Below are 72,089 nucleotides of genomic sequence, written 5' to 3' on the forward strand. Positions count from 1 at the left end.
TCTTTTGGGGGGGGGGGAATAAATATATAAATTATATACCTGCATGATGCAAAATACCTGAATAAAAATGTAAAAGTTCAAATATTATACTTTGTAAATACATCAAAACTTAGATTATTATTTCTAAATTTTTCTTCCATATATTCTGAGTCCTATCTGTATAATCAAAACCAACTAACTATAATAAGCATGACCTAATGATTTTGAACCTATTTTTAAAGAAAAATTATTCTGATTTTGTTGTTGTTTGGTTGTTTCATTTGTTTTTAAATTTTTGTGATCCCATTTGGAGTTTTCTTAGCAAAGATGCTGTCATTTCTTTCTCAAGATTTTATAGCTGAGGAAACTGAGGCAAACTGGGTTAAATGACTTGCCTAGGGTCATACAGCTAGTCAGTGTCTGATAACAAATTGGATCTCACAAAAATAAGTTTTCTTGACTCCTGGCTCACTATTCTATCTACTGAACTTCCTAGATGACCATAAATGGTCAAAATGCCAATCCTGGATTATAAGGACATTGTATTATCCAGTCCATTGAAAACATCAGTATTTAACCTTGAATCTCTGAAGTCCCAAGTTTCTGAATTTTGGGAAAATTCAACAAGAACTTTCTCAGATTGCAAGTTTGATTTGAAACATCCAAACACACATTTTAGAGGCAAGTGAGAAAGTGCTCAATAAAAGAGAATTGTAAGAAGATTGAAAAGATGTGATAACTTTATCTTCAACTTTAAACTTCAACTTTATGTTGTGATAACAAAGTGATAACAAACTTCAACTTTAAAAAATAGCCTGAAGTTTTAAAAAACCCTTTACAGAGAATAAAATAATGCAATGCATTTGAAAGTATTTGGGGGAAGGAAAAATATCATAAAAAAAGAAAGAAAAAAAAAGCAAAGCATTAAAATGTTATTGCTTATACCAGTCCTTGAAGTGACTCAAAAACACATACAAAAAGTATATTTATGAACCTAAAATATAATGGATACCTTTAAGAACAAAATTCACCAGAAATTCTCTTTTCCCACAATCTTTAGAAATGCTATTATGCAGGGTGGAGGGCATATGGTTTCTGCCATTGTTTAATACTTCTCTTTCTCTCTGTCTCTCTGACTCTGTATGTGTGTCTATGTCTGTATATGTGTATGTATTTCTCTGCCCCTGTGTGTGTATATATGTCTCTGTCTCCCTTTCTCTCTGTCTCTGCTTCTGTCTCTCAGTCTGTCTTCTTCTTCCCTCCTCCCTCTTTCCCTCCCTCCTTTTTTTCCATCCTTCTCCCTCTCCCAATCCCTCTCCTCCTCTCTGTCCCTCTCCCTCTGTTCCTCTGCCATTTGATCTGAAGAGGACATAGCCTAAGCAGTCTCCTACAGGTAGAGTATATGTACTAGGTTGGAAAAGTACTATAGGAGCAAAGAAAAAGTAGTCATCCAAATGCATTTTATATACTCTTGTTTTATAATTTTTCCTCCAAAAGGGAAAAGTGATAAAATATTAAGACCTGAACATAATCACAGTGACTAAGCTTAACTCTGGACATTTGAGAAAATGCATTTCCCATCTTTCCTTGATCAGATTGAGTATCTATGAGTGTGGATAACATATTGACTGGTTCTATTCTATGGGAAATTGTATTTCCCCCTTTTTCATTTTTTAATCTGTCATAAAGAATGGGTTTGCGAAGGATGGGAGAAGGAAGAGACATATTCAGACATGAGTTCAGAAAAAAAATTCCATTAGATTATAATGGACAGGAGATGTCTTTATTTTAATTAGTTGTAACTCTGATGCTGAGCACAATGTCTGATACATAATAAGTGTTTAATAAATGTTTATTGGATTGAATTAGAAAGGAAATGGAGGTGATATATAAAGAAAGATGCCAACAAAACGGGTAAGACATAAGATGCATGAAATGAGCACTCCTAGTTGCCACTGTGAAGGTGTGATGGATGGCACCATCTCCCAGACAAGCTGGAGGCACGTCCATGCAAATCACCAGCCCACCACCCTGGGGCTACTTGAACTCCAGACACTGGTGCTCTGGGAATCTGTGGAGACCCTGCCACGCTTCTCAACTGGTTGAGACCAGGACAAATTCTGTGGCTGTTTTTTCTTCTCATTCACATCTAACTCCTGAAGAATCTCTTCGAGTGAGGAGATATCTAAGTCACTGTCATCTTCAGAAAACTGTAGTAATGAAAGAAAAGAACAATTTTACAAATGAGAAAATAAATAGTCAGATGCATCTGGATTAAAATGAAATCAAAGTACTTATTTAGGTAGAAAATGGTAAGAAGGAAGGAACATTTCTTCCTTTTCTTCAGATGCCATTCAGTTTAAAAACTACTTCTGAAATCTTGTTTTATACTTTTAATCTAATAAATGTCCTGCTAATAATAGTAACAGCTAGCATTTATATTGAATTTTAAGGTTTGTAAAGAAACTTAACATGCTATCATTTCCTTTGATACACATAAGAAGTAGGTGTTATGATTACCCCCATTTTACAGATGAAGAAAATGATGTCAAAATAAGCTAAGTCACTTGTCCAGGGTTACACAACTAATTGCAAGCCTTAAAACTCAATATAAATAGATGACACAATGGAAGCATGACCGGACCTAAGTTTCTTAAATCTGGAACATATAAAAACCCAACCTACATCTAAAGGTTTCAATGCTACATGCTCTAAGGTGTAATAAATCATGCAAATGAACCAATTGCTAGTAATAATAATTCATATTTTTATGATATTATACAGTCAACAGCATACTTTTTTTTACAATAACCTGTGAAATTGATAGGATAGGTGCTATTACCTATATTTTATATATAAGGAAATTGAGAAAGAGGTTAAAAAAAAAACCCTATTCATAACAAAAGGAAAAAAAATCCTTACAACATAAGTACTTCTATTACATCTTTGATTCCTTATTTGATAAAACAGTCTTAAGATCATTTGTTCTGACATTTGTCAGATAATTTGAATGAATATCTTAAGTATTCATTTGCTTTTATCTTTAAAAGTAGCTACTCTTTTACTCTTCCCCCACACACACACAATATAACCTAAATAATGAATATCCATTTGGACCTAAATGGCTTTATAGTATCTGGCACATTGTAAAGACCATTTATTGGGTTTTCTAATCATTTTGGTTGGATCTTACCCCTCATTATTCCATTTGGGGTTTTCTTGGCAAAAAATACTAGGGTGGTTTGCCATTTCCTTCTCCAGCTCATTTTCCAAAGGGGAAATTGAAGCAAACAGGGTTAAGTGACTTGCTTAGGGACACAAGCTAATGTCTGAGGCCAGATTTGAACTCAAGTCTTCCTGACTCCAGGCCTGACATTCTATGTGCTGTGTCTAAGACCATCTCCTAGGTGTTTAATAAATATTGATTAACTGAATGATCTACATCCCCCTTGTTAGTTAACTTTAAATAAATCACTCCTATATTCTTATTCTATCTACCAACCAAAGAGTAGATTAGGAAATCTCTGAAATATTCATTTGCTTTTATTCCTAAAACTAGATAGTCTTCCATTCTTTTTTTTCCTCCAATAATAACCTTACTGATGAGTAACCACTTGGGCCCAAATGACATCTTGTTCTGCAATAGTCCTGACCCTTAAGTTTTTATTTTAACGAGCAACTTTTTTTTCCTTTTTCACCTCCTTCAAAATGAAGGGAGGGAAAAGAAAAATTCCACATGCAAATAAATATAACCTAGCAAAACAAATTTCCCTCATTGTCAAGCTAAGACTGTTCCTGTGCAAAAAGTGAAAGCCTGAGAAGCCATCTTTGCCAAGGGTCTTCATATCTCACTCCTATTTCTAGACAGATGTAAAGAATATCCTTTCACTTGGCTCTTTTCAGCACTGAGGTGATTCAAGGCAATTTCAAAAGATTTATGATAGAAAGAACCACCCACAATCAGAGAGCTCAAAAGCATATGGCTCAAAGCATAGGATTATCTTTTTTTCTTATTTGCTTATTTTTTTTCTTTCTTGTGTTTTTTCCCCTTTGATCTGATTTTTCTTGTGCACTATAACAAATATGGAAATATGTTTAGAAGAATTGCACATATTTAACCTATATATTGGATTGCTTGCTGTCTTAGGGAGGGAGAAGGGAAGGAGAGAGAAACAAAAATTTGGAAAACAAATCTTTGCAAAAGTAAATGTTGAAAATTATCTTTGCATATATTTGAAAAACTAAAATACAATTAAAATAAAAAAGAATATCTTTTCATAAGTCTCCTTTGGACTCATGAGTTTTATGTCTGGGTTTCATTTTCTCTTTCCTGGTTTGTGTACTTTAGTTGCTACATAAATCATTCATTTGAAGAGGCATTTGCCACCAAAGTAGGGTTTGAAATAGGTAGGAAAACCTAATCGAGTTCCCTTTTCATTTTTGATTTCCTCAAACTCAAGGAGTCCTCATTCCAGTTCCTTCTGTGAGTTACCATAACGTAAAAGTAAATGACTAACTTAGAAAAGAATGTGTGTGTGACTTACACTAAACTTTATATGTTACCTGGGCCTTCTTTGCTGAGATGATTGTTTTAGATGGTCCAGTATCTGAAGCTGAGAAAAGGTTCACTCCTCCAGTAGGCTTCTTCCCAGGAGCAATTAACTGTTTTTCTAGAGTTTTGGCCATTGACTGAACTCGAGTTCCTACAAAAAAGTCAGAGGGCTTAGATCAGCACTAAAAATGTTCTACTGTTTGTGCCACCTAATCCAACTTTTATAAACCTGAAGTAGATGAAGAAAGATCAGAAGAAAGAAGAGTAAAGAGAAAGACGAAAGAATTAGGAAGAGAATGTAAAGCTTGTTTTTGCTGAAAAACCAATCAGCAAGTATTTATTGTATTACACTGGTGTGGAAATTCCCTCTACTGCTACAGAACAGCAACTTCTCTTCAATTTAGTCTTCATTAGTTGCCTGGGGCATGGAGAAGTGATTTATTAATGATCATATAACTGGTCTATATCTGAGACAGAACTTAAAACTAGATTTTCCTTACTCCAAATTTCTATTCCTACTTTACTACCTCTCATTCTGCACAGAAGACAAACTTCATAAATATTTGTTAATATAGATAATGATTATGATAACTCACTATTGCTGTTGAATCATCTTTCAGTCATGTTCGACGCTTTGTGACCCTATTTGGGATTTTCTTGCAAAGATACTGAAGTAATTCGTCATTTCCTTCTCCATTTTACAGATGACAAAACTGAGGCAAATAAGGTTAAGTAACTTGTCCAGGGTCACATAGCTAGTGAGTGTCTGAGCTGGATTTGAACTCAGGGAGAAGTGTCTTCTAGATTCCAGGCCTGGCTCTGTCCACTGCACATCTAGTTGCCCTCATGATTCACTGACTGCAATTGTTATAATATATAACCAGTCACTCTTCTAGGTTTCCTCTTATTTCCAACAACAGAAATTATAAGTAAGGAAAGGAAAAATTCTTCCTCTATGGGAAAGGGATAAAAAGCAGAGACAAAATTACTTCAGGGAGTTTTAAATATTTCTTCTCTAGATATTTTAAGACTAGACTATATATCCTTTTTCTTTTCAGAAGTGCCTTAGATAAATGTGGACAGTGATAACCTTTCAAGATCCTGTTATTCTGGGATCTAACAGGTGAAAAGTCTAAAGCTACGCATGGCTAATCAATTTAAAATAAAATTCTGAAGGCTAAGTAAGCAATTGAACTGCATCATATAAATGGGTAAAATATTAATTAATATATATGTGATCTCACTGATAACATAGGGAATTATCAGAAAATAACATTAGTTTCTATCTCTGTATCATATATAAAAAAGGATGCCAACAGAGACAGGTAGACAGACAGACAGACAGACAGACACACACACACACACACACACACACACACACACACACATATATATACGGAAAAAAAAAGATGACTAAAGGATAATTAAATTAACCAGATAAATCGACTCTTGCTTACTTCATCAACCAAATAGAAAGTGTTCATTTACCTGTGGAAGTTAGTCCACCAGAACTTGCCAAAATAGGTTCAGGGACTTTCTCATCAGAGGTTTCAGTATCAGACCAATCCCAATCATTGTCATCTTTAACAGCCATCTTAGAAGGAGCTTGAAGATTTGAATAGGAAATACGGTCTCTTTCTGAATCATCTTCAGAGGTGAAAGGTGGGGTGCTAAAATATACAAATATAGAGGAAAGGTAAAGTCATTCTTGTAGGAACTTGAGTAACATTTTCAAATATAAGTAAAATAAAATAATGGGTATGAAAGTATCCAGAAGGTTAAATGTGCTAGAAAGTATAAAAGATTCAAAGTTATGAAAAGGAATGTTAAATTCTTTAAAAGAAGGAATTTGTTTAATTTTATTTTTCTATTCTTCAGCATCTAATATGGTAGAGAAGGAACTTAAGTTTTTATTGGATTGGGTCAAAGTAGATCCCAGTGGCCTTCTAATATAACTCATGCCCACAAAAAAAAATTCCCATTTCCCAACTATAACATAACTAAGTGGGCATCCACCTTCTATCTAAAGACTTCCAATAAGAAAAATTTACTTGCTGAGGCGCATTATTCCTCTAGATAGCTCTATGCAATGGAAAATATTTCCTTCTGTTATGACTGAGTGCTTGACTTTACAAAACATAGATTAAGAGTAAGTTCTTAATGCTAAGAAGCAAAACAAGTCTAAAATTTCTTTTGAATAGCTAATTTTCAAATATTTGACAAAAACTATTATCCCCCCCTAAATCTTCTCTTTTCTTAGCTAATTATCCCTAATACCTTCATATAATCCTCAAGTGGGATGGTCTAGAGTTTCTTCAAACTTACCCTATGGATAAATTCCAAATTGCCAAAATCTTTCTTTAAAGATATTACTGAGAATTAAGAACAATGCTTCATATGTGAAGTATTTGAATTATAATAGCTAAAGAATTATAATAAAGATCTTCCATCTTCTGTATATTCTGCTTCTCTCAAACTAGTCTATGAGTATACCAGCTCTGTTTTGACTAATAGTCCAGGGAAAATAAAATGAGATAATAATTGTAAAGCATGTACTAATCACTATATTAATGTTACAGTAGTAGTTGTAGTATTAGCAGTAGGAGTAGTAATAGTAGCAGGAGTAATAATATTAGTTGCAGTAGTAGTAGGCATAGTAGTAACAGTAGTAATAGTAGCAGTAGTAGTAGTAGGTATAGTAGCAATAGTAGAGTAGTAGTAATACTTTTTACTTTTTAATAGAATTTAATTTGATAGAATAATTCAAACTAATTCTTTATTGGCTTGTCCATAGTTCTCTAACCAGCAGGCTCAACTAGTAATTTCTCCCTAAAACTTTTCTTCTGCTACACGTTTTTCATTCTAATCTAACAAGCATTTATTAAGAACCTACAAAATGCTAGGCACTATTTTGAACATAAGGATGACCAAGCAAAACAAAAGTTCTGTTTGTTTTCAAGTATTTTATTTTCTAATTTTTTTATTGTTTTTTACATTCTAATTAGGGGACATAGCATATTAACAGATACAGTGTCTACATATGGTGTTTTGAGAGAGTCTGAAACAGAAAGTCTTTGATCGGCAAAAACATCCTCATTTCAGCCATTTTCTTCTCCAGTTCATTTTGAATAAGAGATATTGAGGCAAAAAGGCTTAAGTGACTTGCCCAGGGTCTCACAGCTAATAAGGGCCAGATTTGAACTCTGGAAGATGTTTTCCTGATTCCAAACCCACTGCTTTATCCACTGTACCACATATATGTTCCTTCTCCGTGGCTTCCCATAAATTCTCTACAGAGTCTACTCAGTATTCTAGAAGCTATCCTCATTTTCTCTTGACATTGTGAGGGTACCAATGGAACATTCTTGTTGCCTACATGCCATCTTTTGTTGTCACTATATAATCAGGTAATCTTATCCTCATAGTTATGTAGGACTTATAATGAACATAGTTCATTTTTTTATTAACATCTAAAGGTTTTCAGCAGTTTCACAATACCTTCAGTTCAGTTAAATTAAAACAAGCATTTTGTGAATAGTGAACAGAAAGCTGGTGCTGAAATTCAAAAACCCCAAGATCAAATCAAATTTCAAATATTTATTAGCTATGTGCTTAACTTCTGTTAGCCTAAGTTTTATCATCTGTAAAATGGGAATATAATAATATCTACCTCCCAAGGTCGTTGTGAGGACCACAAGAAAGAACATATATAAACTGCTTTGCAAACCTTAGAGGACTATATAAATGTTGGCTACCATCATCATCATCACTGTCATTATTATTGATATTTGAAGTAATTTTATACTTGAAGTCATAGTTTGAACAAATCATGAAACATACTTCACTCATCTTGTTAGAAAGATCAGGGAATATGGGGACAGAATGTTGCATGTATTATTGAACATGGCCACTGTATCAAGATACTTTTACTTAATTTTTCTTTACAGCTAAAAAGGAAAATTCAGTTCTGAGGAGCCAGTACCTTCAAAGAATTCTACAATGAAAAAATAAAAGGTGTTAGTAAACCATTTTTTAAAGCAAGGAAGGACCAAGAATAAAAACTTATTTTTCAAACAATGGTGATATTCAGACTCCAAAGAGGTAAGGCAATGTCCATGTTGTAAGGGTAACTTTGACATATAATGCCAAGTAATTAGAATCACTTGAAGAATTGGGCATTTTCATATTTATCTTTGTAATCCTCAGGCCTCGCACAGAGCTTGACATATAATAAGCATAATATAATAACCAGAAAATGTTTTCTTATTAATTGATTGATTGGTTGGTTTAACCTTTCAGTGGCCCCAGACAGCTCTAAAACAACTCTACAAATAGAGGATCAATCTGCATTACTAAAAGGGAGGTTCCTTCTTGGTAGTTCCCTAAACCAATAAAATGGTAGTTCCAGTCTGAAAACAAACAAGCAAAAATAAAATAAATTAAAAATCAAGGGAGGCTAAAAGAATACAGTTATTTTTACTCCACCCTTCCTAAGCTGAAATGCTCTATTCCCAAAGACTTTTGCCAGAGAATGACTTCACCTGTATCCTGAGTCCCACTCTCACTGCTTTCTCCCCCAGGGACAGCAGCAGTTGGGAAGATAAGTCAATGGCAAAGAGAAGCAATTGTCATTGTATAACTGTTACTCTCTCCACTCCTAGGTATCCCATGTTTTATGGCTGTGCTTGGTACTGCTCTAAAGTAGGAAATCATTAGAGGAACCAATTTCTCTAAAGCTAATCTAGACATAGCCTAGACTGTATACCCATGCAAAAGAAAGTTCTGAAAGGATATAAACAGGGCAGTTTTATTACTATTAAATTTAATTTAACATGTATTTTAAAAAATTATACATCATCCAAAATTACCATTTTATATTTTTCAAAAATGAGCTGAGATCCTACTCTACATCATATGTTAACCACTAGTAATTGTCAATATATCTCTAGGTAAGGATATGTTAGAGACATTTAAAAGTGGCTCCTCAAATGGAAATTTTTTTGTTCCTATACATTTTGACTGCAAACCAGAACTTGATTTATTTTGTGGATTATGTAGATTTCAGAAAGCGATAAAGAAAATTTTAATAATCCAGATAAAACTTAAATGGGTATCCTGTTCATTAACCACTACCACACACTTCCCTAGCTTGTTGGTAACATTTACTAGCACACTCCTGCTTCTAGAGGTACATTTAAGTTCCAGAAGGAAAAATTTGGAAGTGGAAAAAGGAATAGGTTTAAGCTTAGGTTTAGCCATGCATATGGTTATCACAGAGAGAACACTGTTAATAGCTATGAACTTGAGCCTCACCTCAGTCCAGGCCTAGGGGAAACAGGAGGACCTGTAGGACCATGAACTTTGCTCCGTGGAGTTGGGACTGGTATCTGTGATGTGACAGGCACATGGCTGACTTTGCCCTGAGCTGGTGTTGGCTTAGGTGATACTGTTCGTTGAGACTGTGATTCTACTCTCAGCGTTCTGGACTTCTGCTGAGCTTCTCTTGTGGACGATGAGCTCCTCTCACTTTTGACTAGGAAATGAAGAGGACTGAATAAATACATATTCATACCAAGTACAGATGGCAACCCCATCAAGTGTTCTTAGATGAAAGCAAAAATCTTGGCGGGAATATTGGGAATGAAAAAATTGACCCAGCCAAATCTTGTTCAAATACTGTCAATATTACATTCAAAAACTCCTGAGTATATTTAGCATTGGACTGTAAGTCAGAAAAGCAGGGGTATAATTCTAGATCAATAACTAACTAATGTTTTTGAGTAAATCATTTTCCCTTTCTGATCCTCATTTTCTCATCTATAAAGTGAGAGGCTATATTTGGATGATCTCCAAATTTTTCCCTATCTCTAAAATATTATTCCATCCTAAACAAACAAATCCCTTCATGCATAATAGGAACTCAATACAGATTTGTATAATGGAATTAAATATAATTTATTTTAAAAAGTACATTCTCTACTGGTAGAGGTAGCAGATATTAATTTATCTTTAAGGTATTGGAACACAAAAACGAGAAAACTAAGAAGGAAAAAACAAGGACAGAAAACATTCTTTGTTCAAGAGATTGTTAAATACTAGCATCTCTTTCCCTTTGCTTAAACCTCGAGAACATGGCTTCTTTTCCATGTTTTTCCTGGTAGAAGGCTGATTTTCTTGATAAGTCAAGATTTTGAGAGAATAGAAAGACTGGTGGACCTTGATCAGGAGACTTGCATCTTAGTCATGAACTTAGCACTAATATATACAACCTCACTGGTTCAGTTTTCAAAGTATTTTAGAAAATTTGACAAGAAATTCCCAGTTAAGTCCCTGGGTGGCAGTATTTACCCGGGCAAAGGGCCACATGTTTTGGCGAAATCCCAGAGAATACAACACAAAAGTAAACAGGAAGCATCATCGCTTATTTTTACAGCCAAGTCACTCTAGCTGTGGCCTAAATCACAATCCCAGGACTTCATCATTCAAGCCTATATTCTTGACTGGAATGCTTGGATCCATAGTGCAAGAAAGCCTCTCCACAAGAAGTCTTAGCAGTTATTTCTAAACCAAGATTTAACTATATCTGTGGAGATTTTTATGATGGAGAAGTTGAAAATTCAAACACTGAACATCTTCATTGTGAATTCACTCATTCTGTTCTTGCTGACATAAAATTAATCAAATCAAATGTCTGATTATAAAAAAGCATATTTACCCTGAAGTGGGCACTTTCTAAGATGGAAAATAGATGAACTTGCAATAACAAGAAAATAAGAAAAATACTAGCGTGGCGACAAGAAGGTATAGTATCAAAGAATATGTAAATGCTTATTCTTTTCCTTTCCTTACTCTAGCATTATGCCAATTGTTGAAGTTGGCACAAGACAAGGATAACATACGCCCCTGATCATGAGGGGCATAGGAAGCAAGGCTCATGAACAAGAAATCAAATAAAACAACATGGGATATTATTCAATTCTTCAACCATTTATTGAACCATGTTGCAGGTACCATTATCAAGGCTTGATTATACAAGAGCTGTACTGATTTTTTCAAATGCTAAAGGAACTCAGAAAATCATATGTGTTAGGGTAATGGTAGAAAATAAAAGGGAGGTAAGCCTAAAAATTTTGAACAGGACATGGCTACATAGAAAGGATTTGGATCAGCAGCATTCAGAGGAATGCTGAAACAAGCTTTTGGGGTCTATTTGAAGACAACTTTAAAATACAAATAGATACTAGAAGATGCTTTAAATCAAATAGATTAAAGCTACATGATTTCTATTGAAACACAATACAAAGTTATTCACACTCCACAAGGTCCTAGCTGAATTAAGCAGAAAACAGTAAATAAAAGGTTCCTCCTACCATCCTGACTGGACTGAGGTTGAAGGAGAGGAGGAAGAGAAAGGGATCAGCAATTAAAAGAAAAAATAGTGGCCTTCACTTAGAAGTCTGGAGAATAATGACAGTCATTTATTGCCTTTATGAAAGAAAGAATGGAAGATTTGGGGAGGAACTGAAATAGGAAGGTCAAATTAGATATAAAGAATATCTCAAAAGTTATATACTGAAAACGTTAGTGAAGAAAATGAAAACTATTCTTGAGCTTTTTAAACAACAGTATAAGAACATATCCATCTGAAAGGAGATTCAACTTATTTATAAGTAGGAATGCAACTTAATTAAATTCACTTTCAGACCTAAAAATATCAAAGACAGAAAGAAAACTCCATCATATAACAATATACAAAGTACACATATACTTTTATATTATTAAGGAACTAGAAACAGAGTGAGTATTCATTGATTGGGAAATGGCTAATAATCTAAATCCATAAGTAAATAAAAATGATTTCTTAATTCTTAATATGTTTGTCCAGTAGAAGCACCAGGAAATGTTATAAGTATTGAGCTCTATATGAGATCTGAGAGTCTTATTATCCATTTATAATCCTATTTGCCTTTTCCAATAGCCTAATTTCTTTTAGGCCCATGGCTCATTTGCTGGAGCTAATTTGTATGCAGTGACCACCCAAGAAGCTCTTACACTGAAGGGAGTCCTACAAAGGTTGGGGAAAGTTTCCAATATTAAGCCTTAAATATTCACATTGTAGTTAAGAAATAGCAAGGGAGTCTTTTCTGACAGTTTCTGTTTGAGGACCTAGAGGCAGAGGTAATATGGGACAGCAGAATAATGCAAGATAGTGAAATAGAAAGAATATTTGTTTGGGGAATCAGAAGACCTGAGTTTGAAATCCAACTTAATCATAATAACAATAGTAAAAATAGTTACTTTGTGCTAGGCACAGTGGCAAGTTCTTTACAATTATTATTTAATCCTCACAACAACTTTGTTAAATTGGTGCATTATTATCCCCATTTTACAGATGAGGAAATTGAAGCAAACCAGTTTTAGGTGATTTTGCATAGGGTCACATAGCTAATAAGTGTCTGAGACTGAATTTGAACTCAGGTCTCTCTGACTTCACAGCCAATATCTATGTACCACCTAGATGCCCAATGCCTGGGTTATTTCCTTTTCTAGATTTTACCTTTAACCTCCAAAAGAGTTTTCTAAGTCTAGATATATATAGATCTAAAAATCTACAATTCTCACTTTAAGGTAAAGAAGCAAATTATTATTTTAGCCAAGTTGCTTAATCTGTCTCAACTTTAGCTGTCTCATTTGTAAAAGGAAGGATTTGGATCTGATGGTCTTTAAGGGTCTTTAAAATTCTGAACTATTCATAACATAGCCTCAAATTCTATGAATATTGATGTACAATAACTAGAATTCCCCATGTTTCCTACACAGTTTCCCAGAGACAATTCCTCTACCTACTTACCTACAGCCACCTTAGCAGGCTGTAACAGTGTGCTTTCATTCTGCTGCCTTTCAATGACTTTTCGAGCCACCTCCTTGATAAGCTTGTCCCTTAGTTTCAAGAGTTCTGAAAACCTTTTGGCTTTCTGTTCTCGGTGGGCTTTTAATATTGATTCCAGATTTCTGTGAGTCTGATCAGAAATTCCCTTTGTACCCTAAAATAAACAAAAATAGATGATAGATACAACTAATCTGTGTCAGAATTCTAAAAAATTCAGGAAGAAAAATGTTATTTGCCTCCAGAGAAAGAACTGATGGAGTCTGAATGCAGATCAAAGCAGACTTTTTTTCACTTTATTTTTCAAAGTTTTTTTTTTAAATCTGTGTTCTTTTGCAAAATGACTAATGTGGAAATATGTTTTGCATGACTAAATATGTATAATCTATATAAAATTGTTTATCATTTAAGGAAAGAGGGAGCACAGAGAAGAAGGGAGAGAATATGGAACTCAAATTTTCTTTGAAGGAATGGAAAAAAATAAACATGCCCTCCTGGCAGTTACAATTACTAGTCTGTCCTACGCCCAACAGAGTACCTTTGACCACTGACCTTTGCAGCGTCAACTCTACCCGGCTCGCCTCCTCTGAGGCTTTCAAAGGTCTCTGGCCACAATTTCTTAAATCTATAGTTTAATAACCGGTAACACTCTCAAGAACAGGCACATGTAATCTTAAAAGCCTTTATTATACCTACTCACATAATGCCCTGACTTGTTAACTCCTTAGTGAACACCTGGTCTGAAGACCCACATGTTCACTACCAAACTCCTTACCTCTCGGCTATCCATCACCGTGGCTCGGCTAGGGAGCCAGATTAAAGAGAACAACTGCTGTCTGCAGTGGGCTTATAAAGGGCCTGTGAGGTCACACACAGCCAACCAGCAAGAGAGCCGTCACCCATTGCGAAGTTATCTCAATATGGCCAGGATCCCACCCACAGGGCAGTCCTATATCCACAGAAATTACTTCTGGGCTACTCAAATCTCCTGTTGCACTGTGGCGCCGCCCATTTAAAGGACCCTTACATATTACTTTAAATATTTATTTAAATATAAGAAGAGAGAGATGTCCTTCTTATACATTCTCTTTAGTTTTATTTCTAAATATTTTCCAGGCCACCAGGAATAATAAAGAAAATAATAGGGGCAGCTAGGTGGCGCAGTGGAACCAGCCTTGAAGTCACTTCAATACTTTATACTTCCTTGCTGTATGACCCTGGGCAAGTCACTTAATCCTAGTTGCCTCAGCAAAAAAATAAATAAATAAAATAATAATAATAGCTCATATTTATATATCATTCTAAGGTTTACAAAGCACTTTACATAGTTTATTTCACTTAATTTCCACTTCACAAATCTGGAGTAGAGATCATCTTCACTTAAAGCTGAGGAAACTGAGGCTCAGAAATATTAAGTAGCTTGCCCATTTTCACACAGTTAGTGTCTAAAATAAGATTTGAAAAACCAAATCCAAAAGAGGCACCTTGGTGATATAACAAAGTGATGGAGCTGTAATCAGGAAATCCTAAATTTATATAGAGCCTCAAATATTTACAAACTATGGGACCTGAACAAGTGTCTTCTGTTTACCTCAACTCCGAAGAATAATAATAATAGCATCTAACTTTCCAGGGTTCTTGTAAGGATAAAATGAGATGATATTTGAAAATGATTTATAGAACTTAAAACACTACATAAACACTAACTATTGTTTTTTCACTGTCTTTATTCTGCTCTCACTCCTGATTACAGAAGCAGATTTCCCACTAATAAAACAAGAAGTCTGGAGACTTTGCCATTCAACTGCTTTAAAACAATTATTTTGAATAGTATGTGTAAAACAAAATGTAATTCATTAAGAGTCTAATTATTTTTCTTTGCTTGCCTTTTATTTTGTAGTCTTTAACATATATATATATATATATATATGTATATATATATTATATGTGTATATGTTTTTCCCAAATAAAGTTAAGCAGTGAAAGAACAACTAACAAATTTGTTAATTATATTGTCAAATATAATTCATTAGTTTAAGAACATTTTATATCTCAGAACATCTCAGCAAGGAAAAATATATAGTACTCCTTCACTCATAGAAACTTGCCCTTTTTAGTCCCATGCTTTCCAGTTTTTCTTCAAGGGTTTCCTCTAGAATTGGTCGAAACTGCTTCAGTAAATTAGGGTTCCTTCTCAGTGCTTCCAGCACTTTCTGCTTTCTATCTAAGGAGTCCTCCAACTCTGCAATACAATCAAATTACTGAGTTAGACAATCCATTTAGAATGCCTTCTTCCCCAGCAGAGGTACTTTTCAAACTTGACCCTAACTCTATAGACTGCCCTGTAATGATTATCCTAATGTAAGCCTCTGACGTCTGGCTGGTTTTCTAATGCATACATTGAGAACTCAGCAGAGCTCACATCCAGTAAAAATTACCAGAGACAAAAGTCTCTACCCAAGAATTAGACTCACTTGGGTGATGTCTCAAACTCAAATTTTCTGGACTCCCATGTTGATAGCTTTAGCTATCAATATGAAAGATATCAATGAAATTACAATACAGTCTTTATTTCATTATTTTAGATGTATTAGTTATAGAGATAGTATATTTACTGCTTTGGAATGACTAAAATTATAATTCCATACTTAAAAAAAAAGAGGCCTCTATCCTAGAATATAATTATCCAATTGAGAGAAGAAAACCATAGGATTCCTGATTCCACCTACAAAAATGCTTCTGAAACCTTATCTTCTTTTATGAGTATCTCTAACTATAAAGTATATAAAAAGACAAAGTAAGAAAATAACTTTTCCCACCTTCTTGTGTGGAATCCTCTTCTGTGTCTTCTGCCTTTGTTACTTGATGGATCACTGTCAAAACAACAACAAAAAACTTGTTGAGGGTTCCATCCCATGTTGTCTCCATCCCACATTCCTTCTCCAAGAAGCAGTGGTCTAACAGGAAAAGCATTCTGACAGATAGAAAACTTGAGTTTGACTCTCAGCCCTCTCATTTACTGTCTTAGGAAGTCATTTAGCTCTATGCTGAGCCTTTGTTCCCATTTTCGTTCTTTTGTTGGAAGAGGTTTGGAAGTGCAGCACTGCTTATCTGGGTAGAAAGCTGACTTGCTCCAGTTGGTCTATTTTTAAGCAACCTGGTGGTACCCAGCTTTAAAGGGCTCATCTTATTGGTGTCAGACTTGGGGTGACATTAGCTCTACTGTAGCTCAGAACTCTGAAGTCACATAACTCTGCAGTTTCAGTGTCTCAAAAAAGCAGGGTTTACAAATATGTATGATACCATAGCATCCATTTCCACATCAATAAAACAGGCAAAATATTTGATCCATATAAATCACAGGATTTAAAATAGTGTGTCAAGTGCTTTGTTAAACAAAAACAAATAAAAAACCTAAACATGTGAGTTTGCTCTTATTATTAATTCTCTTTAACACAAAGAAATTGAAGAATATAAAACCCAAAAGCATCAACAAACTTTAGCTTTTTAAAGACTTTTAGGCTTTGTTCATAATTCAGCTCTCAAGCAATCCAATTCAATTTAACAAGCATTAAGAACTTCCCATACATTGTATGAGGGGATATAAAAACAAAAATGAAAACATCTGATGTTAAGAAACTTACTTCCAACTAGGGGAAAATAATATGGCAGCAGAAGTATGGCATATGATGCAATGGTCCTCATACTTTTTATCTCAGTTTCCTTTTATATGCTGAAAAATTGAGAGACCCTTTTGAAAGACCTCTTTTTATATTCATCTCTATATATAATTTTAGAAATTAAAGTCTGTTAGTGCTATTGTGGAGATAGTTTTGTCTTCAAAGATGACCAGGGGTTCCCAGACCACACTTTGAGAACTGCTTGGTAGTGTAAAGTAAGTTAAAGTAAAGAAGACCTCCATTCATATACTATCTCCAACATTAGTTGTCTGATTCTGAGATAATCACTGAATTTCTCTACATCTAAGTTTCTTCATCTATAAAAGGAGGAGAGTGAACTCCCTGACTTTTAAGGTCCTATAAAGGCAGCTAAATGTCTCAATGGACAGAATGCTGGATTTGGCATTAAAAAAACCTGAATCTAGCTGTGTGGCTCTAGGCTAGTCACTTGACTTCTGTGAATTTACTCATCTGTAAAATGGGTATAATAATAATTCCTAATTTTCAGGGATGTCACCACAGGAAAGGAGATAGGACCAGTGAAGAAATCATCCTGTCAGGAGCACCTAATCTTTTCAACCATCATATGGAAGCCATCCCTTTAGAAATTCAATTGTTCAAAAAAGGAAGTTATTGCCAATAAAGACTTTGGTGCTGTTCAGTGCTTTAACATCAGAAACTACTATCATTTTATCAGTGGAATTGACATTAAGGAAGAAGAATTAACATATACTTTGCTGCTGTCCCCCTAGGACCATAGGACATTTCCAAACCTTCCTCACATGTTATCTTTGATATTAGAATGTGAGCTCCTTCAGAGCAAGGATTGACTTTCCTATTTGCATTAGCTCTAACCTCTATCCCCAGTGTTTAGGGCAGTATTTTTTGTACAGGAAGTACTAAATAAATGTTTCATTCATTCATTCATTCATCCATCCAAGGATAGATGAAGAAATTTATCTGAGAGGTGGTTGAGGAATTAACACAAAGCCCAAGATGACATCAAGTTATATGTTTACACATATACATAAGTATACATATACACATGCATCTTCCATATTTGGACATGTGTCTTTATATTTCCTTCAATGTCTACCACAGTGCTTTGCACACAATATTAAATACATATTGAAATAACTGACATCAGTGTCATATCTATATAATAAAATTGTTTCCCATCTTATCTTTGAGCAAAGTCCCCTTCTAATCCATACCTTATTGTGAATAGTCCTTCTCAACTCTAAATTTCAGCCAAATAAAAATTAGATGCATGGCATGTAGTTATAGGGACATGGATTTCAGTTATAAAACATGCCAATGCAAATTAAAATTGCTATATAAAATTCTATTGTCCTAGATTTAAATGCTTTTTTTTTTCAATTTCATATTCTTTTCTTAGGGCATATGACCAAAGGACATGAAAAAGAATCATTTGAAACAACCAAAGACTATGTGTTAGATATTATTACTAGGTATTAAAAATCTTATTACTTTTATTAGATTTCTTAAGAGTGTGGTTGGAAGATGGAATTGGGAAAGACCATATATGAAAGACCACAACTAGTCCAATTCATTTAAAAAATAAAAACTTACCTTCCTCCTTTCTGAGAGACATCCTTTTAATCTGCAAAAATTTAAAATAAGGAAAATAAGAAGCAGATTGAATGACTTTTATAAATTTTTTTCTATGCTCTGAGCAATTGTTCTCTCAGAAGTAGAGCAGGAAAGGCAAGAGTGAGAAATAAAACATTAGCATATTAGTCAAAAGAAATGGGTTTTCACTCTGGTTTGACCAATTCCTAAACTTAATTTTCAGCAATTCTCTTCATTATCCTGAGTCCTATCTATTCATCTGCCTGATGACTACAGTGATATTTGTCCTGACTGCCTTAATAAAGGCCACTTATAAAGAACTACACACACACACACACACACACACACACACACACACACACACACATACACTCACACACACATCAATCTTCCTATAAGAACAGCAACATGAATGAAAATTATTTATTCAATAAACCCATAACAATATTACTGTTAAATCAATTTCATATTGGTGGTAACTAAGAATGTACTCTCAATACCTTACAAACCATGATTTGTGTTTCCCACTGCACCAATGAAAGAGGATTTACCAATCATAACTTATTCATGGTGGTTCTCCATCTAAAGAAATATGCCTTCAGTCAGTTGCTAAATAAGAAAGACATTGAGCATAATGCCTAGCACATGAAAGTATGAATGAATGAAATGTGAAGTTGGAATCAAAAAGTCCCAAGTTCAAATGTTGCCTCAGAAACTTAACTAGTTGTGTGAACCTGGAAAAATCACTTAATCTCTTGTAGCCTCAGTTTGCTCATCTGTAAAATATAAATAATAATAGTACTTATTTCATTGGGTGATTATGAAGTATACAGGAAATAACATGTTAAATGCTTTGTAAATCGTTAAGCACTATAAAAATGTTAGTTTTATTAAGTATTATAAATACTTATTCAATAAATGAATATAATCATTCATGCTAAAGTATTTAGAGATGATAAGGCCTTATCTATATCCCATTTCCAGACAAGTTTGCAATATAATGGGATAATTCAATTAATAAATTTAATGACTGAGTTTAATAAACAACCCTAACATATTACCCACTTCTTCTGGATATTTGCATTTTACAAATGTCCCTTGGCCCTTCAAATCCCCATTCTGCTTCTACAATTATATTGGCAATATGGCAAGAAAGAGGGCAGACACTATTGAGATCACACAATCTATTTAGACTATAAACTTGAATTTAATTTCTGGTATTCTTGACAGGAGATCATGGTCCAATAACCAATGAATCAACACATGCTACTAAAGGAATTTTATCATATCCCTATTCAAATTTTTACTCTCAATAAACAAAAAGACAAGAAGTTAGTAATAACTCCAAGGGAAGTTCATGGGTTCTCTGCTCTGAGAAGTGAATAAATAAATTGGCAGAAATGGTTTCATTTTTTTTTACTCAAAGATTTAAAAAATCATTTAATGAGATACTTGGTAATATAATTTTGCAATACTCATAATGAGTATTAGGAAACAGTAAAGAAGGCAATTTTTGCTTATACATTGCAAAGGATTATACATAAAGAATTTTGATGAAAAACTTGACAGAATCTCCTAAATTATGTCAATGGCATTCTGATGCCAAATGACTTGAATTTAAATGTAACTTCAAAGTAGGACAATAAAGATTTGTTGGTAAATGTATCAAGAAATGAAAAAGGTGAAAATATTTTAGATTGTTTAGAAATACCTGTTCATCTCAAATACTTTCTTCCAGAGAACTAGAAATCATTGGATGAGGTGAACATAGAACATTATAGTAATTTTTAAAAATGAAGTTAGCTATATTTAACCAAAAGGGTATAAATCAATTACAGCAATAAATATTTAAAAATCATCTGTTTGGATGCAGCTAAATTATTGACTTATTAAAATGAAAATTAAAGGGGGCAGCTAGGTGGCGCAGTGGATAGAGCACCAGCCCTGAATTCAGGAGGACCTGAGTTCAAATCTGATCCCAGACACTTAGCACTTCCTAGCTGTGTGACCCTGGGCAAGTCACTTAACCCCAGCCTCAGGGGAAAAAAAATAAAAAAAGAAATAAAATGAAAATTAAAGCAAATATTATATTAAAAGACTTTTTAAAAAAGATTAAAAGACAGAAGGGAGAGATAGTGAAAAGCATATAAAGACATGACCAGAATCTTGAGAAAAATATAGACAATGACTAAATTAAGGTAAGTGAAAAGAGAAAGCTAATATCATATAATATAATCATACAGTTAAACACAAAAATGACTATAAGGCTTAATGTTGTCCCAGGAGAACAGATACTGAAATGTGTCTTCCTCTTTTAGGCAGAGATGGGAGAGTATGTATACAAAGAGTACTATAGATGTGCAAATACTTCAGTCACTGTATCTCTTGGTCTCGCATAACACTTTCTTAATTACATGAAAGAAACTCATTTGAAAAAGAGAATAATATCTAGAAATGACTGATATCCAAAAAAAAAAAAAAAGTCATCAATAAGATTTTTTAAAAGAACTTAGACTTAGTCAGAAAATTCATTTCCCAAGTTTACACTTCCTAGCTTTGTAACCATGAAATTTTTTGAACCTTGTTTTTTTTTTTCATATTAAGGCAATTGAAAGTATAGTGGATAGGGTGCTGAATCTGGAATCAAGAAGATCTGCATTCAAATCCAGTTTCAGACACATATAAGCTCCTGGGTAAGTCATTTAGACTTTCCTTTAGTTTTCCCAAATGTAAAATGGGGATAAAAACCCCTTTGCATGATTGTTATGAAGATCAAATGAAATTATATTTGTGAAGCACTTAAAAGAATGTCTAACATATGATGGGTGCTATATAAATGTTTATTCCCCCATCCCTCACCTATTAAATGTAGATAAACAGCTACCTTATGAGGTTTTTATAAGTGAGGTGTTTTATTAATTTTAAAACTATATATGTCAACTCCAAAAAAGTGTAGAGTATATAAAAGTTAAAACATTAATTCTACCTATTATTGGTTCTTAGAAAAGAATTGATAAGAAATACTTGCTACAACAGGAAACAGAACTCCCAAATAGCACACAATAATGACAAAATCTTGTGTAAAATACAAATTTCTTTTCTAAAACATTATAGGGGAAGTTCACAAATAGTATTGCCTCACTAGACAGCAAAGTGTAGTTGCATAAAAAATAAGCATTCAGAAAATTTTCTATGAGATATTGTTAGGCAATAGCATCCCAAGAGCATTTATGAATGAAACAAAAGAGAGAACAATGAATATATGCAAAAATGGGACTGATCTATTGATAATTCATAGGATCTATTTTCATTACCAAATATTGTAGAACTACCACTTTTGGATTCTATCACCTTGGTGCTCAAACAACAATGGCGCATAAAGCTGAAGTGAGAAAAAGAATGGATCTGAACAAATACATAAAAGAATTCTATGGTAGTGCTGACACTACCTTGGAAGTACTCAAAGAGAGAAAGATTCCAAGAAATCATACTTCTACCAAGAAGATGACCAAAAATACAATGATCTCTCTATATGCGCTCATTTCATGTCTATAAAATATTTACAAGAAAAGTTGATGTATGCATATATCATGGATATTCTTGGCAGAAACTTAAGAAGAAAATAGGTTTTTGAAGATAATTCTCTATCAAAAAGTCTTACAGTTACAAAATGGTAGAGATACTTAGAGAATATAATAACTCACTGTCTGGTGGTTTGTTTATTTTTAAAGTGAATCTCAGAACACTATAAAACTTCATCACTAAAATTTTTAAATGAGAGGAAAAGGCTAATTTTATTTTCTGCATTAGAAATACAAAGTAGATGAAACTGTGTATTATCCAGGTTGTGATGTGATTTAGTGGACCAATGGACCAATATTCCATTGTGTTTATCTGGGTCAACCTCTAAAAATGAACATTCCTCAATGCTTTCAATAATTCTAAAAGGTCAAGGTTATTCACTGCATTCCAGGCCACCATATAGACTTATGAGACTATGAAGGAGAGAGTAAGATATGACTTTGAGCAGCTCTGCCTCACTTAAATCCAATTCATATACAATTCATGATGTCACTCTCGTGTTGTCATTGGTCCTCTTTAATAACAAAGGATGAATAATAGAAAGCCAATGTCACAAGTAGTCATCTTTGTGGCCATTATTCTCCAAGAGATAGTATCAGGCTACAAATAATGTAATACTACTCTTTGAGAAAAATCAAAATTACAAGTAACCCCAAAGTCAATGAAAAGATTAATGATAAGTATAAGTGAGAGCACTGAAAAAAAAGGTTGAATTTGGAGTCAGGAAGACCCAAATTCAAATCTTGTCTAAGACACTTACTAGTTTTGTAACCTGGGCAAGTCCTTCAACCTCTGTCTGCCTCAATTTCTTCATCTATTAATCTGGAACTTAACTCTCATGATTCTTATAAGGATAACATGAGATAATATTTATAAAGTAGTTGGCAAATTTTTAAGCATTATATAAAAATGCTAACTATTATTGTCATTATTATCATCAACAGCAATGACAAAATTTGAAGAAGTCATATAAAAATCTACATCAAAGACATGACCAGAAAGAGATAAACCAGTTACATAGATAGACTAAGAGAAGAAATGGATAGCTCGTGCCCTATAGGTTAACAGTAAGATATTAAAAGAATCACAGGAAGATCCCTGGAATTTTATATTATGATTTGTGCAGAATGAGGTGACAGACAATCATTGAGATCCTTACTATTAAAGAGACTACCCATACTATTGAAACCCCAGCCCAATCAAAGTGTTAAATTCTAATAAAATAATTTGGTTCTCTAAGGGTGACATTTCAGGTATTAACAACAATTTAATGAAAGATATATTTTTGTACAGAAGAATTTTATGTAAAATCAGGAAGAGGCAATCATGTTTGTTTAATTAATGAACAACATGCTGCTGGTTGCGTCTAACAATTATAAACTGTCTCAATGATCAATACATTAATAAATTGTGCTTTTATTGGCATACATTTGACTGCTCCTCATTAGGATTTAATAGCATAGAAAAGGACAACTGCTTATTACCATCATCAAGAATAAACCAAAGCATAGCGGTTTTAGGTTTTGGTTTTGTTTTTCATTTAATTGTTGCTTTATTTAATTGTTGTCTAATGAAGACAGAAGTCACCACTATAATAAAAGAAGATAAAACTTCCAGTTGTTGGTTTTCTATTTCCAGTCCTTTTTTTCATTTCCCTCTTCAGGAGAAATGCTGCAAACAAGATGGGAACCAATGATAAAAAAAAAAAAAAAAAAAAAGAATCTGACATTAGTTATAAGCTTAATATAAATAAAAGATTGGCTTTGAAGAGATAAGAAAATGTGCTTTTTTCCCTTCATTGCAAAGGTGGAAAATTATGAGTAGGCAATACAATACATACTGCCAAATTCAACTGACATATTGATTAGTTTTACTGACTTACTTTTTTTTTCTCTTTCATTTTTATTCTTTGTTGCAAGGGATCGCTTACTTCTATGGATGAAGGAATATATTTTAAAATGAAGGTGATGTAAAAACAAAGATATCAATTAAAACATTTTAAAGACTGGCATTGAATATCCTAAACTTTCCCAGTAAAGAAGATGGCAGACATACCATTTCTTCCTGGGATTTAATGATGTTGGCCTGATCTTGGCACTTGGCATTGAGTGAATCCATTTGGCGCTGAAAATGGTCTGCAGCTTTCCGTTGATCCTGAGACAAGGAAACTCGAAGCCTTTCATTTTCATCCTTCAACTGTTGAGAAAAATAGGTCTGTTAAATTTCTGGTATGACCTCTGGGATCCCACATGCTATATTAAAATTTTGTCCAGTGTGATTTCATCCAGAAGAGACTAAGATAATTTCTTGTTTGAGGAGATCAGATTTCAGAAAAGTTTATAACATATCACCTAGTTCAATGAAATATTCATGAGCTACCTGAGCTCAGATAAGAACTCAGATCCTAGTGGCTTGCCACTAAGGCAATAACTATAATTATTTGTCATAGATATTTTTAAAAGTCATTGTCTAATATATTGCTGTTATTATCCTTCTCTCATAAAGTGAAATGAATTATTTACTGAAACAAAATAAGAAAGTTTTCCCTACACATGTAACAAATGATTTGTAGAAATGCATGAAATAATAGCAGTTTCTTTTAATTTTGCAATTATCTACTCAATCCATAATCTACATAAAGTATAATGAAGCAAGACAATTTTGAAGACCATGTTCCCATAAGTTTAGAGAAAATGATTTATGGCCAATGTAATCAAATGAAGGCAAAAAATATGTTTATTTCTCTCTATCAATACAAATAAGAGGAAGTTTTTATAGTTAGGAAAAACAGAAATAACTAAAGATAAACTTTTGAAATAACTACTGGGTTTAAGACTTTGTTAACTCAGATCATATATTCCTCAAAGCCTCTATTTGTCTATATCGGGGATCAATGAAACTACAATTCCTAGGCCAAATATGGCCCATCTGTTTTTGTACACTCTGAGAAGCTAAGGGGTCATAGCTCACCACTCCCTATTCTATACAATTACATTAAAATGAGTTTTTAAAAGATTAAGTGACTTTCCCAGGATAACAAGAAAATTTATAAACAAATCCTATAAAAATGAATATCTTTACCACTAATACTGGATTTACCCCCTCTGCAGTATGTCATATTGTCACACAATTTTGATAAGGAAATATTAACAGCTTTTTTCCTCCATAAAATTGTATCCATTGATACTGGGATTAGCAGAAGTAGAAGATCCACTGATAGTTTGATAAGAACAGCAACTAAAGAGACAGAAAAGGTTGTTTATTTAAAGTAAAAGTCTGCTTAACTTCAATTCATGCCTCTTCCACTCTTCTTACCAACTTATTGAGGCTTTCTTTGTCCAAGAGAAAATGTGAGCCTGTGCTTTATTATTAAAAATCCTGAGATTCTTTTGCTTTTTGAAGGTAACAATGTCAGTAGCCGTGTGCAATTTTTCATCTTGAATCTTCTCTTCCCCATCCAACCCCCAAATCATTTTGCTAGTAAACTATCACCTACTTAAGATAAAGCAAAGGGAGAATTTTCAGAGAAAACAGATGGAAATAAATAAGAAAAAATAAAAGACAATCATAAATTCTAGACCATTTTCATTATATCCTTTACCCTTTTCTTTTCTGCCATATGTTCTTCCTGTAGGTCCTTTAACTTTCTCTTCCATGATAATTTCTGGAAAATTAAAAACATATAAAGGATAATTATTGAGCTCTGAGCAGGATTTCTTAACCTAGAATCTATGAAGTTGGTTGTTTTTATAACTATATATGTGTAATATATGTATATATACACACTAGATATAGAATTACAAAGGAAACCATATATATGTATACATAAGTTTGTATATTTAAAAACAATATTCCAATAAGTTACATCAACCTCTACAGATTGTCAAAAGGTATATGTACACACACACAAATAAATTCCTTCAATTTTTTCTGTTTCCCTAAATCCTTTCCATATTACATTTCTATATACTTATGTTTAACTCACAAGTAACTTAAGAGCTTCTTCTTTTGCCACTTTAAAATAGAGCTGGATTATATTAAATCACTATTTTCCCTATAATGATTGAAGCAGGCATAGATAAAAGTCATATAAAATTATTCTTGTTTGTCCTTTGTTTTCAAATAGGACCAATGATATCATGGGTGATGTCTTAGATCATTTATTAATTGGACTTAAGTGAGGCAGAGTTGCACAAAGTTAGCAGCCTCCCTTTCTTGGAGAGTCAGTGGTAAGCAAAAGCCCAAGATTCAGTGAATGACTTTAGCATCTTTGATGATCAAGTTCTAAGCATTCCACAGCATCTGCTTCAGGTGTCTTCATGACCATTGGAACAAATTCTGCCAAGGGATGATTTATGTTTGAAATAGACTTTCTAACTCACCAATGGTTCTGAGGACAATGGTAGATGAGCAGTCCTGAAAATGATTTAGAAAGCCTTCAGATCAGAGGTGCTATTCCTCCTTGAAAACCTATACATCCTATATAATCACATAGAATAACATATAGAATAAACCATGTTTATATAAGCAAGGGAAAAATTAGTCCTTATTTAGGTAATTTTTAATCAAGAACTTCCTTAGTCTCTAGCTTTACTACTTTACTTTAAGCTGCTCTCTCCCATCAGAGTCACTCTTCTGGCAATGGTAGGGATAAGAACAAATGAGAATCTTTAACAAACTGATAAAAATATTTATAGACTATTTTAGATAGCTTTCAATTTATTTTAAACTAACATCCATAACAGGAAGAATAATTAGGAAATCTTTGCAATGTGTGGTTCCATTGAGAATTCTATTTTCGCTAATGAATTATCTAGGTATCAATTTTAGTACAGCCCTATAGTTGGATTAAAGATGACTGGATATTTATAGGAGAGTTAGGAATGAAATATAAAATCTATGAAGTAAAAATATAACTGTGACAATGCAAATACAATTTCATTGGTCAATAAAGATAGGAATATTTAGCAAATGTGATTTCATAAAGACTATATCATACTACATTAATCTCATTTTTTTCCTAAAATCACTAAAGTTGCAGATCGGGCAGGGTGGGAGAGGGTTAGAGATGCACTATAGATATAGCTTAACTAGATTTTTTATTTTATTTTTCTTATTATAGATTTGTACATACAAAACATATGAATGGGTAATTTTTCAACATTGACCCTTGCAAAAACTTCTGTTTCAACTTTTCCTCTCCATCTTCTCCCCTAGATGGCAAGTAGTCTCATACATGTTAAATATGTTAAAGTATATGCTTAACTAGATTTTAACAAAGAATTTTATAAAAATTTTCTTTATTATTCTTTTGAACAAAATGGAGACATAGATAGAATGATAATACATTTAGGGTGATTTCTTACTAATTAAATGGCTAGACCAAAAGAGCAGTCCTTAATGGTCCACTATATATTTGAAACAAACTCACTATTGTTGTGTTTCCAAAATCTTTGCTTGGACTATATTATTTAAATTTTTAACAATGTCTTGGATAAAGTCATAGTTTCCCTGTGCGTAAAATATTCAGATGGCAGAAAAATGGGGAGATGTAGTTTTACTAGACTATATACTTGGGATCCAAAAAGCACATGGTAGACTGAAATATTTTAGCTGAAATTAATAGCTTGGGATGGGGGAAGGGAAGTGTGTGCTTTATAAATACAAATATATTAGTTAATTATACCATATAGAAGCAAAAAAAAAGCTATTGTGATCTAAGATTCAGCAAAAAAAAAAAAAGATTAATATTCAAAAGTAGGGAAGCTTTGCCTTGAACTTTGCTCTTGTCAGATCATATCTGAATTAGTCCAATACCACCCAGAACAACCAGAATTGTGAAATGTCTCAAGTTCATAAAATGGACTATCTGAAAAAAACTAAATATGTTTCACCTAAAAAAGAAGACATTTAATGAGAACATAATAGCTGCATTCAAAAATATGGAAAGTAATCATATGAAAAGAAGTTAGGATGTTCTGCTTGGTCCCAAAGGTAGAAATAGAAGCAAAGAAATAAATTTAGGCTGGATGACAGTAAAGAATTTCTAAAAATTTGAGCTATCAAAAGGTGAAAAGAATAGATTTAGATTTATGAAATCTTCAAGCAAAGGCTAGGAACCATGTGACACTGATGTTGTAGGTAAGACCCTTGTTCACAAATAAGTTAGAATAAATGGCCTCTGTGGTACTTCCAACTCTGAAATTAAATGATGCTGTGAGCAAAATCCCTTACTTAAAAAATAACTTGGGGAACAGAAATAAGAATAGTTTTATTATTGGAACTTGCTAAAAAATTTTTGTTGCTATGGACAAGTAAATACATAGTATTCAACCTTACTATAAAAGAGTTTATCTTAAAGAAATCAAAATTTAGGGGGCTGCTTCCATTTTCTTAAACTTCATAAGTTGGCAGGTAAACCTTAAAAGTCAATAACTCAGCCAACATTTATCAAATTCTTTTTGTGTGCCACACATTGTCCTAAGCAGTAGGGATACAAATACAAATAAGTTTATTATCTTCAAATTGCTTCTTTCATTCAACACAATGAAGATAACTTTGAAGGCAGATAGAGCATCTCTAAAATGGAACTGGAAATGAAAGGTATGAGAAAAACTCACCTGATTTTCAAGCTTCTCCTTCATCTCTTGTACTTCCTTTGCCTGTCGGTCTTCAGAGTCATCATCCCTCAGTGTTCCAAGGCAGGACTCTACAATAGTGTGGTTTTGCAATACTTGTAGTTTCTGAAGAAATTGATACATATTTTAAACTAAAATCTCATGATAATAGTCTCACATCTTCTGCTATGTAAAGGGCATACACTGATAAAAGCTCCTTTAACTTGCCATATCAAAAGATCTTTAAATCTTTAAATATCTTTATCAGCCTGCAAAATTTTTATCTGCCATTCTTCCATTTACATGTGTGATAGTGAATGGCTTCAAGCAAAAAACTGCTGAAAGAGAGCACAACCTAGGAGACAAAATAATTTTCTATTGGTATTTTTATTTCTCTGAAGTCTAAATTGCTTTAGACTCTAATGTTTTTCCATGATCTAAAAACTTTAAGTCCTATATCTTAAAATTAAAATTAAGAAACTAAAAAGCTGTTTTACCTTTCTATATGTTTAAAATCTTCTTAAAAATTTAGTTAGTTGGTGATGTAAGTTCAATGGTTTTCTTTTTTAATTTTTTTTCAAATTACATGCAAAAACAATTAACTTTTTTTTTAATTTTGGATTTCAATTTCTTTACCTCCCTCTTTTTTATTCCTTCTCATTGAGAAGGCAAGCAACTTAATATAAATAATATATGTATACTCATGCAAAATATGTTCATATTAGTTATACTGTGAAAAGACAAAATTATTTTATGCTTGTAATAAAGTTAAGTTCAGAAAAATTACTTATTAAAAATAAATTTAAGGCAATGAAATAAAAAATGTTCCAAACTATAAGATGTGGCTATATAAAAATAATAGCTAGTGTTGAATTTGGAACCAGAGACTAACTGGGTCTAAATTTAGTCTATTATATTATCAACTTGTGTGACACAGTTTACCATGCTGCTTCTGAAATTGTCTAATGAAGAACTCTTCAATGAATAAGTAACCTATAATCCTTTAATACTAATACTTGAATATGTAATACACATAGACAGGGACCCAAAATTTTATGAAAGAATTAGTGCTTCTTTGACCTGAGAGAGGCATGAATTCCCTTCAATTTACTTCAAGGGAAAAATATAATGAGAGAGAGTGAGTGTGTATGTGTGTGTGTGTGTATATCATATGCATCATATATAAATAATTTACATATATATTATATACACATATATGTTCTTCTTAAGCCTATCCAGTTTCTAAGTAATTGTACTTGTATGTCCTGCTAGATTTCCACTTTACAGTAATCACTAAATATCTGACCTCATTTTTTCCTGCCCTTTTTTTTTCAATAGTATTTTATTTTTCTAAATATATATAAAGACAGTTTTCAACATTCATTTCTGTGAGATTTTCTGTTCTAAATTTTTCTTTCTTTCTTCCTCCTTTATCTCCTCACTCCCCAAGACAGAAAACAATCTGATAGGGGTTAAATATGTGCAATACTTTTAAACATATTTCCATATTTTTCATGTTATGTGAGAAAATTCAAACCAAAAGTAAAAAAAAAAAAAGAGAAAGAAAAAAAAAGAAATAGGTGAAAATACTATGCTTCAATCTACATTCAGTCTCCATAGTTCTCTCTCTGGTTGTGATGGGCACTTTCCATCCTAAGTCTATTAGAATTGCCCTGAACCACCACATTGTTGAGAAGAACTATGTCCATCATAGTTGATCATCACATAATCTCACTGTTATTTACAAGGTTCTTTTGGTTCTATTCACTTCACTTAGCATCAGTCTCTCCAGGCTTTTCTGAAATCATCCTACAGGCCATTTCTTATAGAACAATAATATTCCATTATATTTATATAACATAACTTATTCAGTCATTCCCCAACGTATGGGCATCCACTCAATTTCTAGTCCCTTGCCACTACAAAACAAGCTGCTATAAACATTTTTTCACAAAGAGGTCCTTTTCCCTCCTTTCTTACTTCTTTGGGATATAGACCCAGTAGAGACAATGATGAATCAAAGAATATGCACTGTTTTATAGATCTTTCCTGCCTTCTTTTCAAAGAAGTGTTGAAAAATGTCAGTCGATGTTGAATTTAAGAGGAAAAGAACTGAAATAAAATTCTCTGCATGTCCCTCCATGAAACATATCTCTTCCAACAAAAAAATGAAAACTGAATAATTTAGTATATTCAATGGTTCTAAGGCCCTTGGCTTTTATTTCATTTGAAAGCATAACCAGATCAGAAAAATCCTGAAATTCCTATTTCTATAGCCTGAATTGTAAAACTGGATTTGTTTAGCTAGTCTCTAACTTCTAGCCTTGAATGTCTCCAGAGTAAGCACCAAATAAAGCCCAAACTCCTTACACTGACATTTAAACCATTCCATAATCTGACTTCAACCTACTTTTACAGCTTTATCTCACATGATTTCCCTTCACATATTCTATGTTCCAGGGCAGCTGATGGCTCAGGGTATAAAGCCCTGAAGCTGGGTCAGGAAGACTTGGATCCCAATCCAGCCTCATCCACTTACTAGCTGTGTAACCCTAGATAGGTCACCTAACCTCTGTTTTCCTTAATCCATTGGAGAAGGAAATGACAAACAAGTAGCCTTGCAAGAGGGTCACAAACATCCAGGAATGACTGAAACAACATAATTCTATGTTCCAACCACTCTGAACTAGTCACTGTCCCCAGAACACATTTCAGATTTTCCTGTTCTTTACTTAAACTCATACTGTGGCTCTATATCTAGAATATAATTTCTTATATTTTTGCCTGTTGATATCTTAGCCATCCTTCAAACCTAGCTAAAATGTCACATCTTCCAGCAAGATGACAATACCCTGATCTGCCCAGATATCAGGATCTCTCGTTCACTTAATTTCATAGTACTTGTTATTCCTCTGATACACTTAAATTTACATTTTTATTATAATTACTTATTTACATGCCATGTCTATAAATACCTGCCCCAAGATGTGTAGCAAAGTATCACTTTCTACCAGTGAGGAGAGACCTTATTATATCTATTGTGAACCATAACTTATAGTCCTTTAATAACAATAGTTGTATATGCAATACACATACACAGATGCCTAAAATATACATTACAGATATGAAAGAGCTAGTGCAAAGAGAGAAACTGAAGAACTGAGTGGGAGAGAATGGCTGCCAAAATAAGATTCTAGGATGTTGTGTTGGACTGAAACCAAGGGTAGAAAGACCTATCATGAATAGCAAGAATGTCAGTAATTTCAGAACCAAAAAAGGAATAGAAATGATAAAAAAAGAACAAATAGAGAATTTCAATTGCAGAAAATGTAAAATATTTGTAGGAACAAAAACAATGTAACTAGAATTAGGTTGAAAAGTGTCTACCGGGGGAAAAAATATATATTTATATCAAATATCTCTGAAAAAAATCTGATATCCAAGATAGACATGGAATTAACACAAAGGTATCAATGGCATTACTTAATAGATAAATGGTCAAAGAACATGTTATAAACAGTTTTCAAAAATAACAACAAACTGTCAGCAATCTTATGAAAGACATTTAAATCACTAAAAAGAGAAAAGCAAATTAACACTCTCATGATTTACCTCACACTTTTGAAGTTGGCAAAAATATAAAATGCAGAGGATGTCTAAAAAACAGGCATATATAAGTAACTAATGTTCTGAAAGACAATTTGGTATTATAAGAGAAAAGTAACTAAACTATTCCTATCTTTTGATCTCTGGATCAAATATATTCCCTAAGATTTAGAGAAAGGGAAAAAAAAGGACTCATATGCACAAAAATATTCACAATAGCACTTTTTTGTTAGCAAAGAACTGGAAACAAACTGAGTACTCATGAGTAGGGGAAATGACAGGGGGAAAAGACATGATATATTAACATAATGGAACATTATTAGACTATTAAAAACGAATATGAATAATTTATGGGGAAATATTAATGTGAAATAAAGTAAGCAAAAACAGAAAAACAATATATACTACCATGACTACAATAGTATGAATGGAGGGAGGGATTGGAATAAACATTTTTATAGCATATACTATATGTTAGCATTATTCAAAGCTCTTTATTATATCATCTCATTTTATTCTTACAAAAACCCTATTTTGCAGATATAAAAACTGAGGCAGGCAGAGGGAGCTGACTTGCCCAGGGCCACATAGCTATTATGTGTCTGAGACTGGATTTGAACTCAAGTCTTCCTATCTCCAGACCCAGAATTCTATCTATTGCACCAGAATGCAGATATTTTGTAAATTATAATGACCAATCACAGCCCTAGTAAAGAGATGAGGAAATTAAAGGGGATATGGAGAACTATGGAATCAGAATATTCCAGACACCATTTTCTTTCTTACAAGAAAAGGTTTATGAGGAATTGGAGAGGATGGGAGAAGGATGCAGAAGTATAAAGAGGAAAAAATATGCAGAAATGATTGTGATGTAAAAATACATGATATCAATAAACTTTTTAAATGGAAATATCCTGATCTAAAAATGCATTTTTTGAACTACAAATTCATTGCCAAGACAACAGCCTTATACTACTCTTAAGACAAATAGGACAAACAGTCCCTGTTTTCACCCACTTCACCTTCCAATGGTGGATGCAACATGTAACCAAGTATGTGAATCCTTTTTAGATAGATAAATATATAGATAGATAGATGATATATAGACCTCTATATCTATAGGTATAGATATAGATATTGAGAGTGAAAGAGAGAATAATGCAAAACATATGACTTTTCTAAAAAATATTTTTAAATGTGAATTAATTTAAATGACATCATTCAATACCTATTGCTCTGAAGAGTAGACCCTGACAATCTACTAATAGCAGATTACATTTATTTGAGCTATAATACTGCTGTGAGGAAAAGGTTAAACATGTAGGCAAATGAAAGTGTGTAAATCTTTTATGTAACTTACTTCTTCTAGCATAGAGTTCTGATTAGTAACACTCTTAAATTCATTTAGAAGTAATTGCTTCAAATTATCTATTTCCTGGTAAAGCTTCATCCTTTCCTCTTCTTTCCATCTGTCAAATTCCCTTTTTGCCTCTGTTTCCCTCAAGCGAATATTTTCTGCTTCCTGAAAAGACAAGAAAGAAAAATACAAAAAAAATTTCAGTTTGATTTCTAAAACAGTCATTGATCAACTATATACAAATAGCAGTTTAGTAGCTATGGAGATACACAAGAGAACTCTATCATACAGAATTGTAGGATCCTTAGAAGCTCCCAAAGCTACCAGGCTTACATTCACACATATACAATTTGTTAAGACATTACTTGACGCAGAGTAGACCACTATTCTATTCTTTTTGCATTTTCTGCTAACAGTATATTGTTTCTCATTCAATAAATGCTCCAGTAGGCACACTTTATGTGAGTAGGTGATACAAAAAAGGCTAAAAATAATTTGAGCTTAAGTGCAATTTGGTGAGGAAAGGACTTCAAATTACTCTACATGTGTGTGATTCATTTCATCTATGCAGGCCTGACAAAATCATCCAAATCTCTTTTCCAGATCACCTAAAATTATTTTTGAAATCAAGAATTGGAAGGCTTTCTTCCTCAGTAAAATAGAATTAAAATATCTGTAGCATTGCAGATTATACTGTCTGTACTAGTGTAATCCTCATGAGGATGTTATAATGATCAAATAAGACAGTGTCTGCACAACACTTTGAAAACTTTACGGGACTATATAAAAATCACTTCTCATTATCCTGCCCTAAGAGGGCTTACAATCTAGTAAGAGGACACCATTTATACACAAATGTCTATTATACCAAATAAAATATGATATACACACCAAAAAAGAACAGTTTTGGTCCTCAAGCTAGAAAAGTCATTCAGAATTGTTCCTAATTTGCTATATAGCTATAATCTATGTCCTTGGGGAACTCTGTGGTCCCAAATTCAATCATTCTCTTAACCTTCTTTATCCCTCTCCTTCCATGTTCCCACCTGGAGCTGTCGTTGTTTCTCCATCTCTCTCTCAGCCTCCAGCTGCAACTGGGTCCTCTTCAGCTTTTCCCTCAGTTCTTCTATTCCATCTTCCATGTCTTGCATTTGTTGCTTTTGTTTTTCTGTCAAGGCCATCCAAACAAAGGTGTTCCAAGCTTAATCAGTGATTTAGGATTGTCTACACTAGGAATATGCATGTTGGAGGGATTAAAGAGATTTATAAGCATCCTATCATGCTCATTATCCCTTAAATTCACAAGATATTTAGACAAATATCCTTAACTTTTGTGTCATGGATCCCATTGATAGTCTGGTAAAACCAAAGGACCTTTCTCAAAATAATATTCTCAAGTGGACAAAATGAAATACATAGGATTACCAAAGAAACCAATTATACTAAAATATAGTTATCAAAATTTTGAAAATAAATAAAATAAAACAAGTTCGCAGGTTCCAGAATAAGTATCCTTGCTTTAAAAGATAGTTAGATATCCATAGGATCAATGCATATAATTAATTTTTCTGCCAACAAATGTGATACAAACCACATTTGAATAGATAGGATCATTTTAAAAGATAGTTAACCAAGAGTTTCTCCTTGGAAGTCCTGCTCTAATGTTTCTTCCTGATGTGAAAGTAACAGGTTCAGAGGGTACACACAATATTTGGCACATTTTATCAATGCAGAAAAAATTCAGATAGAGTCCAGCAAGAGGTTGTGTGTACATAATCAGATCAGCCAAACTGGATCCAAGGAAGCTCATCATTGGATGGTTTGCCACCAGGTTCTGAATTTTTTCAGGCATAATTCATGAAAACCACCTACTGAAGCAAAGTAAAGGTTATAATCTGTCTTGGCGAAGGGAATAACCATGCCAGTAAATTAGATTCATCATGGAGCAGTAGAATATCTACATTGTGGCTCTGCAATAAAATGACAGATTGAACCCTGCCTCTGCTATTTATTCCTTGTATGACCTTTCTGTTTCCTCCTCTGAAAATGAAAGGCCTGGACTAGATGGCCTCTGAGGTTTCTTCCAGCTCCAAATATATGATTATTATCATGATATTAGATTCTTGAAATATCAAAATATTAAGACATATAAGAAGTTTTCTGGTAGTATAAAATGCCATTATCAGTACAAAATAGTTTTAATTTAAATCCTATAAATTAACTCCATGTACCATAGACTTTTTTTTAATATCCTAATCCCTCTTTCTGTTTGGATTTTCAATACAGAATTCCATTTAATTATCAGACCTTAGGAAAAGGATCTTCTAATTAGTGAATAATAAATAAATCGCCTCAATTTTATAAAAACTTATTCCACAAACATTTAATTTTCAAGTCATAGAAGTGGCAAAAATTGGGAGGGGGAAGAGTTGTCTTTCTTCATATCCATAGAACTTAGCACAGTCCCAGGTACATGGTAGGCACTTAATAAATGTTCCTTGACTGAACTCCTCCAAACTTTAGTAGATCGATCACAAGTTCATAGGCTTAGAGTTGGACAGGACCCCCAGACATCATTTAGTCCAAGTCCCTCATTTTATGAATCTATCACATAAAGCACAGAAAGGGAAATTAACTTGTCCAAGGTCAAACAAGTGGTAAGTAGCTGAATTAGGATTGAAACTAGGCCTTGAAATTTAATTTACTTTCTACTGTAAAAAGACTATTTTCATGAGGAACTCTAGCCAAAACATTCATTACCTAACGGTCAAATTTTGAGTAATGGGACTGTTCATCACACCAGGCCTTGGGAAGCAGACACACTGTCCATTACCAGGTTTATACTTAAAGCTTTTTCACCTTTGCAAGATCAGTCATGTGAGCTTTTCCTGGAAAAGCCTTAAAGAACTCAGGATCAACATGCCAAGGTGAGTCATCAAAGTATGATTTTGATGGAAGATTTTGTCATAAATAACAGTAATCAAATATTTAGATCTGGCAAGTTTAAAAGAAAAAAAAAAAGAAAAAATTTAAGATCTTATGGTCTCCTCTCAATGGTTCCATAGCACATTATGGGATAAATAAGATAGTATTGAATTAACCCATATTTGCTACTAACCAACTCATCATATGACTTGGAAAGAATAATTATAGTAATACTTTATAAAATAATATTAAAAAGAATAATAATACCTAACATTCTTATAGTATTTTAATATTTGCAAAGTATTTTTCACATATTATATGTATTTATATAGAATAGAGAGGAACATAATTTCAAATCTTTTATATTAATGGAAGATTTTTTTTAAAGGAAAAGGGGAGATATTTTTCTACTCTGTAAAATGAGAAGGCAGACTAAATAAGCCATAGAAGTATTTCCAACTCTGACATTCTTAGTACTATGACTATTCGTGGAAGGGTGTTTTTTCAAAGAAGAAAGGAACTCCTATAGCTAAAGAAAAAAAAAAAGAAAATTCCTAAAGTGACCAATTCCCTCAATATTCAAAATAAAACAAAATCCCTGAGGACAACTGGGATGTCTTCCAGGAGCTTTTCTTTCAATCAAACCCTCTTGCCACAATTTAAAATCTGTCCTTATTGCATGGTACCTTCTCTTCTCACTTCAAACTTGCCAAATTTCCCTCATTCTATAAAAAAGTATTTTACTCTTATCATTCCCTAATACTATCATCCCATGTCTCTCCCTCCCTTTAATAACTAAACTCCTAAGTAGGGGTAAGTGGAAAGAGAGATTGTCTACATTGCTTCCATTTTCTTATTGCTCATTCATTTCTCAAATTCTTACTTGTCCCATCTATTCCACCATATCTGCTTATATCTAAGCTCACTGATGATCTATTTTTTGCTAATAAAGGCCCAAGGTCACTAATTATCTTTTTATTACCAAATCCAATGGCCTTTTCTCAGTTACCCTTCTTGTCTTCTCTGCAGGATGTGTCACAGCTGACCATCCACTCTTTTAGAATATTATCTATTCTTTTGGTTTTCATGAAATTGCTGGTGTGGTCCTCTGTCTATTTATCAGATCCATACTTTGCAGTCTCAAAGCCTTTGCAGGATTATCACCTTATGTCACCAACTATCTTTTGGTCATTTCCTCTTGGATGACTATAGGGATCTTGAACTCAAAATCCAAAACAAAGCATAACTTCTTCAAACTTCCCTAATTCTATCAATGGCATAGCATTGTCTTGCAACCTCAGTCAACCTCAGTTCTTCCCTCTGTCTTACCATTCAACAGGGAATAGAAGGGAATGAGTAAATATAAGTTGCCATGTCTTATTTAATCTACCTCCTCAAAATTTCTTCCATCTATCACTTGCTCTCTATTCCTACCATATCCACTTTGGTCCAAGGACTCATAACCCTGGACATTTCAATAATCTCCTAATTGGTCCTTTACATTCATTTTCTTCCCTCTCCAATATATCCTTCACATAGCTTTCCTATTGACATTCCTAAAGTACAGGTCTGACCATCTCCTTCTTCTACTCAAGAAACTTCAGTGGTTCCCCATTTCCCTAGGATAAAATACAAATTCCTCTATTTGGCACTTAAAACCCTTCACAATCTGAGTCCACCCTCTATTTCCTATAGACTGATATGAGGCAACATGTAACCCCAAAATCCCACAAAATTGCTAACTGGACAATACTATTAGTCATCAAAGAAACTCAAAAGCGCTCAGCTTCCCACCCTACTTATATTGTTCCTTTAATCCTACGTCCTCAGCATTTAGGTTCGTGGCTAGCACTAAATATATTTGTGTTTATTTGTTTCTTGAGCACTGAACTTAGAATAAGGACTTTTATATGTAAAGTCTAATTCTGGCTCTTAGTAACTTATATTTATATAACCAGTTTCCTCACAACATAAATGACATATGAAGGACAATTTATTATTCTACTTTACAGATGATAAGCATAGGCCAAGAGATCCATCAAATGTCATATAGGTTATAGATAGTGGACCTGGGACTCGAATTCAGATTCTTTAACTCTAAATCTAATATTCTTTCCATGACAACAAATAGTATCTTCAGGACATGTAGGTCATTTAATTTCTCTAACCCTCAGTTTTCTCATCTGAGGAAAGCACCTTATAACTCTTTAAAGTAGTAAAAAAAAAAAAAAAAAAAAAAAAAAAACCTAATTTTAATATTGTCTTTAAACTATCTTTCTATGTATATATTGCATAGCTTTGATTATAAACTATGTATTATTCCTACCTCCCTAACACTAAGGCCTAAGCTTTGAAAGGATCAGTAAATGTTGCTCACCAGATTGCTTGACTTCAATGTGTCTTCGCTGGATATGACCTTGAAGGTAAGAGTTGTTTATGAAAGCCTTGTCACACAAATGGCACTGCATATTAAAAAATAGGAAACATTAAAATAGATGATAAAAATAATGACATATTTACACACCACTTTATAGTCAAAATATAGTTTATGTATATGTATATATATATCTTTATTTATATTTATTTATATATTTGTATATATTTATTCTCCTAACTACCCTATGAGATAGAGTTTCATTTATCTTGTTTTACAGATGAATAAACTGAGTCAAGGGATTTCCTAAAAGTCATAGTTAATAAGTGGCCTTACTTCTTCTTCGCCTATGTCTGTTGATAATTTTTTTTCTATCAAGGAGCTTAGAGCTCCTTTCCTATTCTAGATTGCTCACCCCTACTTTTCACCCCTTTTCTCTTTTTTATTGCCTAATGGGTTCATAAACTTGGCACCTTCCTTGTAAAAGGCTTCTGACACCTAATCTAGGATGTCCTTGAAGAATGCTTTTATCCTTTAGAAATAAGCACACCATATACTCCAATCATTCCTTTGCTATATGAATTGTGATCCATTTTCCAATCTGGTAAAACAACTGGATTTTTTCTCTAGTATAGACCTGGCTTTAAGCCCCATACTACACTTTGCCCTTCTCCAACAATCTAAATTGGTACAAAATCTCTAAGAGAAATTCTTTTTTTTTCCACAGAAAATTTTTAATAATCTGCCATATATAGACTTATTGAGATTATCTAAATATCACTTAAATTATAAAATTGGTATAAATGATTCTATAAAATAATGAATTCAAGTTACATATAATTAACCCCTACAGTCTAGTAATGGTCCCCAAAGCCTAACAATATGAATACAATCAAACACATTTTTAAGGTGACATAACTTTAGATATTTAAATCAAGGTAACTAAAATCATACTAAATAGATTCATTCAATACAATAAATTTAGCTTGAAAAGTTTTGCAACCATCAGCAAATAACAAAATTTTAGATACAATTTCACATGTTCTCATATAGTTGCCAGTGTAACTCCCAGAATAATAAACCATCTTTATGCATTCCATTTTATTTTATAAGCAGGTGCAATATATATTGTTTATGGAATATTTCATTTTATATTAAGTGTTGAAATTGTTGAAAAGAGGATTTTTATACTTTCCTTTATGTTGCTCTGGACAAAAATGACATTACAAATATGCTGGTGATGAGTCTGTCCATATATAATTGGTCTGGTTCTTAGGAAACAACCATGGTAGATGCTTTTCCAGCTTGGTAAAGACTACCTAAACTAACACTCTACTGGCAAAGTCTTTAAGAACTCAGCATGATATGGAGGGGGGAAAAAAGTGTTCACTGGCTCTGAAATCAGAGAACATAGTTCAGTTCCACCTTTGACATTTATTACCTATCTGATATTGAGTAAATCACTTTGATTTGTCCATGTAAATGTAAAATCAAGGGATTAGACTAGAATGTCTTGGGGTTATTTCCTGCCTCTAGATTTATGATCTATAAATGATAAGATCACCTCCACAACCAAACCATTCAAGTTATCACTCATAAACCAAATCAAAAAACTCTCTACAACAGACAATACAACCAGATGAAGGACTTGGGAAACTTAGCACTGCTCTTTCCACATCCCCTTTCTGACTGCTCACCTTGTGATAGCTGTTGGCGCCAGCCTGTATCAGTAGCTGCTGCATGCTGAGCATCTTCTTTCTCCTCCGGCTCTCCTCTTTTACTCCCTTCAGTTCCTCTGCTTGTTTGCCCAGCTTCCGCTCAGTCTGTTCCTGCTGCTCCAGCGTAGACTGGAGTTTCTCCTCTAAAGAGACTATACTGGCACTCAGGTAATCCTGAGAATGTAACAAATATTCGATGATGAGCTGGGCCATCTTAAGAACTTTGAGGAGTACAGGGTCCACGGGCTGCTGGCAATAGGCACATCTCTCTGAGTCCAGATTGCAGTAAGTAACTCCAGTGATGTGATCCTGTAAGGTGGTCACATCCAGCTCCTGAGCTACCCGATCCACATCGATAGCACTTAAGCGCCTCCAATCCACACTCTCCCTCCTGGGCTGGAATTTGAAAGCTGAGGTCCCAAATGTACTTGAAAACATTCTCCTAAAACTGCCTTCATTGGCAAGATGGTCCATGGATGCTGATAAGCTTGGCATAAGGAACTTGTGGTTTCTTAAGAAGGGCAACTGTGACAGGTAGAAGAGCTGGGGAAAAGTTAAGATAATGAAGTAAAATGTACTTATAAAGCATACTTTCTAAAAGAAGTAGGAACAAATTAAAATGATATCAAAATGTACTAATGTAAAAATAACTAAATAGAGGGCTTTTTTATTGACAGAACATATGCATGGGTAATTTTTCACCATTGACCCTTGCAAAACTTCTGTTCCAACTTTTCCCTTCCTTCCCTCCACTCCCTCCCCTAGATGATAGGCAGTCTCATACATGCTAAAAATGTTAAAGTTTTAAATAGAGGTATAAGATATGCAGAAGCTCTTAAAACTTAAGAGAGCCAGTAAAATGAGAAAAAAAAAGGAAGAGGAACAAGAGAGGAAATAAAATGGATCATTTGAATAAAATTGAAAAGGTTTTGCATAAAAAAATCAATGCAATTAATAGATAAATGAGAAAAACTGCAGCAAATGTTTCTGATCAAGCTCTGATATTACAAAATATATAGACATTTGATAATATATACATCTATACACATTCACACAACACATACATATATACATTGATACATGCATATGAATATATATACATGTGTATATGCATATGGGCATTACTCAACAGATAAATGTTCAAAGACTACGAACAAGCAGTTTTCAAAAGAAGAAAGACAAATTATCAACAACTGTATGAAGAAAATAGTCCAAATAATTAGTGCTTTTATAATACCAATTAAAACAATGGTAAGATTCTACCTCACAATCTTCAGGTTGGCAAACATGACAAAAAGGGGAACTGTCATTTGTTGTTGAGGGAAAATAGACATATTAATGTACTAGAGCTCTTACTTTATTTAACCTTCTGGAAAATAGTATGGAACCATGCACAAAACATAGTAAAATTGTGCATAACTTTTGAACTATAGATGCCAATAACACTGTTCAAATTATAATCTTTGAAACAATCTAAGAACATTGATAGGTTCCTGAGGTCCAGTGTTGAAGCACCTATTAACAGAAGATTAGGTATCAAAAATATAGAATGGGACATATCATTCTGGGCATTCTATGCATATGAATGTATAGATTTGTTTTGTTTAACTACCAGAGTTATGCTTTTCTTATTTCTTTTAATTAGTGGAAGGAAAGTAGAGGGTTAGTGATGAAATAGGAAGGAAGGAAGGAAGGAAGGAAGGAAGGAAGGAAGGAAGGAAGGAAGGAAGGAAGGAAGGAAGGAAGGAAGGAAGGAAGGAAGGAAGGAAGGAAGGAAGGAAGGAAGGAAGGAAGGAAGGAAGGAAGGAAGGATTACTATTTAAAATATATAGATAAGAACAGAAGGAAACCGACATGCGAGACAACTTTGAAAATAATGTATTCAATTTATTACATACTTTTAAAAATGTGCCATTCACAACAGAATTGCAGTTTCACATGCAATCCTCTTTGTTCTGATTGAGATATAGATAGATAGATAGACAGACAGACAGACAGACAGATAGAGCTCTCTCTTTTTTTGGTTTTCATTAAATTCACTACAATTTTTTTTCAGTTGATCAACCCAAAAAGTCACTCAACTGTGCATCCTCTGATCCAGCAATACCATTACTAGGTAAATAGAGAGATTTGAGAGAAGCAGAGAAATAGACCAACACAGAGAGACAGAGAGACAGTGATAGAGAGGGAGAAAGCAAGAGATAGAGAGACAGTGAGAAAAACAGAGACAGAGACAGACAGAAATAGAGAAATCATCCAGGTATATAGCAACACTTTTTTTTTAATCACAAAAGACTCAAAATAGGTTGGGTGTCCATAAATTAAGCAATGACTAAATTGTTAAGTGTTGCATACTTGGTAAGAGAGGTAAGAATGAAAAGAGGTACACAGCCAGATTTGTGACAAATTATTCCCCAATATATTGCCAGTGTCCCAAGGACACTGCCATGAGTTGGGAAAGTGGCAGAATACTATGACTTCCATATTGGCTGGAAGTTAGGTTTTTTTGACAATTAATTTGAAGGTCAGAATAAAAGTTAACAGCAGAAGCTTCCTATTTGTACCATGCAGAAAATCTGTCAGAAAGACACTGAGGAAGTTAGTAGGCACTCAGCAGAGTGGATTGGCAAATGTTAATGCTTGTCTTTGATACGGTTAGCAAGCTAATTAAGGACAATTAAGCTATCAGCAGACACAGCCAGCTGAAGGAGCAAGAGTCCCATACCAGATGTCAATATATTGTTTCAGATGTTTCAGAACCAAGATTAAAAGTTTTGTGATTTTTAAAGTCTATTCTAGAAAGTCACATTAAAAGATTATAAAAATTAATCAATATGTATTAAGCATATACTAAGTGCCAGGCACTTTTATGCACTTGGTATACAAAAAGAGGTAAAACCCAACCCTGTCCTCAAGGAGTTTATAAACTAATAGAATATTATAAATAAATATTTAGGGGAATAGTTTTTAAATCTTTTCTCCTAAGAATGTTTGGGGTTTTTTTTGGTAGAATAGAATCACTAATTCAAATGAAATCCCAGAGGGCATCATAAGTAGGTATTCCTTCTAAACTATCCCCAAATGGTTACCAAGTCTCTGTTTGAAGACCTCCAGTGCTTGACAATTCACTACCTCTTAAGGCAGCTCATTCCACTCTGTGGTATCTCTAATTATTGACTTTATTTTATGAAGAAAAAATTTTCTCTGCAATGTTTACCCATTGCTCCTAGTCTCATTTGTGAGACAAAATAGATTTTCAATAAGACAGTTCATAAGATATCACAAGACAATTATCATGGACCAACTAAGTCTTCTCTTCTCTAGATAAATGTACCCAGATCAATCAACTTATCCTTGTAGAGCATGGTTTCTGATTTTCTCACCATGATGATGATGATGGTTTTTCATAGGACATATTTCAGTATGTCATTGGATTTCCTAAAATGTCTCACCTGGGACTGGATCTAATACTCTAACCATGTTCTAGTCAGGTCAGAGTGCCACAATAGCACTATTTTTTCTCTGGTTTGGGACACTGTACTTGTATTAATTCAATGTAAGTTCATATTACATTTTTTGGTTGCCAAGTCACACTATTGACTCATGCTATGTTTGTTGGTGTCTAACTCCACCCTCAAGATCCTGCCCTTACACAGTTTTGTTTTGTTTTACCCAAGTGTAAGATTTTTACATGTCTCTTTTAAAACTGATCTTCTCAAACTTGACTTATTCTAACTTGTCACGATTCTTGTAGGATTTGTCTACAGTCCATCATGATAGCAATCTACCTCAGATTCATGATAGTGGCAAATTTGATTAACTGTATCTTTTTCTAAGTACTTAAATTTAAAAGGTTAAATAGCATGCAACTAAAAACAGATCCACGTGCATTTTACTAGAGACCGCCCTTCTGTTCAGTTCCCCAATATTGTTCATTTAACCAGTTTGGAATTACCCTGACTATATTTTCAGGTAGCTCATTTCTTTATATCTTTCCCACAAGATATCACAGTCCTACATTAATTCTGTTGCTTCCCTGATGTAGGAAAGTCTAACGATTCCTCCTCCTCCACTCCTCCTCCTCCTTCTTTGCCTCATTACTATTAGCAACCCCTAAGTCTCCATCTTTGGCTTCAAAGCAATCCTAGTTTCTCTGTCCATTTTTCAGTCAAGGCTAGGATTCACTTATATGTCTGACTTCCCTTTGGTTACAATCTTCATCTGTAAAATCAGAACTATTCATAAATAAGCAGTATTTAAATTAAGACAAATAGCAAACAGTCTCTTCCCTAGAATCAGAGGAATTTTATGTGTGAGGTTAGCATGTGGCTTATTTTGACTGAATTGTCAAAAGTATAAATGGAGTTAATATAGCCCAAAACATAAGATAAGGTCAAATTGTAGGCATCTCTAAATGTCAAACATATACTTTTTTTTTTTTTTAATCTGACAGGTAATAGAAGGGATGAGTCAAATGTTCACACCAGGCTTTAAAATCATCACTTTAGTAGAAATGGGAAGGAAGGATTGAAAAGAGTAAATGGATCATGTTGATTGAATTGCCTTCCTAGTTACTATTATCCCAATGCTATCTGCATATTAGCATGACAATTAGTATCAATTTTCTGGCACATAGCCATTCCCTTGATGAACTTAACCACTTTTATAGGTTCAATGAACACTTCTATGTAAATGACTTCCAAATTGAGTTGATCTCCCTTCTAAGTACCATTCCTAAATTTCTATCTGAAGATTAAACACTTCCACTTGGCTATCCCATTATCATCTCAAACTAAGACTTCTTTTAAAATGAACTTGTCATTTCTTCCCAAAATTAACTCTCCGCCTCATCTTCTCCTTTTCTCCTTGTTACCTAGATTCAACTTCAAAATCACCCCACCATCTTCCTCATCCTCCTATATCCAGTTAACAAAACTTGTCAAATTTAATTTAAGTAATTCTCATATCTGTACCTTACTCTTTAGTAATATGGTCACTACCCTAACCCAGTCCACTATTTGCTCACACATGATTATTATAATAGTGTCCTCTTCCCATTCAATTCAACTTGAATACTCCCATTAGATGAATTTTTCTCAAAATGTTGCTTTGATCATATTGCTGCTCTACTCAAAAACAGTTCCCCATTGTCTACAAGATAAAGTCCAAAGTCCTAATTCTACTATTAGAGGCTCTCCACAATCTGGCCCCCAACCGGTCCTTCTGCTCTAGCTTCCATTATTCCCTAACTCTTGTGTTCCCCTCCAGAATGATCTATTCACTGCTTCCCAAATATATTACACCTATTTTGTTCATCCTTATGCACCCAAATCCAAATTTTATTCAGCTATACCAAAACATTTCTCACTCCTTCCATGAAGACTGGCCTTCAATGAAATCTGATTTCTATCTTCAAGCACAGAAACAACCCCCACCAATCCCATTTCATCTCACGAGAAAAACCTATTTAAAAATAATTTCTCTCATGTTCCTACTTCATGTACGGCATTTTAAAAAATCACTGTGGCTTCAGCACTACATACCATGCTTAGGAAAAAGCTGCAGTCTCCTATCAGTTGAGCCTCAGAAAGACCAACACAACAACAAACCAGGCTGCAGAGCAACATGACTGTTACTAAGTATTCAGCAGTGTCCACAGGTAACAGGACACCTGTATTCTGCATTATAGAGAACCAGAGCTACCCAGACCATTTCCAATCATTAATTATTCATATTTTGCTCTTTGAATTTTTTCCAGTGACCACATTCAAGCTGATCACGGAACAGAATATCCTGACACACACAAGTTCTGTGATCTTAAGCAAGTACTTTATCCTCTCTGGAACTCAGTTTTCTCATCTGTAATATGGGTTCTGCCAGACTTACTATCAAAGAAGACAACACATATATAATATGTTTGTGCATACATACATACGTGTATACATAAATATATGTGTGTGTATATATATGAGATAGAGAGGGAATATACATATATCTCTGTGTGTGTGTGTGTGTGTGTATATATGTATATATATATATATATATATATATATATATATATATATATATATATATATATATATATATATATATATATATATATATATATATATATATATATATATGAAAGAGAGGGGGGGGAATGAGTTTTCTTTAAATTATAAAGGCTCCTACAAATAATTTCCGCCTATACAAATAAGAGAAAGGTACAGAGGAAGATTTAGGTTAAGCATAAGGGAACATTTCCTCATAATTAGAGCTTTGCTAAAAATGGAATGAGAGGTAGAAGATTCCTTTTCATTAAAGATCTTCAAGAAATGGCTAAGATGACCACTTTTCAGGGATTCTGTAGAAAGAATTCCTGTTTGAATATAGATAAATAACCTCTTCTGAGATTTTGTGAAATGGTGTTTGATAGTTTACCAAACATTTTCCACACAACAGTCCAATGAGATGTCCACTCAGTAGTATTATCACCATTTTACAAATGAACAAACAGGCTAACAGACTTAGAGTTCCATGGATTACTAAAAGTCAGAACTGAGATTCAAACCCCATTCTTATTCCAAATCTAGCACCCTCTCTATCACACCACTTTATCTCTGTCATTATTTCTATTTTTATTATTGTTGTTATAATTGCCTCTGGTAACAGGGCCATAAAACTGGAAGTTAATAGTAGCTAAGATTTCTATAATTTGAACTCAAAATTTGAAAAAGATAAAAATAATGCAGTTGTCAAGAAAGAATTTGAATAGACAGTAATCATACAGTAAAATCTCACTGATTTAGACTTACTGCAGAATAAGGATAAGGCAATTGGAATTAATGAAGATACTGAATGAAATTTTACTTTAAAAGAATCATAGCATTATAAAATAATGCACTAGCAAGAACCTCAGAGATCCTAAAGACCTCAGGTCACATAGTAAAATAAATCAAGGAAGACCTTACCAAATGTGCTTTAAGGAACAATGAGTAATACTTTATAATTAGCATATTATTTACACAAACTTTTTTGCAGTCTTTTTTTTTTTAAAAAGATATCTTTTTATTTACAAAATACATGCAAAGATAATTTTCAACATTCACCCTTGCAAAACCTTGTGTTCCATATTTTTATCTCTACCTTCCCCCCACCTCTTCCCCTAAACAGCAAGTAATTCAATATAGGTTAAACATGTGCAATTCTTCTATACCTATTTCCACCTTTATCATACTGCACAAAAAAAAAATCAGATCAAAAAGAGAAAACATGAGAAAAAAGTAATTTGCTAACATTCTTGACAACAGATTGTTGTCTTAGATAAGACTTACATAAATCTTAGTTGTCTTAGACTAAGACATCTAAATGTCCTTAGTGAACTTTTATTCCACAGATATCATCAAGCCCAGTCCTGAGGAGAAATTCTATCTTAGGTCCAAATTAATGTAGCATTATTATGCCAGCTTTTGCTTTGGGGGGCTTTCAGAGCTCCATGCTGTCAGAAGCATCATGACTGACTCTAGGTACAAGGAAAAACTGTCTAGACACTTGGTGAGCTGACATTCTTCTGGTTGTCCTTTAGTAAGGCTGCTTTCTCACTGTCATTTGTAGAATAGGTAGCATAAATCTTGGGTATTTCTCACAATAAGGACATCTGGTTACCATTACAAAACATCACTATAAATGAAGCACTCATTTCCTAGTAGAGATAGTCCAAGGATGCAGCATCATTATACAAGACCATAAGGGACAGCAGATCACCTTTCAAAGAGATACAGTCACCTAGAAAACTTAAGATGCAGGAATTCTCCTAAGGTAGTTGCCTATCATCTCAAAACTCACCTCTGCTTTACCACATCTTGCCTTTTTGCATCTTTTCTTGCAAGAACTGACAGAAGACAAAGCTAAATCTAACTGCTCCAGGTTACCTAGAAACCAAGCCACCAAGGAATAGAGAAGTCCTCCTCATTACTCAGGTTTCAGGTGCTTTCTCATTACCATGCTCCCTTATCCACAGCCAAAAATAGAGAAATAATGTAGAGATAGGTGAATTTCCCTGAAGCCCCCCTATCTGCTTTGTTTTTAGGAAAATCTGAATCTTTACGAAATATATTCAGATGTTTGCGCTTCTTTTGTGTAAGAAATGTTCCAACCCAAGAATAATTATCATTAAACAACAGGACCCAAATTAATTTCATTTTCATAGAGAAATTTATCTTCTGTATCAGTATGTTCATATTACCCTATGATAAAGTATTATAGTTCATATTGTATTTTATAAAATTTCATTGAATTGCCATAATCAAAGAAAGTACCAAGTGGCCAATCTACTGGTAAGGAAACATCTTCTGTCCAACTGGAACAGTCCATGAAAAGAAAAATAAGGGAAAAAAATGGAAAAAAAGTTGCTAGAACTTAGAAAAATTCTGAAGGGCAGTCCAGTATAGTAGATACAGAGATTTCAAAGCCATGAAATTCTGCCTCTGATATATACTGGCTGTGTGACACTGAGCAAATCACCCATCCTCTCAGTGTCCCAGACTATGGCTGATGAACTTCGAGGAATTCCTTGTACCAATGAAATCACAAGTCTAATCCCTGTCCTATTATTTTGTAATATGTCCCATTCTAACTGAGTCGTTCAACGTCTCTGGCCTGTAAATCAATTTCCTAAAATTTCAATGAAACTTCTTCATTAAGATGAAGGCAAAGTGGTTATGAAAAAACATTTTGAAGGTATTGGCTCAGATGAGTGTATCTTCAAGTAAGCCTGCCTCAAATGTGCCACTTTGGACCCAAAAGAAGAGTCGCCTCATGGATACCATCCTAGAAAGTCTCTAGTTTTTTTTTTTTTTTTTTTTTTTTTTTTTATGGAGAGTTTCCAAAGATCCCCACATTGGAGATATCCATGTGTGAGGGAGTTACCACACTGGAGTTGAAAGTGAAAAGTGTCAAGTGTTTGAAGATGTTGATAATTGTGACAAGTTAATATAACCTGTACAAAGTAAAAAAATAGTGAAACAGAAAAGCCAGTCTTCTAAGAACCCATACAATAAATGCCAAAAGATTCATGATCCTTATTACATGAACCCACAAAGGATTTGCTTTATGCAAGGTGATTGAGGAAAGTCAATTATAATAGCATTTATACATTACTTTAAAGTTTTCAAAGAACTTTAAAGAAATCATCTCATTTGATCCCCACAACAACCAGAGGAAGTAATAACTGTTGTTAATCCCATTTTGCAGATGAGGAAATTGAGGCTGGAAGAGATTAAGTGACTTGACCAGGATCACACAGCTAATATTTGCCACAAGATTTTAATTCGGATCTTCCCCACTCTAAGTCCATCACTATATTTACTGTGCTTCTTAACTACCTAGACTCCTGTAGACTTACTTCCACCCAGGCACAGGTTTGCTTTATAACAAGCATAAAACAATGGAAGTTAAAAGCAAAAACTAAACCTTCAAAGGATTTTTAAGTATAAAGACCATAACACTGCAAAGGCTGTCTAAGATTTGCTTTCCCCTAATTAAACTGCCTATGCTCTTTTAAGCTTACCAGGTTCATTTAATATTCATTCAATAGATTTTTTTTTTTATCAACCATTATGTGCAATGTGTTCTACTAGGTGCTAAGAGAGATGCATATATACACTGACCAGGTATGGTCCCTGCTCCCAAAAAACTAATTATCTAGTAGGGATAGTCTTATAATTCCAGATAAATTTTGTTGAAATTGTTAACTTCTGATGCTCTTTCTAAAAACTTCATTTTGTAGACCCTCCCTTTCAAATAATTAAAACTTCCTCCATGCTCTCATCCTTACTAGGATCATCACCCTTTTATTCATCCCTTCGGAGTCTTCTGGGTGACTAATTTTCCTTTATCCTTCTATGTGTTGCTGCTGCTGCCATATCTAAATCTTCTGAGTCAGGGAAAAATCTTCTGAATCTAGTTGACATGTCTCTAATATGATTCCTTTGAAATATCATGTTTTCTACCCTTTATTTTTACTTTTTTGTATTTAAATTTTTATTTTACTAGGTGAAAGGGGTACTTCAATTGTTACCTACCCTTAATCACTGAATGGGGGCAGCCTCAGTCAATCTGAGACCTGGGAAAGACTTTCATTTCACTTGCACTTCATGGCATCATTTCCCTGATGTCATGGTCCACTTCAACAATTTTTATGTGACTGGTAAGATTGCACTTTAAGTTGATGGATCAGTGAATTTGTTTACTATGTGATTTGTTGTTCAATCACTTTATTTGTGTCCTACTCTTTTAGATCTCATTTGGAGTTTTCTTGGCAAAGATCCTGGAGTGGTTTGCCATTTCCTTCTCCTGCTCATTTTGTAGATGCAGAAACTGAGGCAAACAAGAATAAGAATCACACAGTACTAAGTACCTGAGGCTGGAAATGAATTCAGATCATCCTGATACCAGGCCTGACACTCTATAAACAGTGCTACCTATCTTTCCCTTACAATGTAATATTTTCTTTTAAATACTATATTTTGCAATAAAAGGAGAGTGGTATCCCTAGTTTCCTCTAGATATATTACAACATACATTTTCTCATTAAAAAAATGTTATGCCACAAATTGTTAGCCTAAATTATACCTGTAATAACAAGAACTCTTAGTTCTATAATCCTATTTTCCCAGCAGGTTTTGTCAAATAGTGAGTTCTTATCCCAAAAACTTTGGATCTGTCAAACACTAGATTACTATAGTCATTGATTATTTTGTCCTGTGAACCTAACCTATTTTACTGATTGACTACTCTATTTCTTAAGCAAAAAAAAAAAAAAAAAAATATATATATATATATATATATATATATATATATATATATACAGTAAGTAATTTGAGTTCTCTGAAAGTCTCTAAGTTACTCATAAATCACTAATAACAGAAACTAGAGCAATAATCAAATTTCTAATAGACTCTCTCTGAGTCTTATTAACATTTTTATGACAAAAAATACTTGAAATCATAGAATCTTAAAATTGTAAGGAACTACATAGAATAATAATATAAATATCTAGGAACCAATTCTAATGGCATTTTCAGGATGAATATTCACTCAGAAAGTAAATGCTACAAACAAGAATTTGATGTATTGTTTTGTTGATTGTCTAGATTTGAGAAAGTGATAGGAAAAATGTTAATAATGTAGGTAAAATTTTAAAAGGTGACATGGGTACATTTTTTTCCTGGAGAGTCAGTTACTAAACATTAACGAGCACACTCCTGTTAATTTCTTACATCACAAAATTCTGCACAGCACTTAACACAGGTTCATCTAGTTCAGTCTCCCAATTAGCACAAAACTTCCTTCTAAGCAATCACTGACAGGTGCTCATGAAGTCTCTGCTTGAATTACTGTGCTAACAAGTAGCTTACTACCTGGAAAAAATAACCTAATCCTTTATAGAACTACTCTACTTCCTAGAATTCTCCAGTTTATATCAAAATCTATTTTTATTTTTTAAAAAACTATATATCAGATTTCACAAAAAATCAACAACTAATTTGAAAGCAATTAGTTATATTTTTAAAGAAAAGAAAAGGTCAACTATAACTACAAATCAATTCATTAGTTCATCTGTAATTCATCACTTACCCTCTTTGGCTGCCTCCATTTCCTCTTCTGTAAAATAGGGGTAAAAATAGAATCTACCTCTCAGGGTGGTTGTGATGATAAAATGAGATTTGTAAAGTATTTCGCAAATTTTAAAAAGCTATATAAATGCCAAGTATTATCACAACAATTGTTGAGTATGAAAGGGAGACAGAAAGCACCAGGTTTTTTTTTCCCTTGTTTATTTATTTTTCAGTTCTATTTTGCCAAAACATATCATATAATATATTAAGTGTTTTATTATATGATCTTATTCCTAACTTTCCATGTTTTTATTTGATGATTTGTTTTGTTGATGTTTATATTCTTGATTATTGCTTTTTGTTGTTTATTTATAATCATTTGTTTTGATTGGTGGTGTTTTTAATTTTTAAAAAATGAAGAAGTTGGTAAACAGTTGTATGACTAAATTCACTATTATTTCTTAATATACATAGAAAACAATACTTAAATATTCCTTCTGTTTCTTTTTCATGTTAAGTGAGAGAAGAATTCAAAAAGGCCATAACTACTGCTCTATCTGTAGTACAAAATGTGATTATTTGCATGCTCATCAGACAAACTTCTGGCACCTATCCAGGGAAGAAACAAGCCCATAGAGAAAACTGCTAGCCTCAGGTTATTAGCTCTAATTGTTGGGGCAACCAAGGAAACAACAATACTTCGTTTACAAACACTGCTATGTACACATGAAAAGCAACCAGAGTTTAAAAAATGAAAGTGGAGGCAGAAAAGAAAGGTGAATGGGTAAAACAGAACAAAATGAACTTAAAATAATAATGAATTTGGGAGACTAAAAATTCCTAACCAATTTCGAAAATATTTAAAGAACTTAATCTTGACATTTAATCTTTCTTCTTTCTCATTAGTATTATACTCTTGGGGCTTAATAAATCTCTCAGGATCAGAAATGTGCTGAGACAGAGGAGTATATTGAGATAAAGAAATTTCTCTTGTTGCTTCCCCAATTCTAAAAGCTTTCAGTAAACACTTGTACAAGACTTGGGTACCTACGGAAATTTTTGGCCTGAGATTAGGGACAAGAAGGGGTAAGAAAGAGGAGGGTAGAATGGAAATATAACCATCCAAAACTTGGAGGAAAAAAAAGCTTCTATTATCAAAGGGAAATTCTTTTAATTCTCTTCATTCAATTTAATAATTCAGTTTTAGAACAATTTATTAGACACCTACCATGTACAAGGCATTGTATTAGGTATTGAGGATACAATCAATAATACTGTGTTTTCCTTTCCTTATAATACAAAAACAAAAACGCTCAAAGATTGGAATTCATTTCATAGGTAAAAGAAATATCTAATAAACATTTCTACCTGAATGTCCCCCTGGCATATTTTAAAACCAAACTTGTCTTTCCTCCCAATATACTTATTTATGGAGTGGTCACCACCACCCTGAGGTTTAAAATTTGAGAATCATATTTAATTATTCCATCTTTCTCATCTCTATCCACATTCACAGTTACAAAGTCCTGTGTCCTCTCCCATAACTACATAGTTAGCATCCATCCCTTTCTTTCTAGCTCACAGTGCCCCAATCTAGTTCAAGCATTTATCACCTTTCCCTCTGTCTGTTGTAACAGTGCTGCACCCTCACCCTCAGACTTGATTGTCCAGAAAATGGGTAAGGCTCAATCTCTGCCTACCTTGATGCAGCCTCCAGATTTTTGGCTACAATGACTTCACCTCTAGGTCCCCTAAGTACATAAAAAGGCATTTCCATATGGAAATGGGTCAATATAAGTACTATTGTGATTGAATATCCTTATCTTGTTCGGGACTCTCTGAACTGCTCCCTGCTTTCTATAGTGTCTCTTTCTGGGCAAGTAAAAAGATATTGGAGGGTAATGGTGGGCAGAAGTGAGGAGGGACGGAGAAGAAAGGAACTGACTGTTGAATGATCTGTGCGTACCTTCATTTCATCCCCAAACTAAACCTGAACTAACAAGGTACTTGCTGGCACAGTACTAAGACAAGGCTAGGGTTGTGAGTTATTTGTTTTCTTTCTTTTTAAAAATTTTCCACATTAGGAGATATCAAGAGAACAAAAAAGAAAACATCAATAGGTAAAACAATCTAAGGGGGGGTCATTTCTAATACTAATCTATGAAGTTTTCAAAAACTGAGAATGAACATTCACAGGCTTTGCAAACCACATTAACTGTTCCTGTTGCTGCTATAGATCTAAGCGGTTAAAGCATTAGGAAGAGGAAAGGCCGAAGAATTGAAAGAATGTTTCTGAAATAGGGAAATCAGTAAATAAAAATTTTGAGAAGAGAAAAAATAAAGATTCATCTTTTGGAAAAGAGAAAATACAAATGAATGTCATTTAAATTTTAAAAATAGATGGAAAAGTTAAAAGAAAATAGTAGTTGGGCTAAATTGTGCAATCGATAGAGCACTGGCCCTAAAGTCAAGAGGATCTGTATTCAAATCCAGCCTCAGACGCTTAATGCTTCCAAGCTGTGCCACCCTAGTCAAATCACTTAACCTCTTAACCTCAATTGCCTTGGAGGTGGGGGGAGAGAAAAAAGAAAATAGAACTTGATAGGGCCAAGAGAAATAAATATTCTTATTTAAGTAGGATAATTTACCTTGGCATATATTTCCCAAGTAGGTGGAATTCATCAATTTTTCTCCTATTTAAGGGAAGAGTCCAGAACTATTTATCTGTTCTATGAAGATTTTTAATATTGACATCACAGCTGGTCCTAATCAATTTGCATATTTAAATGTTAATATATTGACTGAAATATGCTAATTTGCAGGATTATTGCTTGTAAATACTATAGCCACATTACTAAAACATATATATATGTTTACTAAACTATGATACATAACTATATACATATATAGATAGATAGTATAACAGTATATGTTATTATACTATACATAGTATACTATACTGGTATACCATACATATACTGTTATACTATGTATATAATATATATAAAAATACTAACTACTGTAGTATACTATATAAATAGTATATATATATATATATATATATATATATATATATATATATATATATATATATATATATCCTATAGTATACGTGTGCATAGCACTCCCTCTAAGAAGTATACCTTACAACTCAAGTTTTACTAGTAGCTCGGGTCTCTCAGGAGGAGATTCGTCAGATTTAAAGGCACCCTTAATGTTCAAACTCTAAAATAGCTCCCAAGTCTCTACCCAGAAACTTACCTTTAACAACCACCAGTAGGTACAATTAACTCAAAGAAAAAGCATTCATTAAAATTATACGTGTGTAGTAGATGTACATATATACATATACTATACATATAGAATAGATAATAATATGATATATAATTATATGTGATATATAAGATACGGATATATATATATATATATATATATATATATATATATATATATATATATATATATATATATATATACATACATACATATACATACACACACACCTTAAGACCAGCAACCACAAAACCTTTTCCCCGGGGAAAGAGTACGTACAAACGCCTGCGAGGAGGAGGTACAAACAATTGTGTTAAATAAAGCATGTAAGTAGTCCATGGGCAGAAAACTCCTCTCTCCAGAACCGCAGAACCCCACCGGTCCTCCCCCTTCTAAGGTCCTCCCGCAGCTCCCCTCTGGGTCTCTCTCCTCTCCTTAGCTAGCTCCAAACTGCTAAGATTAATTACCTCCTGAAACCGAGTCGGGCCTCCTTGCTGACTGCCCCTGGATGTCTGTCTAGAAAACGTGGGGTCTTGTTCCCTGCCTCGCCCGCTTTACTTCCGAACTGCTTCCTTCTTGACACGCCGTCTCTTCCTAGGCAAGAAGCAAGACGTGCTGTGGGGGCGGAGGCAGGCTGTGGATAGGTAGAGGAGAGAAGAGGAACCCCCCCCCCAGTCCCAAGCATCCGTGGTTGGAGTAACAGGGCCCGCAGCTGTACCTTGCCACAACTCCCGCTACGGAGGCTAGCAGGCTTGGGGTTGTTCAGTCATCTCAGTCACGATCTCATTTGTAGTTTTCTTGGCAAAGATACCGGAGCCGTTTGCCGTTTCCTTCTCTTTCCTCTTTTCCTCGGCCCAGGAGACTGAGGGAAACATGCTCAGCAACTCGTCCAGCTCACCCAGCTCGTAAGTATCTGAGGCCGGATTTGAATTCGGGAATATCAGCCTTCCCGTCTGCAGGCCCTGGGCTTAGCTTTCTAAAAACCAGAAGAATGATCAATTATCATCTGTTCAATGGCAGTTGTCCAGATTCTCAGAGAAACTTTCCCCCACTTAATAAAGAGACAACAGGAACATAAACTTTATTTATTTCTGCAATGCTGTCAGCTAGAGGGAAGGGGACCCAAATCCCTTCTACTACTATACACAAGAACATAAACACGTGATTGAATTATAGTTCCAAACGCTTAATGTCTTCTATATATCTCTGCAGTCACCTTTTACTAGTTTACTCAGGACAGAATGCCTAGAGAACCTTACACATATCCCCTTCACCCAAACCCATTCTGAGTGAGGCACACAAAAATATAACTCTGACCCTGATTAATCAGTAGTACTCTCATTCATCCTGTTCTTCCTCAATTAAGTTGTCTTAGAGAAAGAATGTGTCCAAATGGATCCCATAATCTGAAATTCTCTTTCAAATGTCTATTAGGTTCCTATTAGGTAATCTGAAAGAAAGTAAAAAACTGGAGAAAAACCTTTTTTTGAGGTCTAGATGTAGAGCTGACTTATACATTCCCTTGTGAAGAAATTCCCTCTACCAAAGTAGATCAGTACTTGTTCTGCAACTTTAAAAGTTATAGAGTATTGAGTGACTGAAACAGCGGGGTGGTACAGTTGAATGGAGTACCAGGCCTGGAGCTAGGAAGACTCATTTTTCGGAGCTCAAATCCAGCCTCAAACAAACATACACACTACTTGTGTGACCTTGGACAAGTCACTTAACCCTGTTTGCCTCAGTTTTCTCAAGTGTAAAAAGAGCTAGAGAAAGAAATGGCAAACGACTCATGTATCTTTGCCAACAGCATAGCAAATGGGGTCATGAAGAGGCAACAACAGCAACAACAACAAATAGAATTACTTCTACAGGGATACACAGACAGTAAATATAACAGGTGGGATTTTTTTGCACAAGGAATTCTGCTAGGCCCTGGGATTACAAAAATAGATGCAACAAAAGCCCTGCTTTGAAACAGCTTCCAACATAATGTCTGAATATATAAATAGTCAAATAAATATGAGCAAGTAATTTTCAAAAAAAAGAAACCGAAGTTATCAACAGTCACATGAAAAAAGTGTTCCAAGTTACTAATAGTTATACAAATTAAAGAAATTCTAAGGTTCCACCAAAAACCCATCCTATTGGCAAAAGTGACAAAAGAATTAAAAATGACAAATGTCAAAGGGATTGTGGGAAAATAGCCATACTAAAATTATTCTTGGTAAAAGCACTTGATCCATCCATTCTAGAAAGCAATTAAAAACTATAGTCAATAAATAAATAAATAAATAATTAAACAAATAAATAAATAAATAAATAACCTGCATAACTTTTGATCGCAGGCCAAAGATATTGTTTAAAAGGAGGAGGAGGTAATGGGGGATTAAGTTGTGCAAAGACCCAAACATACAAAAATATTTATAATAGCTCTTTCTTTAGTGGCAAAAACCAAACCAAAACAAAACAAAACCAACCCTGGAAACTGAGAATATGCACTGATTGGAGAGTGGCTAAAGAAATTTTGCTATGTATTCTGATGGAAGTCCAATTCCACTTGATCAATGATGGACAGAATCAGCTACACACAGAGAAGGAACACTGGGAAATGAGTGTAAATTGTTAGCACTTTTTGTTTTTCTCCCCAGGTTATTTTTACCTTCCGAATCCAAGTCTTCCTTTGCAACAACAACAACAAAATTCGGTTCTGAACATATATATTGTACCTAGGATGTACTATAACATATTTAATGCCTGCCATCTAGGGGAGGGGGTGGAGGGAAGGAGGGAAAAAATTCGGAACAGAAGGGTGTACAAGGGATAATGTTGTAAAAAAAAATTACCTATGCATATGTACTGTCAATAAATGTTATAATTATAAAATTAATTAAAAAAAATAAATCTCAAGAAACAGGGGAGGAAAATTTAAAAAAAAAAAAGAAATTTTGCTAAATGAATTTCACTGTAATAAATGACGAAATGACAGTCCAAAAGAAGCCAACAAGGTCTCTATGAGGTAATAAAGAGAAAAGTAAATAAAATTAAGAGAATAACTTATGCAATGACAATAACATTATAAAAGAAAAGCAGCTTTGAAAAAATAGAATTCTGATTAATACAATGATAAATCATGATTCCAAAGGAACCCGAAATGAAGCTCACTCCCCATCTCCTGACAGATAAACAATGGCCTCAAAATGCAGAATGAGACATTTATGGACAAGGCTAATATAAGTATTTATCCATATTTATTATGATGAAGGAAATGGGAGGGAGAGAATATATCTGTTAATTAAGGAAAATTAATTAAATTTAAAAAACAAATTAGTAGATAAACAGATGAGTTAAAATTTGCTGAAATAGATAGAAAAATAAGGAAAGTACAAAGGAAGAGTCTAGGAAAAGTACTATCACTATTTTGAAGGGGGAAAAACTGCATTTTCATCTGAAATATGCATGCAAATAAACCTAAAATACTAACAGAAATAGAATAACGAAAAATGATGCTTTTAAATTGCTTTTTAAAATGTAAATCTAATTTAAATTTAAATTTTAAAATTGCTTTGTAAAAATGCAATCATCCCCAAATGCTACCTTTTCTAGAGGAGACTAACAGAGTTCCTTTCCTTAGCATGGTTGAATCCCTGTGACTCTGGTAAAGTCTTCTTGAATTACCTTATGAATAGCCCAGAGAAAAAGGAAAGGCAAGAATAACTGAAAAAGAGAAGAAATGCCTAAACTTTAAGGGAAAGAAATCATACCAGCAAGTAGAATCTGGGTAGTGAAATGTGAGACATAAGGGGCCTTCGTGGGTTGCTTAGTGATGCAGGACATTACAAAGCCGCTAATATTTAACCAAATGAAGTCAATGTGAAACAATCCTGCTCTAACTTGGGGATATTAACCAATCTCTCCCTTCTCCCCTTCTAAGTTAAATTCTTAAGGTAGTTTGCCCACATTCTCCCGCAGAATTTTGGGAGTTTCAGTCTTCTAAAACTTAAATAGGATGGGCCGGCCCCATATGATCAGTGTATCTTCTACCTCCAGCCCCTCTCTTCGTATAAGAAAATGGGAGGAAAAAGAACACATACACAATAAAAAACAAACATATACACATGCACAATAAAAAATAAATAAAAAACCAGAAGACCAGAAAGACGTCTTCTGCTCAGTCTCCAGGCTTTCGTTTTCAAATTCTTCTACTCTTGGACCAAATCCCTTGTAGCTAAGGAAAATCTCCCACCCCCATCCTCAACCTCTCTCCATTGCTCTGGAAAATTCAAAGTTCCCTTTTTACTGGGAAGTTGCTATCCAAACAAAATAAGAAGCTACCGGGCTCTTCCTAGGAGACGGAATTTAGAACATGGAAAACTGTGCCCTACCTTCAGTCCAGGGGAAAACAAAACAGCTGCAGAAGTTCCTGTGGAGTTGTGGTAAAAGGCATCCTGGGGGAAAGGCAATTCACTCCTACGGGGCTTGCCTCTTGGGTGGTTAGATTCAAACAGATGAGACCAACCCATCCTCCCTCCCACCAGTGGGAGGGAACTGACAGCATCAAGACAAGCTATTTTTAAGTTTGTTTCTGTTTGGGAAAGAAAAAGAAATCTGTAGTTCTCTTAGCTAAGGAAAAATACCAGGAATCCTTTCTTAACAGTATTCAAATGTGTCCTTTTACTCTGAACCATAATTTAGGGGTAATGATTATCAGTAAGGAGGGAGTAAACCAAGATGGGCCTTTCCCTCCAAGGAAAAGGACCCACATGTGCAAAAATGTTTGTGGCAAACCTCTTTGTAGTGGCTGGAAACTGAGTGGATGTCCATCAGTTGGGGGATGGCTGAATAAGTTATGGTAAATGAATGCTATGGAATATTATTTTCTATAAGAAATAACCAGCAAGCTGATTTCAGACAGGTCTGGAGAGACTTACATGAACTGATGCTGAGTGAAATGAGCAGGATCAGGAGATCATTGTATATGGCGACATCAGTATTATAGGACAATCAATTCTGATGGAGGTGACTCTTTCCAACAATGAGATGATTCAGGCCAGTTCCAATGATCTTATGATGAAGAGAGACATCTATACCCAGGGAGAGGACTGTGGGAACTGAGTGTGAATCACAGAATAGCATTTTCATCTTTTTTGTTATTGTTTATTTGCATTTTATTTTCTTTCTCATTTTTTCCTTTTTGATTTATTTTCTCTTGTGTAGCACAATAATTGTAGAAATATATACAGAAGAAGTGCACACACATATTTAATATATATTGGATTACTTGCTGTCTAGGGGAGGGGATGGGGGAAGGGAGGGAGAAAAAATTTTGGAATACAAGGTTTTACAAGGTTGAATATTGGAAATTATCTACATATATGTTTTGAAAATAAAAAGCTTTAATAATTAAAAAAGACATTGCAACCCATAGCCATATAGTAGATGATTTATGATGTATTTGTAATGTTTCCTCTGGGTGGGATAAGAAATGTCTTCGATCTGCACAAACTTCTGAAATTTGGAATTCTGTTCAACTCCTGAATCAAGAAATTATCTCCTGATTTGAGACTGGTGGTAAGAAAAAGGAGGCAAGGAGAAGGGGGAAGAGGGAGGGAAGGGGAAGAGAAGACTGACAAGCCCAGGAAAAACAAGAGCAACACAAGAGAAAAAAGGAAGCAGCACTTCTTCTGACACATGGATCATTGGCTAGACAGAGGCAACTGAGGTAGTACCATAGCTCTTCCCAAACCCACACTTCTTGACTAGAGAGATGAAAGTTAAAGGGGAACACTACAAGACATGACTGAATTTTTATCACAGACATTTGCTCAGATGTGTGGAAAGCTGAAGGAAAAAAGAAAAAGAAAGGAATTAGTGATCCTTATTCCCTTCCACTGCTCCAAATATAATGGGCACCCTTTACAAAAATCTTTTTTTTTCTCTCTTTCAGACTACATATGAATGCCTCTATAACAACAATAAAATACTATACACAATATATCTTGCATGCCTTTTCTGTTCCCATGGAGTCTCTTGCATTATGCCAGTCTCATGACTAGTACTCAATGAAATATAGTTTATTAAGAGGTGATATTTTGCCCATAGGATGGAGAATCAGAGTTAACCTAATTGGGCAAAGTCATACTATTCACCCCCATTAAAATGTCAAGTTGGCTCAGTTCATCAGAAAAAGGCAAAGCTAAAAAAGAAGTTTTCAATTCTTTGAGACTCATGGAGACCTTGAATGCCTCAGGGATATAACATCTCCTGCATAATCATGGACTAGTCTATCTACTGATGCTTCCTATTGAATAGGATCTAGTTAGTGGTTAGCTGGGTCACCTAGTGGTTAAATATACCATCACATCCAGATCCTGTTTGCAATCATCTATCTTGCATCATTTAATTAGATTATTACCTTCTTTTTTGTCATAGATTTTAGTCATCCTCACATGTCTAATACCTGTCCTCTTCATTTTCCACCTAGATTTCAACATGTCACCCAGAAATTTCTGTAAAATGATATGCACTCTGTAATTCATACCTCATCAGTCCCCTGAACCCTACCCTTGGGGCCCTCCATCCCTCTGATTGAAGAGTATACAGGAGGAAGAGCAAAGAACTCCTCCTAGACTCTCTTAAGTACTACTCTGGCCTGCATCATACCCCTATATCAGGTACCCTACACCCCATTTTAAATCTCTTTTTTAGCGTGTTGTCTCACCAATTTGATTGCAAATTCTTTCTTTTTATCTCCAGTGCTGAGCACAGTGTCTAATTCATAACAAACATTTAATAAGTGTGTGTTTATTAATAAATTGATTTTTCCTGACTGATTCCAATATACTTCTCTATGTCTCATCAAACACTTCAGAGTTCATCAGTTTTCTCAACTCCTGTGACCTTCAGTGGTAAATGAATTACTTGGGACAAACAATAATTATGATGCCAGTTCTTTTTAATGACAAAATGACTAAGCTATGTGCTTTTATTGACACTAGATTGACACAGAATGTCTGACTTTGACTAGATAAAGCCAGAATGGATTTGTGTCCCCACTTTCAGTTAGTTCTTTGTCAATTGAAAGCTGGATTTCATGCCATACCTAATCCCATTGCTTTCTTTTGTTGCGTTTTTAATTATATGGTTTTTAAAGAATAGATATTGCTCTAAGTAAATATGAAAATGTTGTAGTTATTAAAGAGCATACTTCAAAAACTCTTAGAGATACTGCAATGATTTTTGATTTGAGCAAGTCAAGAATTTCAAGATCATTCAAGCTCATTCAATTACATCAAAATGCAAAGAAAAGAGGTTTTGAAAATGAAAAGCAATGACAAAAACTGACAACCTGATACTTCCAACCAGACTAATTAATCCTTTTCAAAAGAACCAGACAACTGGGTCTCTTTAGGGCAATCTATGTTTCTTGAAGGTAGAGAATATTGAGACTATTAAAAAAATCAACTAATATTTTTATGGGGAAAGATGTCAGAGGCAAAACAACACAAAGAGTGCTTTCAATCATGTCTGACTCTTTGTGATCCCATTTGGGATTTTCTTAGCAAAAATTCTAGAGTGGTTTGCCATTTTCTTCTCCAAATCATTTTACAAATGAAGGACTATGGCAAACGTGTAAGTAACTTTGCTGAGTAAGTGTCTGAGACCAGATTTGAATTGAGGAAAACAAGTCTTCCTGACTCCCGGCCTAGCACTCTATCCATTGTACCCATCTAGCTCTGGCCTATATAAAAATAGGCAAACTAAAGATTAGAAAAAGATAATTTGTTTAGATAAAACACTTTTTCATTCAAAATCACACCAAAAGAAGAAATACAATGAGAATACAAGTGATCATCTTCATCAGAATGGTAAATATCCATCCAAAAAAAAAGATGTTTAAGAGATTTTTTAAAATTTTCATGGGGCCGGAAGTCTTTTCTCCATTAACAGAATGATAAATTTTGATAAATATATTTACTTTAATTATTCCAGAATTATAGAATCTCTCAAATAAAAATGGAATACTTCTACACCATAATCTTACTACAAAAGATTGGGAAATTTATTCAGGATCTTGTTGCTTTGATGGCCAAGTAATATGACTGTTTTGTTTAAATTGCCACTGAAAAACTATGGGCTACTATAAACTATGGGTTATAAAAATCATGGCTAGACTGGGGAAATGGATTATATGCCCATGTATTAAACCATGCTTAATATCCAATGTGGTTAAAAAATGTTGTCTCATATAAATTAAAGTAATATGTGACAAAATCTTGTGAGTGAACTCAATGCCAAATTGTATACAATAAATGATTACAACAAAAGGATAAGTTGCCAATTATATGTTAGGGTTTTTAAGATGTAGAGCTTCTAAAGTTTATTGCATAAGTGAATACATTTCATAATTTTACTTTGTCCCAGTTCATTTGCATACTGATTTGGAGAGAGAAGAGAACAAGCATTTATTTTTTACTATATACTAGGCATGTGGGTTCAATGATCATCTCTTGACAAATATCTCTCAAATCAACATATCCACACTTCAACTCTCTTCTGAGCTCTTCTCTCATATCATTAAATGCCTGTTATATATTTTCACCTTGATATAATAGAGATATGTCAAGTTCAACATATCCAAATTATGTTATATCTTTTTTTTTCCAAAACCAATCCTTTCTCTTAATATCCTTTTTTCCTATAAGGGACATCACTAATCTTCCACAGCATCCTTCACTTCTGTCACTTTCTCTCCAGCACAGTCATTGCCCCAGATCAAGCTATCAACATCTTTCATCTTAACTATTGCAATAACTTTCTCATTGGTCTCTCTGCTTTCAGTCTCTCATCTCTCATCTCATCCCTCTTTCCTCAGCTAACAAAATAATCTTCCTAAAGTACAGGTCTGACTATATCACTTCCTTACTTAATTATTTTCAGGGGTTCCCTCCTGTTTTAAAGATAAAATACAAACTCCTCACTTTAACATGTAAAACTCTTCACAGTCTAGTCTTGGCCTTCATTTCAAGACTCATCCTTATTATCATGCCCTTTCATATACTCTGCATTCTAGGTAAATTGGGCTATTTGTTTTTTCCTGAGCTTTACAATCCATTGTACCTTTATACATGCAAGCTGCAATCCATTTCTTCCTCAGCTCTTAGAATCTTTAAATGCTTTCCAAGCTCAATTTTGGTCCCATATCTTACAGGAAACTACTTATCTACAGAATTTTCAATTCTTTTTTTTCTTCAAATTTTCTTGTACTTACTTATCTATGTAAATAATCAGTGTATAAATATAGCCAAGACCAAGGGAGGCCCAAGTAGTAGGAATAATGAATCTTCTGAAATGGTTGCATGTATTCAAATTTACATAGAGCATTTCCATTGGGCTGGAACCAATTACTATGTCTTGCATAACTGCAACTACAAATAGTACAACTCAAAATACATGTAACCATTTTAGAGGATTCGTTATTCATACTAATAATTTAGCTATATGTTAACACAATTTATCCATACTCTCTAATCCTTCCTCATACCTCTTTCCTTTTCTAATATCATTGATAATTGGCAAAAGACACAGAAAAAAGTCAATTTACTTATAGGCCGGGACTACTTTTAATTCTGCTTTTGCAGGACTATCATATAACAATACCTTAAATATAACAGGTTGTAGTAGTAGTAGTACAAAAATTTCTGATTTTAGGAGCCTGGCTTCTTTTCTTACTCTGGATATAATAACCTCTTCTCCTGCCTGTATTTCCCCTCTTTTTTTTCTAGAACTATATATGTCTAGAATCATCTATGTGTTCCAGGATGGAATATGATCAAAATACCATTGGATTCTTTTATATAATTAAATAAAACCATAACAAAATTTAGAATATAGAAATATAGAAAATCAAATGTGCAATTGTGAAGAAGAGACAGGTTATTGGAAAAGCAGAATAAATTACTAAAGACAAAAGAAATAGATTTGAACACAGAAGAATTTTAAAAGATCTTGTGCAAAAACAACAAAAAATGTGGACAAAATAAAAGACTAGAAAAAAAAATCTTTGTTATTGAAACATTTGATGGAAGTCTAACATTCAGAATCTATATGCAAATGGCACAAATTTATTAGGATTTATCCCTTTCCTAATGGATTCAAAGGATATGAAAAGACAATTTTTGAAAAGGAAGAAATATGAATTGTAAATATTTCCTTAAAAACTGTTCATACTCTTTATTAATCAAAGAACTGTAAATTAAAATAATTTTGAGGTAGCAATTTATATCATCTAATTGATCAAAATAATTTTTAAATTATTTAAATCTAACATTAACAGGACTGAGAGGAAATAGATACTTTCATTTTTTTGGTTGGAACTATACTTTTAGGCAATATTTTTAATATAAAAATTCCAGCAGAATACAAGTTATAAAACTGATTATATCTCTTGACCTAATGAAATCACTATGAGGTAATCCCATAGTTTAAAGACATTATTAAAAGAAAAAAGACCTCTCTATACAACAATACTCATTACTTCTAAATTTGTAAAAAAAAAAAAAAAAAAAAAAAAAAAAAAAACAACTGAAAGCAGCCTTTGGGTCATGAATTCAGAGCTGGAAGAGACCTTAGACATCATTTAATCCAATATTTTCATTTTATAGTTGAGTAACTTAAGGGTCAGAAAGTTTTGCTCAGTTTTGCTTAGTAGAAATCAGTTAAATGTATCAAGTCCAAGTCCTCTGATTTGAAACTCAGCATTCTTCCTACTGCATCCCATTGTTTATGTTTAATGATTAAAGAAGGCCCAAAAAATTGTGGTATAACAATATAACGGAATACCATTGTACAATTAAAAAAGAATATAAAACTACGTGGAAAAAAATATACAAAGTGGTACCAAGTGAAGAAAACATTTAAAAAAACAGAGAAAATATAATAATGAAAAACTTCTCAATAATTGGAGGTATCTAAAATTAAAATATGCCTTCCTTAGAAATATTGAATTCCCTCTCATTGGAGCTCTTTAAGCAAAAATTGGATTTCGACTTAAAATAGCATGGGATTGGGTCATGAGTGACTCTTTTAGTCTAGGCGAGATAGCAATGCTCAAAAAAATAAAAATAAAAAGTATTTTAAAGAAAGGCAGTATCTAATTTAATATACTTGCTGGACCATAGGAATCAAAGTGTCTATTTATTGCTATATGGAGGGCGGGGTGCCATTTGCTTCTTTATCTATTCTCTCTTTGCCTTGAATGAGATTTTTGTAGGTTATGGGGCAATACCTTCGATAAAGATTTTCTGCCAATGTGTTGCTCCCTCGAATTACAGCCTTTTTTTCCTGATTCATGTAGTTCCATAAATGCAAGGCATAAGAGTCATTGAAACTTGGTTCTACATCCCAGACCTCATAGTAACGTTTCCATTCTGGGTATGAAATAGGATAAAATCTCTGGGGATGTAAAAAAGATAAATTTGGACACCTGAGGTCTTTTACCTCCTGAAAATCTGTAAGATTACATGATAGCTTCAGCATTCTTGTCATTAGTTCAGGACCTTGGTTGCCCCAAATGTCCCCATTATAATGCTCAATAAAATTTTCCATACAATCCCAAATGAAAGGGTGATGATGGTGGAACCCAAAAACCCCGTTGCTAGAGAATTTAGAAGCTTGTGCTGCCAGAAAATTATCTTCTGGAATGGGTCTGATGGAAATTATATCAGTGTCCATGTAGATTCCACCATATCTCCAGATGAAAGCAAGTCTACAAGCATCTGAGCTGATGTGGATCCAACTCTTTTCTGCACTGGAATTGACCTGCAGGGATAGATAGAAATGAGTCTTATGAAAAAAACAAACAAACCCAAAGCTAAAATATTGAGTAAAAACAAATGATCAGATAAAAAAGTAGAACAAAAACAAAGTAAAACAAAAGACAAAGGGACAGCAGTTTGGTGATAATATATTTAGTAGCCTAGCTCCAGAGTCTGATTTTGTGAGGCACAGTTTCTGACTTTTAGTCAAGTCCCCTAGTATTTGGCTCCTAATTGGTGCTGAGGATTGACTTTTTATCTATAGAATAAGAGAATTCCAGTATCTGTTCTTAGCCTTTTAAAAGAAAAAAATAAAGACAAATTAAGGTGGATGTTATAGCATCATAAAAACAATGGTAAGATTAAAAACAAAAGAGAAATGATCTAGTATGGGATGATCATGAAGATTAGATTATTAGAACTCTTATAGTGAAATACTCTCAATAGTGGAAAAATTCACTTTGATTTGATTTTAAGTTAGTTAAGTTACATATGTTAAGTGAGTAAAGAGGACTTTACACTTTTCATTTATAGCCAAAAAGGAGAAAAAATATATTTAAATTAGTTTCACTAGGTAATTCTAGATAATTTGTATATATCTTGTGCTTTAAAGTATTAAGTATAAAAAGTATTATTGTTTTCAAAGCTTCAAAACTTTAAAGGACTTTTGTTTGCTATACATATCATTATGTTTTATATGAAAATTTCTACAAACATCCTCTTGCTTTGGTGAGAAGAGCTTTAAAAATACATCTTTAAAAATATCAGTGAAAATAAACTACAAATGTGATACAGTGTGGGTAGCACTTGTAACATGGACTAAATAAATTTGGTTTTTGTTACAATTCCTTCTACTTCAGAGTTGCAAGAATCTATAAAATGAGAAATCATTGAAGAAAGATTTTTTTATCATAGGATATCTTTTTTTGCTTAAGTAATTTGCATGACATTACATGTATTTATTCAATAAATAATTCATATAGTAAAGAAAAACAAATAAAACAAAACTAAATGACCAAGTTCAGAGTACCATTATTTCAATGGCAACTTCTGAAGAATTAAAGAAATCAGAGAAAATAATTCTTATATTTGGAAAAAATCATCTCATCTGAATCTTTCATTGAAGGTACAAAATCTGTGTAATTTGCCCAAGAAGAGATGGCCCATACTTATTGCTCTGTCTCTTTCTCTCTGTCTCTGTTTCTGTTTCTCCATCTCTCTATCTCTGTCTCTCTCTTCCTCTTTATCCTCTTTTTATCCTCACGCTTTCAATTTTCCTTTCCTTCATTCTTGAAGACCAATGACATCATAAGTATGACGCTTTTACTTGCATGTGAATTGAATTTAAATGAGGCAGAGCTGTGCAAAGTTGTCAGCCTCACTCTTCCAGGGTCATCAGAATCCAGAGGCAAGAAATGACAAGATGACTGGTGAAGTTTCAGGATACAGTGGATGACCTTGGGCTTCTAAATTAAGGTGTTTCCCATGTTTTAGTTTGTCTGTGCAAATGCATTAAACCCAGAAGTCACCAACAGTTTGTTGAACCCATAACAATGGTCTCTGGGAGATCTACGCCACACTGGAATTGGGAGATGCATGAGCACTTGCCATCCTCAGATATCATCTCTATCGAGAGAGAGAGAGAGAGAGAGAGAGAGAGAGAGAGAGAGAGAGAGAGAGAGAGAGAGAGAGACAGAGACAGAGACAGAGAGACAGAGACAGAGACAGAGAGACACAGACAGACAGACAGAGACAGACAGACAGACAGAGACAGACAGACAGAGAGAGAGACAGAGAGAGACAGACAGAGAGACAGACAGACAGACAGAGAGAGAGAAGAGAGAGAAAGAGAGAGACAGAGAGAGAGAGAGAGAGAGAGAGAGAGAGAGAGAGAAAGAGAGAGAGAGAGAAAGAGAGAGAGAGAGAGAGAGAGAGGAGAAGAAGAGGGAAGGAGAGGGAAAGGAGGAGGGAGAAGGGAAGGGAAAAGGAGAGGAAGCGGGAGAGGGAGAGAGATAGAGACAAAGAGAGAGAGAGACAGAGATAGAGACAGAAAGAGAGAGACAGAGAGAGACAGAGAGGGGGGAGGGAGGAAGAGAGAGGGAGGGAGGGAGATTGGGAGGGAAGAAGGAAGGGAGGGAGGAAGGGAGGGAGAGGGAGAGGGAGAGACTAAAACTAAAGAAAAAAAGTTTTAGAAATATCTTTTGTAGTAAGGGACAAAATATTTGCCTCTTTTCCTTTCCTTTCCTTTCCCATTTGAATAATTGAGAAAAATAAACTCTGCCTGCCATATATATGCCATATAGAATATATTTGATGATGGCCAATAACAGAGAGGAGCTGACAAAAAGAGAGAGAGAGAGAGAGAGAGAGAGAGAGAGAGAGAGAGAGAGAGAGAGAGAGAGAGAGATAAAGAGAGAGAGAGAGAGAAAGAGAGAGAGAGAGAGAGAGAGAGAGAGAGAGAGAGAGAGAGAGAGAGAGAGAGAGAGAGAGAGAGAGAGAGAGAGAACAGGGCTTTCCCCCTCATCTTATGTCAGATCAATGGCATAGGGAGATTGCAGGGCTCTATTAAAGATTTGCCATTCAGCACCCAGAAATGAAGAGATTGAGTGATTATACTGCAGAGCCATTAGGAGTGAAGAAAGAAGAAGGAAAGGAAAATTGAAAGCGTGAGGATAAAAAGAGGATAAAGAGGAAGAGAGAGACAGAGACAGAGAGATGGAGAAACAGAAACAGAGACAGAGAGAAAGATACAGAGAGTGCGAAGGAAGGAGAGAGGGAAGAAGGGAGAGGGAGAGGTAAAGAAGGGAGAGAGAGGAAGAAAGAGGGATTCCCCTACTCTTTTTTCTCCCTCTTTCCTATCCTTAAGCAGTAGGAAGAAAAAAGCTTCAGTCCTATATAGTACTCATGAGGAAGAGACAGTCAAAGAAAGCTTGATTGGCAGTCCCTTACGCAACTCTGGGAGATGAACAAGTGAATGAAAGACTGGCTAATAAGGGCTCAGTTCTGGGAGCCATCACATCCAGTGAAACTGCTTCTGAAATTGACTAATGATGTGCTCTCCATTCTGAAGTATATAGGTTTTTTTGACTATTTCTAGTCCATTACCCTCATGATGAAAAAGCTTTTAATTGGCTGTTGAATCTGAACTGAGTGTGCATTAAAAAGACACTAATCAGCTACAGAAAGCCTCTCTCTCTCTCTGGTGATGTTTGTGGCAAGAACAGTTATAAATCCACAGGTGGAAAGAGAGACAACAAATCGTGGAAGTGGTTTTCTGTTTCCAGTTACTTGTCTCCCCAACCAGAACCCACATGTGGCCACATGTGACCATGGCAGTCCTGATTTTTTACCTCTCTGTGTTTAGTCTTTCCTACCCTTAGTGAAGGCACATTGGAGATAAAACAGTGAGATCTCAAAAGGTATAGTGATGTGAATCCAGGCTAGAGTTTGCTACTAGTACAGTCCCAAAGAACCACTTGTTGCACCAAGTCAATCAAAATAGCAACTGAGACACTGTTTTCTGAAATAACTTTGCCTATATGCATTTGAGAGTAAACCTGGCTGGGAAAATGCTTTACTATAAATGCTTTAAATCTAAACTCATTCTCCTCAGGGATTGAGCTTGGCAGAGGGGAGAATGTGATTATGGTTCAAAGTAATGTGTTTGTACTTCCATTCTTGCTACATCTTCTTGAGTATTTATCCCTGTTTTTGAAAATTTTATTAATTTGTTAATTGATACTGAGATACTAATCACCTGTTCAATCATATAAGTGTGATACTAACAGTAAATAGTGATTAGTACTGAAACAACATTCCATAATAGAGTTTCAAGACATTAGAAAACTGACCCAATAGTTCAGGGGCACCCCTAAACTAGAGAAAAATATCTAGCTTTAGTCAGAGATCAGTGAGAGAAAAAATTCCCCTGAATGTTTTAAAGTCTAAAGAAAGGGTTTTTGACATAAGAATTTTATTTTCTTTTTTACTTGAACACTTACTTGAGAATACCATAAAGAAAGAGGTGTCTCCTTTAGCAAAGTTTCCATATCAAGAGGGAAAAAGAAGACATTCTCAATTGCTGACAAGAGGGAAAAACCTGGGTAAGTAGCATTTAAGAGCAAATGAGTAGAATTGTTATCCAGTCCTTTCATTAAAAAAATAATAGATCTTTCAGGATATATTCTAGCTGCAGACTCAACAGCACATGAAACTAAGGGAGAAGGCTCCAGCCGATCAGTGGTTTCCAGGAATACAATGCTTCTTTTATGTCTCAAAATGTTCTCTGGTCTCATCATTGTCTTATATGCTGGTGTGCAGGAGAAGAAACATCTGGGTTTCATGGTCATTTCATACAGGAATCCACAGGCGAACAGGAAAAAGACAGAAAGGGAGATCCGAAACTCCTTCAGCATTGTTTTTTTCTTTATAGACCTTTTTCTTTAAAATGAGAAAACAAATTGAAAAATGAAAATTATTTTAAGTACTGGGCTAGAAATCATAAACATTACAATCATCTGAGAAGCAGCATGG

General features: G+C 34.0%; 2 protein-coding genes across 5 annotated transcripts in view; both read right to left on the reverse strand.

Moving 5' to 3' along the window:
- Positions 1 to 1,717: 1,717 nt before the first annotated feature.
- Positions 1,718 to 56,681, reverse strand: DZIP1L (DAZ interacting zinc finger protein 1 like). Of its 4 annotated transcripts, XM_074301620.1 has the most exons (17): positions 56,462 to 56,681; positions 56,211 to 56,337; positions 40,850 to 41,413; positions 39,156 to 39,240; positions 34,900 to 35,021; positions 33,857 to 34,018; positions 28,894 to 29,016; positions 25,875 to 25,937; positions 24,329 to 24,469; positions 18,692 to 18,722; positions 16,238 to 16,291; positions 15,527 to 15,660; positions 13,383 to 13,575; positions 9,845 to 10,064; positions 6,020 to 6,201; positions 4,543 to 4,682; positions 1,718 to 2,189 (listed from the first exon to the last, which is right to left on the reverse strand). In XM_074301620.1, exons 3-17 carry the CDS (start codon positions 41,363 to 41,365, stop codon positions 1,995 to 1,997), a joined length of 2,361 nt encoding a protein of 786 aa, XP_074157721.1. In that variant the 5' UTR covers positions 41,366 to 41,413; positions 56,211 to 56,337; positions 56,462 to 56,681; the 3' UTR covers positions 1,718 to 1,994. The 4 variants fall into 4 exon arrangements, with proteins under 4 accessions (XP_074157721.1, XP_074157723.1, XP_074157722.1 ...); XM_074301622.1 differs by lacking the exon at positions 56,211 to 56,337; XM_074301621.1 differs by lacking the exons at positions 56,211 to 56,337; positions 56,462 to 56,681 and adding an exon at positions 55,119 to 55,142.
- A 10,192-nt stretch (positions 56,682 to 66,873) lies between these two features.
- The window catches only part of A4GNT (alpha-1,4-N-acetylglucosaminyltransferase), a 14,315-nt gene continuing 9,099 nt past the window's right edge, over positions 66,874 to 72,089 (reverse strand). The window contains exons 2-3 of the mRNA XM_074297377.1: positions 71,558 to 71,996; positions 66,874 to 67,560 (exon numbers count right to left, since the gene is read on the reverse strand). Of these exons, the coding sequence (XP_074153478.1) occupies positions 66,943 to 67,560; positions 71,558 to 71,971 (1,032 nt within the window). The 5' untranslated portion in view covers positions 71,972 to 71,996 and the 3' untranslated portion in view covers positions 66,874 to 66,942. The remainder of the gene's footprint in view (positions 67,561 to 71,557; positions 71,997 to 72,089) is intronic.

This window comes from Sminthopsis crassicaudata, chromosome 3 (genome assembly GCF_048593235.1).
Source record: "Sminthopsis crassicaudata isolate SCR6 chromosome 3, ASM4859323v1, whole genome shotgun sequence".
In the NCBI taxonomy this organism is placed as follows: domain Eukaryota; kingdom Metazoa; phylum Chordata; class Mammalia; order Dasyuromorphia; family Dasyuridae; genus Sminthopsis; species Sminthopsis crassicaudata.

Excerpts from the sequence above, each read along its gene's own strand:
- DZIP1L (XM_074301619.1), bottom strand. Across the intron at positions 34,019-34,899 it reads AGAAACAACGACAGCTCCAG|GAAGCAGAAAATATTCGCTT; the intron begins GTGGGAACATGG and ends TTGTCTTTTCAG. Across the intron at positions 6,202-9,844 it reads TCCCCTAGGCCTGGACTGAG|CACCCCACCTTTCACCTCTG; the intron begins GTGAGGCTCAAG and ends TGTATATTTTAG.